This window comes from Coenobita brevimanus, chromosome 1 (genome assembly GCF_032717465.1).
Source record: "Coenobita brevimanus isolate Jiangsu-jjx chromosome 1, ASM3271746v2, whole genome shotgun sequence".
Classification (NCBI taxonomy): domain Eukaryota; kingdom Metazoa; phylum Arthropoda; class Malacostraca; order Decapoda; family Coenobitidae; genus Coenobita; species Coenobita brevimanus.
Window position 1 is genome coordinate 29,251,247 of NC_136954.1, and position 72,089 is coordinate 29,323,335.

A 72,089-nucleotide genomic window follows, 5' to 3' on the forward strand; every position below is an offset into this window, starting at 1 on the left:
AGAGAGAGAGAGAGAATCCCTTGGGACCTCTGGATATCATCACTCCTGACGGGAACGCTATAAGGAGCTGCCCCACCTACTAAGAGGCTGGAAAACACAATAAGAGGAAATTGGTACTCTCTCTCTCTCTCTCTCTCTCATACACGCATACACACACACAACACATGTAAAAGTCCCCACATTCTCTCTCTCTCTCTCTCTCTCTCTCTCTCTCTCTCTCTCCCTCTTATACACGCACACACACAAAACGTAAAAATCCCTCCTTCTCTCTCTCTCTCTCTCTCTCTCTCTCTCTCTCTCTCTCTCTCTCTCTCTCTCTCTCTCTCTCTCTCTCAAATGAAATCTTCCATAGGACCCACTACCAACAAAGCCAAGTACTGTATATACACAATATCGAGGTCGCGGCCAAAAATTCTGACTCAAAATAATCTCAAATAATGATCGAAATGGAAGCCTCATCGAAATAATAGAGAAAAAAATATACTGGAAAAAAAAAAAATAGATGAGAGAGAGAGAGAGAGAGAGAGAGGGAGATTCACCCCTGGAGAATCAAGAGTAGAATATCTCTGGGACCTGCGGCGAGGCTAGTTTCAAACAGTTTGCTGTAAAAAGTAACTAGCCTTATGTGGGACCGCTTCTATGTCTCAACAGGCTTAAATAAAGTATTTTACTAAAGTAGTCGCTAGATAGCTGCAGCTAAGGTGTCATCTGATTGCAGATTTGGGTTCTCCATGTCTAATGATCTCATATGGTACCACATTAATGTATCCAAAGGCCTCATTTTAACACATCCGCCAGATGAAGCAAGAAGCAAAAGAAGAAGAACTCTGGCCACTAACTGACCTACTGGCTATTGCCGCAGGTAAAGATTACAAAAATGAGAGAGAGTAATTCTAAAAAGGCGTCCTTGATGGTGAATGAAAGAAGTGGCGAGATTTGGCGAGAAGATGTAAAAATTGACGATAAGTAGCGAAATGTGGCAAGAAATAATAAAATATGGCAAGAAGCTTAGAAATATGGCCATAAATGGCGAGAGGTGGCAAGATTTGGAGAGAGCGCGAGAAAAGGCGGCGAGAACAAGTGAAATATAGCGAGAGGTGGCGAGATGTGGCGAGAAATTGAGAATTATGGCAAGATATGGCAAAAAGTGGCGTAGGACTGTGAGGGAAGAAACGGCGTGGCCAGGGAAGAAGTGAGGAGAATTTGTGAGATACTCGTATAGCAAGAAGTGGTAAGAAAATGAGAAGGCAAAAAATAGTAATAATAAAAATAAATAAGTGCAATCAGTATTGCCATGCAATACAAAGTCCCCTTCCGGATGATAACCATACATATGTAATTGACCTTGGGAGCAGATGTCTGGTTGTTCCCCGCGACACACCGTCATGGTGTAGGGAACAACTGTGTGACGTTATATTGAAATCTGTCCAGGCATGTGGAGGTTACAGAGCGTACACGAAATTCCAGACTACCTTGTCTGAGCCCCACGTGTGACCTTCACCTTGGGAGCAGATTGCTGGTTGTTGCGCACGACACACCGTCACAGTTTGGGGAACAATGGTGTGTAGCTATATCAAAATCTGTCCATGCATGTGGAAGTTACGGAGCGGACAAGAAATTGCAGAATTACCGACGTACTGACGGAACCGCGCAAACCTGTAGTCCCCGACCGGTTTCACCAGCAGGGGACTAAAAACATGGACAATGCTACACTGTTGCAACCCTCCATCTGACCAAGCACATACCCCCCATACCCCCCGGGATACGTAACCAAGTGCATAACGGCCCTCACCCCCCCCCCCCGTATAACACAGATACAGCAGATTCCATGGAAATTTGAGATTTGTTTTTAACTTTTTCATTATTTTCAAACAAGCTACTTAGGACACAGCATTCTACCTATCAAAAGGCACCAGATCATTATAAGATACATAAGTACGTGAAATTTCATTAATTTACAACGAATACTTTCCGCGTGATGTCTTAAGATTCCTTTCGCAGGTTGCCCTGAATTCTCTGAAATTTATTTTCCGTTAATTTTCTAAAAATTACTTAAGACACAGCACTCTATCAAAAGGCACCAGCTCACTACAGGACACATAACTATGTGAAATTTCATGACTCTGTAGTTAATACTTTCTGATATTTGCTCCGGAAATAAAATATCTACGCCGCCTCTTCTTATTGATGCCAGTGATAATATCCTCCTCTGACTTCGTCAAGTGGAGGGTAATAAATCGAAATCTGACTACACGTGGCGAGATCAGGAAAGTAGTGATGAAATTAGACAGCAAGTGGCGGGATTAGGCGAGAAGTGGCGAGATCAGACGAGACGCGACAAAATGTGCGGGGCACTGACAAGAGACTACGTGGTTAGGCGCAAATTGTGAGGTGTGGATGAGGATGGACGGTAGAAAGGACGGCTAGACGAGACGAGGCGAAACGAAACAAGCGGCAAAACTAGACGAGAGGAGAAACGGCGAGAATGGCAGTGTGAGTGAAGATGGACGATGGATGGATTGGCGTGATTTCACCAGGGAACACACATCTATCTTACCACATTGGCATAAGATGAGAGAGAGAGAGAGAGAGAGAGAGAGAAACACCATTATATACCCCACCATTCTAAGCTATATGGGTGTGCAGGTCTCAAGGGGAAAGGGTAAGTAGGAGGAGGAAACTGAGTGGCGGATACGGTCAAATACAAGCCCATTCGCCTCCCTTGCCTCCTCACTGCTGGACTGAGACACACATGAAAGAGACTAAGTGGACAAAGGAGTTTCTTACCACCCAACAGACGAATGGCAACATGCATCTCAATATACTAAGTCACATCTAAGCATCTATGAATCCAGTGATGAAACAGAGATAGGAGAAGCGAAAGGACTCTAGGGCCCATCTCGTGGAATCAGGAGGCTCCCCAGCACCCTCACCTTAGCGATTTATTTTTCGATATGGCTGTTTAATATCGTTTTGCACGTTATTTGTCCAATGTTAAAAAAATTTATATAACAGAATAGGACAGCAAGGAGTAATAAACACAAGTCGCTCAGGAAAAGGTGTTAGGGAGCTTCCTTAACCGACGAGAATACCACCCTTGTATTTCACTGAACATTATGGTCCTCACGTCAGAATCCTACTACAATGGCTACAGGTATCTGATGTGGCCCCCGTAACGCAGTGAATGAGGGCGTGTTCATTTACTTCGATAATGAGTAGACAGTGTCCTCACAATCGGGACAGCTCTAGACGATTTTTTCAGCTTTGAGCGAAACATAGGAGCCTGAAAGGGTTAATGCTGCCACCATCAATACCCTCTGACTCTGAGCTCTATTAATTTATTTAGGCTATATTCTGAACACAGACTACCCCACGTTTCCCTAACCACTATCTGCCCCGCTACGCATCACAAAGTAGGTCACCTGTAAGCCTTAATACCCTTCCTTCACACTTATTACAAGCTAGTCTCTCAATTAGGAATGGTGTGATGGACCGTCCCTGGGTCCTTCTAGACAGCATTCCACTGCTCTGTCCACTCCACAATCAACACCCCCGATGGCGTGAACAGTGTCCGCTGTCACATCACATCCTCGCCTCACAGCTCACTGCCCACGTACTAGAGCCCTTTCAAAGTTTTCCGCTGACACGAGAGGTTCCCCATTTTCATTCACTCTCGCAGACACACAGAGTTAGTTAGCTTGAGTTTACCCGGAAGACTTGGGTCCAATGTTCTCCAGGTAATGCAATTTGTAGCTGGAAAAGTGGAGAAAGTTGGTTTCTGGCAATATGATAGTTTTCAAGGACATCTGGTTGGTGAGCGTTACTTTGGTCGGTGTTGGATCTCCCTTCTCTTTTTTTCTCATCCATATATATCTTTGGCATTTACCAGACTTTTTTTTTTTATCAGTTATCATTCCACATTTCTCTTATGTTTTATTATTAATCACTCATCCTTTTTCTGATTTTATGCTATCTTTGTGTGTGTGTGTGTGTGTGTGTGTGTGTGTGTGTGTGTGTGTGTGTGTGTGTGTGTGTGTGTGTGTGTGTGTGTGTGTGTGTGTGTGTGTGTGTGTGTGAATCACACAAAAAGCTTTTGGAAAATCTTATTTCTGAAAGTTTCGTTGTTACCATTAAATGACGTGTGTTTTACTGATCCATCTGCATTCTAAAAATCAGTATCATTCCTGGCACATCATCACCTTCATAACTGTCATCACCATCATCATCATCGTCGTCGTCGTTGTCATCATTATCATTATTATTTCCTGCCTAGTGAGGCGATAATGCAATCGCCTGTGTGTGTGTGTGTGTGTGTGTGTGTGTGTGTGTGTGTGTGTGTGTGTGTGTGTGTGTGTGTGTGTGTGTGTGTGTGTGTGTGTGTGCTACCAAAATATCGCAAAATCAAGTGTGTAAACTGTACCCAACCCTTATGTGCAGTATCCCGGGATATATGGCTTGTTTGGTAATAATTCAGGTGACGCTGCGATGATATGCCTCCGATTGCCATAGGGTTCTGCAAGAAAAAATACCCCCAACATTATCTTTTTGCTCGCTATTATTCACCATTTTGTATCGTAACCTCAACGAAGACAACGGCTATTTAAATGCTTTTTATTAGAAATTCTTCAACGGCCTATTATGCCCAATGATCTTCATTAACATAATACCCATGACTTCAGGCTTCTGAATGCTATGGAGAAAACAAAGAAACCCTAACACTATATATATATATTTTTTGGGGGGGCGAAGCTGTGATGATATGCCACTAGTTCCTGGCAGACCCTTCTCGCTTCACTTTGTGTTGATATTTGCTGGTATATGTCGTAACGCGCCTCTGTCTGTCTGTCTGTATGTCTGTGATTTTCTTGATGCCACCGGTCCAGAACTTAGTTTCGGCTCATGTCTTCTCTCATGCTAATCTCCTCCTCCCTCCAACCTCCTTATTAACTTCCCTGCCTACTACACTTCTCACTTTCCTCCTCCTCCTCCTCCTCCTCCTCTTCCTACTCCATTTCTCCTTTCTCTGAAATCTCCATTTTTTGAGATTTCAATGTTCACCACCACCTTTGGCTCTCCTCTCCTTTCACGGATCCACCTGGTGAACAAGCCTACATCTTTTCTATCCTTAATGACCTAGAGCAGCTTGTACAGCACCCTACCCGTATCCCTGACCGCCTTGGAGAGAGCTCCAACATACTTGACCTCTTCCTCACAACTAATCCTTCTGCTTACTCTGTTAATCTTTTCTCTCTGTTGGGCTCCTCCGATCACAACCTTATTACCTTAACCTGTCCTATCACTCCGGTACGGCCTGTGGACCCTCCAGGGAAACGTCGTCTGTGGCATTTTGGAGCTGCGAACTGGGAGGCCCTCAGGCAGTACTTCTTTGATTTTCCCTGGAATGATTATTGCTTCCATGGCCGTGAGCCATCTGAGTGTGCCTTGCGCATTTCGGAGGTTATTCTCTCGGGCATGGAAGCATACATTCCTTTCTCATATCCTTTGACTAATGCAAGAAAGCCTTGGTTTAATCACGCTTGTTCTAATGCTGTCCGCAACAAGGAGAAGGCCTACAAAAGGTACCGGAGCCAACCCATCCCTGAATCACATCATCTTTACGTTTCTGCCCGGAATCGTGCTAAGTCTGTTCTTCGCCCTACTAAAAATAATTTCATCCATACTAAATGCTCTCAACTCTCCAACTCGAATTCTTCCCGCTCCTTCTGGCACCTTGCCAAAAATCTTTCTAACAACTTTACCTCATCATCCTTCCCTCCTCTTTTCTACTCTGATGGTTCTGTAGCTATTTCTTCTACTGATAAAGCAGATCTCTTCGCACAGACTTTCTCCTCCAATTCCACCTTAGACGATTCCGGTGCTGTTCCTCCATCTCTTCCCCCCTCTGACTTCCTCATGGCTGACATTAAAATTTCTTCAGTTGATGTATTTTCTGCCATCACTGGCCTCAGTACTAACAAGGCATATGGGCTTGATGGGGTCCCTCCTGTTGTTCTCAAGAACTGTGCTTCTGTGCTTACACCCTGCCTAGGCAAACTCTTTCGCCTTTGTCTGTCAACTTGTACCTTTCCTTCTTGCTGGAAGTTTGCTCTCATTCAGTCAGTCCCAAAGAAGGGTGACCACTCCCAACCCTCCAACTATCGTCCAATTGCTTTAACGTCCTGTATTTCAAAAGTTTTCGAGTCAATTCTTAATAGAAAACTTTTAAGGCATCTTTCTTATCACAACCTTCTTTCCGATCGTCAGTATGGGTTCCGTCAGGGACGCTCCACTGGCGATCTTCTCACCTACCTTTCAGACTCCTGGTCATCCTCCTTTCGGGACTTTGGCGAAAGCTTTGCCATTGCACTTGACATCTCAAAGGCTTTCGATCGAGTCTGGCATAAATCTTTAATTTCCAAACTGCCCTCCTACGGTTTCTATCCTTCTATCTGTGCCTTCATCGCTAGCTTCCTTTCTGGTCGTTCTATAGCCGCTGTTGTAGACGGCCATCGTTCTTCTCCTAGATCTATCAACAGTGGTGTTCCTCAGGGCTCTGTCTTATCACCAACTCTCTTCCTTTTATTCATCAATGATCTTCTAAGCTGTACATCTAACCCTATCCACTCATACGCTGATGACTCCACCCTTCACCCTTCCATTCGGTTCCCACAACGCCCATCTCAACAGTTACTTCAAGAAATAAGGGATGAGGCTATGGCACACCTAATGTCTGACTTGGCTCGTATCTCTGACTGGGGTAAAAATAATATGGTTGTCTTTAATGCATCTAAGACTCAGTTCTTACATCTATCAACCCGACAAAATCTTCCACACGTATACCCATTAATGTTTAATAATATTCAGCTTAATCCTGCATCATCCTTGAACATGCTTGGGGTTTCATTTACTCGGACTTATCTTGGAAAGATCATATTACATCTCTTGTAAAATCTGCTTCCAAGAGATTGGGTGTGCTAAGCCGACTCCGCTCTCTCTTTACCCCTGCACAATTGTTGACTCTATACAGGGGTTTTATCCGCCCCTGTGTGGAGTTCAACTCTCATGTGTGGGGAGGCTCCCCACTCAGAGCTCGTCTCAATAGGGTGGAGTCAAAGGCTTTTCGTCTCATTAACTCTCCTCCTCTTACTGACTCCCTTCAACCTCTGTCTCTTCACCGCACTGTTGCATCTTTATCTCTTTTCTATCGCTACTTTAATGGTGACTGCTCCTCTGAACTGTCTGCTTGCATTCCTCCACCTCTACGACGGGCGCGTAGCACCCGTCTGGCAGCAAACTCTCATCCCTTTTCTGTCCAACTCTCTAATGCAAGAGTTAACCGTTACTCCCAGTCTTTCATTTATGCAACAGGTCAGCTCTGGAACTGTCTCCCTCTATCTGTCTTTCCTGCTGCCTATGATCTCCAGTCTTTCAAACGCAGTATGTCCAGGCATCTCAAAATGATAGGATCTTGAATTTGGCTCTCTATTGTATTTTGTTTTTCTCTTGGAGGGAACTGTTACTGCGGGCTCATGGCCTTTGGTTCCTTCTTCCTCGCATTAAAAAAAAAAAAAAAAACTCTTCCTTCTCCTTCTCCTTCTCCGTCACAACGCCAGCAATGAGCTCGATTATGTGGAACTTACGCTGTCTATTTACCTTCTCGAAGTTTTAATATCCTGGACCAGCTAATTTCTCTTGTATGAAGCGGCCTCCAGACCTTAATTCCTCTCTCTCTCTCTCTCTCTCTCTCTCTCTCTGCTTCTCTCTGTCTGTCTGTCTGTCTGTCTGTCTGTCTGTCTCTCTCTCTCTCTCTCTCTCTCTCTCTCTCTCTCTCTCTCTCATCTCACTCTCTCTCTCTGATAATGGCTGTAGCGGATCAGTATATATTCTATATTTCCTGTTTTTACGGCCGGCTGCTTTGTGGCACCGGAGCTGAAAATGACGTTCAGTTATAGGCACAAAGCATGAATGTCACTACTCAATGAAGTTAGCCGAGCACATAACACGGTAATTCTTTTACCGGGGGTGTTTATGAGGGGGAAGGATGGAGGGCAGGGGGAAAGGGAGAGTGAGGAAGGCAGGGGATGGGGAGAGGGGGAGGAAGAAATGAATGAAGGAAAGGAGGAGGAAAATAAAAAGGGGAAGAAAACTGGAGAGTGGAGGCAGGGTTGGAGGAAGGGAGAGGGAAGGGGAAAGTAGAGGACATTGAAAGAGAGAGAGAGAGAGAGAGAGAGAGAGAGAGAGAGAGAGAGAGAGAGAGAGAGAGAGGCATTGCATAATATGCACACATGCAACAAAGGCTCGATTTGCAAAAAGCGAATGCTATTGTGCATGTGGCCTTTCAGACAGAGAGAGAGAGAGGAGGGGGAGGGGAAGAGAATCATAATAGGCGAAAGGGAGAATAAAGAGAGGGTGCCTGCGTAAACAAAAATGGCTTGAAAACAGGAATGCATGCTTTTTAAACCCTCCTCAATACAACACGCTGATATTGCATGCCTTTCCCTCCTTTTTATTTATTGCAACCATGGATATTAAAACCCGAATATTTAAATCTACTATTATTATTCCCATAACGCAATATGGCGAACAGTTCAATTTTGTATTTCCTTCCTCAACCCCCTTTGGATGGGATTTCGTCTCTGTTTTGTTGCGGTTCCCTACAGACGATTTTATTCAGCTACTGAGAGGCTTTTAAGTATTATGGGCTAACCAGGTTCTCATTATCCCTTTCACTACGAGATCTTCCCAATGGTGAAAAGAAGTCTAGATAACAAAAACACGTGATAATATATAAATAAAACAATAACTTCGAAAATGCAACTGATACCATGTATAAAGTTTGTCCAAAAAAGCAGGTCACTTTCGTGTTTCATTCCCTAAGAATCTTGCTTTAAAATTTTCCAAGGCATTGACCCAATAAAGCAAAGATTACGTGCACTTCCCATTTTTTTAAACTAATAAGTGAAATCTCTTTTTGAAATATTTCGTCTAAAAATAAAGTATAATATTCAATGTCTATATCACTCCCGAAGATCAAGTAAAAAAAGTGCTATTGTGGACACTACTAGCGATCCCCATCAGAACGATAATTAACGAGACAGTGACCACTGACTCTGATAATCCAGTATTGCGATCATCAGAATCATATCAAACTTTTTGTGTAAAAGTTTATTAATGCTTCAGCAAAAAAGTAGATTGATATTAGTGTCCACAATAATACATCTGTTACTGTTCTCACCCCATAACACAGTGGAAAATCTTTTACTGCTTCTCTCTCTCTCTCTCTCTCTCTCTCTCTCTCTCTCTCTCTCTCTCTCTCTCTCTCTCAAACACACACTGTTTTCTGTCTTCTCTTTTTCCCTTTTTACACTGTTAATGGTGTACTTGATGGTTCATGAGAGCACTGTGAAAAGGGGAAATTACTGTAATCAGAATGGTGATTATGTTAATCAGGTATTCAGTTTTATATAGTTACATACGTATATACTGGGAATAAACACTGCCAAAGAAGGACGTATTTCTGCTCGTAAACACTCAAAGGACTTATTTCTGCTCTGTAAACAATCAAAGGACGTATTTCTGCTCTGTAAACATTCAAAGGACGTACTTCTGCTCTGTAAAAAGCAAAGGACGCATTTCTGCTCTGTACATTCAAAGGACGTACTTCTGCCCTGTCAACATTCAAAGGACGTATTTCTGCTCTGTAAATATTTTTGTTAGCATCAATCTCCTCGGGTGTCATTTGTAGAGGATCTTGTTCATTTTTTTTACGAGAAACGTATTTCCATAACAGCTTTTATTAGTGTGTGTGTGTGTGTGTGTGTGTGTGTGTGTGTGTGTGTGTGTGTGTGTGTGTGTGTGTGTGTGTGTGTGTGTGTGTGTGTGTGTGTGTGTGTGTGTGTGTGTGTGTGTATTCACTTTAACACCACCTTATTTAATTCTGAAGTGTTAATTACCTGCATGAATGAAACTAAAAAACACAGGTAACCTAATGCACAACTTAATCCCTTCAATCCGACTTTTTCATTCTAAGCCTGCTACCTAATGTCAGTTTTAGGTCAATTTGGGGAGGACCTCTCGCTGGGACGAGGTTTATTAAGACTATACTGTATGTTAAACTTATCCTGAAGTGAATCAACTCGTCCGAATATAGCAAGAATAAAATGCAAACACGCCATCGAAGTGAAGGGGATGAGAGTAAATACTGGACCTCATCGTTATTCTTCTTTCCCAACTCCATAACTCTACCTGGGTTTCCTCCTTCATCAATTATTTCCAAAGGCCAGCTCCTTCCTTCCTTCTTTCCCGTCAGTGTCGTCTTTTCTTTCTTAATCCTTCCTCATTTACGGTAGTTCATGTCCTTGTCTTCTATCGTCAAGACTGTATCATCATCATCAGTCATCATCACAATCATCATCATCATCAATCATCATCATCAATCCTTTACCTCCTTCTACCTTCCCTTTCTTCTCGTTCTCATTTGCCTCCTCATTATCCTCACCGACTAGTATTTTCTGTGTCATTTCCCTTTTCTCCCTGATATCGTTTTTCTTTGTCATTCTCCTCTCTCTTTCTCCTTGCCACTCTGCTTCTTCCCTTCTTTCTTGTCAAACACGTTTCTCCCGTGTTTCTTTGTTCTCTCTCTTCTCTCCTTTCTTCTTTTTTGCCATATCCCTTTTCCATTTTTTTTTCCTTCTTGTCAATTCTCCTTTTCTCTTTCTTCTCTCTTGCCACCTGCCCTCTGTCATTACTTACTTTTTTGCCATATCCCTTCACCCTTTTCTTCCCTCTTGTCAATATCATCTTACCCTTTTCTTCCTTCTTGCAATCTCCGTTCTTTCTCTTCCTCTTCCCCCCTTCCTGCTCCTTTCTTCTTGTCATTTCTCCCCTCTCGTTCCCTGTCTCTTCAAACACCTCTTTCCCTTCTTCAATCATCTTTTCCCCTACTCTCCTTCATTTCCTTTTCTCTCCCTCTATTTTCATTTTTTTTTTTTTTCCTCTGTCTCATGTTTTCCCCTCTTCCTTTCCTTCCCCTCCTTTTTTTTCTCCCTCTCCTTCCTTTTTTTCCCTCCTTTTTCCAGTCTTATATCTCCCTCTCCTTTATGTGTTCTATTTCCCTCTCACTCCTTTTCTTCCTTCTCCCCGCCCCCATTCCCTCCCCTCTCCTCCCTCACCCTCCTTTCTTTCTCCTCCTCCTCCTTCATATCCTTTTTCTTCTCTCTCTCTCTCTCTCTCTCTCTCTCTCTCTCTCTCTCTCTCTCTCTCTCTCTCTCTCTCACCCCTTCCATCCCAAAATACCTGACACAAGAAATTCAGGTCCCAAAAAATCCCTCATGAAAAACAGTAGACGAAGACAATGGGGGGGACGGAGGGGGGGAGGGAACGAAGGGGGGGAGAAAGAAATGGGGAAGGGGACGGAAGGGAGGAAGAGGAAGAAGCGGAGGAGATTCTTGATTTGAGAGTTGGAGCGGAATGGGCTGGGAGTAGAGGTTGTATATGGGGATGTCGAAGGTAGGGGATACGAAGGTACAGAAAGGGAGTGGGGAAGGGATGAGTGAAAAGGGAGAGGGATGGGGCGAAGAACGATGATGATGGGGGAGGGGGAACACAGTGGATTTACAGGGGTAGGGAAAATGGGAGCCAAGAATGTTCGAGATTTAAGAGTCGGGGATGAGAAAAAATGGGTGGCGAGGGTAGGGGATACAAAGGGTAGGGGTGGCGAGAGGGGAGGGGCAAGCTCAAGGGGTGGGGGAATGGTGCAGGGATGGTGGCAAGGGAAGGAAGGCGACGGTGGGGGGGTGAGGGAATAGGAGAGGGCTCAGACAGACAGGTCAGAAGACAGTCACGAGCAGACAGACAGTCGGCACTGATCCGGATGTGGATTAGTAAAAATAACGGTGGGTGTCGGAGGAGAGGAGGCTGACAAAATGGACTGGGGCTGCAGGAGATAGAATGGTGGGGGGGGTTGAAGCACAGGGGAAGGAACAGACAAGCAGAAGATATGGATATATGGACGAAGAAAAAACGATGAAAAAAGAATAATAAGAATAATAACAATAAAAATAAATATCAGAATAAGAATAGGAATACGAAAAAGAAAAGAAATTGGAATAAGAAGGAGATGGATAATAAGTATGATGATGATAATGATAATAATAATAATAATAATAATAATAATAATAATAATAATAATAACATCTGTGGGAGAAGTCGAAGAAGGAGAGATCGGAGATGGGTAGGGGGAGTGAAGAGTAGAAATGGGATGCAAAAGGTGGGGGACAGACAGACAGACAGACAGACAGGCTGACCCAGACAAAGAGGCAGACAGAGGATGGGGGGGGAGGAGGAAAGAGAGACAGGCATTCGGCGCAAATATCCTAAAGACGATAGGGGTTGGGGAGGATGGGAAATTGGGGATAGTGAGGGAGGTGGTGAGGGAGCAAAGACAGAGAAGATGGGTCGGGAAGGGTTGAGGCAGGGAGTGCGGCAGGCAGTCGAAGCACGTAGCTGGGATATTAAACTAAGGTGGCACAGCAAGGACCAATTCTGGGCAATTCCACCGTATCAGGAGGGGATTTTATGTCACTTGCCATTGGATGGGTTTTGTTGTGTCTCCAGACTCTGACCTTGCCCTCCCCTCCTCCATTTTTTTTTCTTTTCTTTCTTCCTTCTTAGGAGAGAGGGAGAGATGGGTTTAGGACATTCTAGCAAATGGGGAGTGGGGAGGGGGGCGCTAGATTTGAGACTGTGGAAAGATGGTTTTGGGTTTGAGACTTTTGGGGGGTTAGAAGTATTGACTTAAGACTTTTTTATTACTGGTGAGGAGTTTTATGCCCCTCGAGACTTCACATTTTTTTAGGGGGGTGAGGGGGGAGGGGGGAGGGGTGAAGAGGCAAGGATTGACTTTTTGATCAAACATATGACACTGGACACATCTTCAAGGACCACATACAAGACATCATGAAGCGGTGTATCCCAAACTCAACGCACTTAGGGCAGTTAAAGAGACAATTTGGACAATAAAATTAAACATTATCCCTACTCTACAAACAATACATCAGATCAGTGGTGTCCCCGGCATGTGCCCCCATCCTATCTAACACCATTTACATCACCTTGCAGACCATGTGCAACAGCTCTGCGCATCATCACTGGCTGTATCAATACCACTATGCGCGGCAGCCTGTGCAACAAACAATACACGTCATTACATGCCAGAGCCACACAACACAACTAAACACAAAACAATCACCACACAAATATTGCCAGACTCTCTTCAACGACATCCCCCCTCCTGACATTCCAACACTAGCAACGGAGAAACACCTACATACTCATTTCACGTGCAGGGCAATACAACACCTTGACTGCAACAGTATAACTACAATCTCCCCTCCTGACATCCACCCATCAGAGGTACGGTACCCTGAGAATAAGAGAGCTGACTGAGTTCACTTAGGCTTAAGTCAGGACATCACCAAGCCTTCCTCAATTACCAGCTTAGATTAGAGGTGGGTGGAGTCACTGATGACACGTGACTCACTTGTAGAATAAGCCCATACAGCACAACACACATACAGTGGAGCACTGCACAGCACATGTCACAGTAAGCCACAGACACAACAACGGTGCAGGGAACCTTTAGGACGACCCCATAGAAGCAGTTGCTTACATGCGGTCGACGGCTCTGCTGGGACAGGTATAACCGTGACTGAGCAACAAAAACAAAAACAACAACCTTTAGAGGTAGTGGTGTTAGTAATGTTTACGAGGCTTCGAAGGGAATAACGTATTTTCTCGGTTTCAAGACTTTTTCTTTTTTTCTGGGGGGGATAGGATTCTGCTTGAGGCTTTTCTGGGAATTTTTGGGAGCTTTTCAGACTGCTGCTCATTTGTTGAATTTAGTATTTATTTATTTATTCTTTCACTTCTGTATTTACTTATTCACTTTATTGAATCATTAATTTGGCCGTCGTTTCGAGAAACTATCTATCTATCTATTGCCAGACGCCTCAATCCCGTTTGGGGTGGCCACAAACAAATCGCCTCCAAGTCACCCTGTCCCCCGCCATTTCACTGCCCTGCTCCCAACTCACACCCCCCTCTATCATATACCTCTCCACCCCATCCCTCCATCTCATCCTCGGCCTCCCCCTCCCTTTTCCCCCCTCCACCTCACTCACATACACTCTCTTCGTCAGTCTTTCACCCTCCATTCTCTCCACATGGCCAAACCACCTCAGTGTGCTCCTCATAACGCTTCCTATCACATCCACATCCACACCACAACGCTCCTTTATATCCTCATTCGTCAGCCTGTCTCTCCATGTGACTCCACAGGCTCCTCTCAAATATTTAACTCATTTCCACTGCTCTCACTCTTGACTTGTGTTCTTCCAACAATGTCCAAGCTTCACTTCCATACGTTAGAGTTGGTATCACAATACTGTCATGTAGTAACTTTTTCACTTCCATGCTCACTTCCCTGTTTCTTATCACTGCTTTCAAAGAACCAGCAACCTTTCTTCCCTGCTGTACCCTTTCAAGCACTTCACCCTCAAAACCTCCATCATTACTCATCACACTACCCAAGTACTTAAACATACTCACATTTTCCAATTCCTCACCGCCCAACCTCGCTGTACATTCACTGACTTCACCTCTCTCAGAGACCATCTCTTTACTCTTCCCTACATTCACCTTTAGATTCCGCTTCTTACACACTCTCCCAAACTCATCCACCAAGCCTGGAAATTTTTTCTGCTGGAAATTTTTTCTGGAATCTAAGTTTTTGAGACTGCTTCCTTACTATATTTTTTTCTAATTTTTCCTAGACTCCCTTCCCTTTTAGTGAGTTTTTTGCCGCGAGGTTTCCTGACACCAGATAATGTTTAGCTCATGAGGACTGGTTGTAAAATGTATGTTAGATATGATTCACTGTATCTATCTGTCTCTCTATCTGTTTATCAGTCACCATCTATCTATTGTCTAACGTCACATCCTATGAAAAGCCTCGGCTAAATGGCCTTCAAGCGTTTCCCTTCCAACTCATTGACAACCTCCCCGCCCAAGACATAACACTTTCCTTGAACTCTCTGTTACCTCCTCTCCCCACTCATTTTTATGTCTCCCTCTCCTTCCCTTCGAAACTTTGCTCCTGTACAGTGTCCTATTCAGTCTCTCACTCTCCCGTACATACCCTTATCACCAGTCTCTTCTCTCCTTGTACTACTTTAGTCTCTCTCCTAACTAGTTCTCTGTCTCCCTCTCCTATTGAACACCTAACTCTAATTTATTTTCAGTGCGTATTTCCCGATATAAATCTCTCTAACCTCTTTCAGCTCAATGGATGGATACGTGAAGTCACATGGCAAGGTCCATCTAACGATTATCCAAGGAGACTCATTCCTACCTCATCATTCTAGCCCATCGAATTTTACACAGCCACTACGTACTGTGCATTCAATTTGGGGAATGGCCAAGGTCTGTCCAGTGAGAAAATAATTGTCTGTCTGTCGGTAAAAAAGGGTCATTAAAACTCATGACAAAAAATTAGGCAATTGGCGTTCAAAGACACTCATTCATTCACTCATTCGTACTATAGTTCTCTCGCCTTAAGTTGGCCTAGATTTTCTCCCTTTTGCTCAGTGGCAGAAAATAATAATACTATAGCTCTGTATTCTTCCAGTTGCACTTAACTTCTGACATCTTATTCTACTGTTAATCTCTTGCTACAGCTCAGCAATCAAAATGCGAGGGATGGTAATTTTAGGTCAAGTTAGAGTGAAAGGGGTATAATACTCACAATAACACTCAGAACAAACGCTATGCCGACTAAGTGAGAATATTATGTAGTTCTAAACCTTTTTGTTGTGCAGGGTTTCTTTCGGTTTTGTAACACACTCGATATTGCGAGGGCTTGTTACCGTACCAAACAGCGACCTACACAGTTAAAGATCAAAGACTAAGGAAATACACAGGTGTATGTCATAGCTCTGAGACTTAATGAGGCAAAGAAATATAGAAAACGTGTGTGTGTGTGTGTGTGTGTGTGTGTGTGTGTGTGTGTGTGTGTGTGTGTGTGTGTGTGTGTGTGTGTGTGTGTGTGTGTGTGTGTGTGTGTGTGTGTGTGTGTGTGTGTGTGTGTGTGTGTGTGTGTGTGTGTGTGTGTGTGTGTGTACCCTTGGGTCCCGATGTGCTATTAGGGTAATACCGTACTTTGCAAACAGCCACCAGGTTTGCAAATTAGCCCAGTGCTTAACCACCTCACCCCAACCACCTCATTTGCACTTTTAACATATTCTTGCTATTCCCAAACAGTTATATATAACTAGCCCTGTCTTTCCCTTCTAGAACAGAGATTTTCATTAACATCTATCCCATAATAAACAAAGATCGAATGGATCAAACAGATTTTATGATTGTTTTCCCGTACACAATTCTCCTACTCTACTAATAACCAGCCTTTCTCCCTCTCTTCCTTCTCGTCCTCGTCCCCGTCTACACTCCCTGAATTAGTTTACCTTTATTCTCGTGCATTTCAGAGAGCTTAGCACTAATTCCTTGCTTGAGCTCCTCCTCCTCCTCCAATACGTCCGTTGTCATATACGCCTCTTCCCCCACTCCCTATGCCTTCCTTTATCCCCCCTCCCCACAGAATTCTATCCATTCCCCCCCTTACACGTCAACCTTCCTTGCGCTTCCCATTCCATCATTCAAGCCCGATTCTTTTCCCCTGAAGCCCAAACTTTTCTTCCACCTGTTTCTTTCCCCATCTCACATTACTTTTCCTCAATCCTCTTCCCTTCCTCTAACCCCCATCCTTACACCTTCTTTATCCCCTTCACTTTCCACTGTTCCTCTACCACTCACTACTATTCTGCCCCTACCCATCATCTCCCCTGCCGTATGCCTCCTCTCCCCCCTCCACTTTCCCTTTCCTATGTTGCTCATCTCCTCCTCCCACCACAACCTCTCTCTCTCTCTCTCTCTCTCTCTCTCTCTCTCTCTCTACTACTCACCAGTCTCCTCTTACCTCTATTCTTTCTCTCCGTCCCAGACACATACCCACCCCTTCCTCCCTCCCTTTCCCTGTTTCTGTCACACTCTCCTCCCCTCTCTTTTCCTCCCTTTCTTCCCTCCCTCCCTCTCCCCCCCTCCCTCCGTCATACTCTCCTCCCTTTTCTTTTCCCTTCCTCACTACCCCTGCCTCCGTCACATGTTCCTCCTCTCTCCTTTCCTTCTTTCCTTCCTTCCTTCCTTCCCTTGCCTCCATCATACTTTCCTCCCTCCCTCCCTCCCCATTGCTCCATCATACTCTCCTCCCCTCTCATTTCCTTCCCTCCTTCCCTTTCTTACTCCCTATGGGAAGCCCCTCTATAAAAATATATAATGATAGATCGCCTCTCTCAAATCTCCTGCAGTCGCCAGTCCCATGAAAATATGGTGGACGGTTTGGCTCTTACTCTGGCCAGCCCTCGAGGTAGCTAGTCCTTTCCCTGAGGATATATTTTTTAAACTATGGACATTTTATGTTTGTTTTTTAGACGCATATTTAGGAAGACCTCTCTCTCTCTCTCTCTCTCTCTCTCTCTCACACACACACACACACACACACACACACACACACACACACACACACACAGTTTCTCATACAATTTTCCCTGTATTCACATTCTCTAATCTCCTTTCCTTGCACCCAGGATACATAGACAGACAGATGGAGATAGACAGATGGGATAAAGTGAGAAATACCAAGGGTCTGTGTGTTTAGGCGGGAATGTTGTGGTGGTGTGAGTGAAGATGGACGGTGGATGGGATGGCGTGATGTCACCAGGAAACACATTATGTATCCCACCACACTGGCATATAGGATGAAGATACACAGATAGATAGGTGGATAGATACAGAGAGAGAGAGAGAGAGAGAGAGAGAGAGAGAGACTGTGTCAAATAAAAAGGAAATAGAAAAAATCTACGGCTTTCACGCTGAGCCTCACATATCACCTGGACGTATATCTGATCCCCTCCCCCCCCTCTCTCTCTCAAAACTGACCATCTGCCTCTATAATAATAGAAAAAAATATATAAAAGTAAAAAAAAATATGGGTGACTGAAAAGGCCTGGAATATAACTGATTTGATAAATGGAGTCATGAAACCCCTTACCCACACTGTCCTCTTCCTTCCCTCTTCCTCTCTAGTTCTCTCCCTTTCTCCCTCTCTCTTCTGCCCGTCCTTCCTCCTCTTCCCTTCGCTTCCCTTCCACCTCTTCCCTATTCCTGTCCCCTCCCCTCCTAACACCATCCATGATCCCCACTCTGTCTCCTCTCCAATCACGTTCCCCCTCCTGTCTCTCCTCTCTTCCCATCCATCCTCCTCATCCCCACTCTCTTTTCTCTTTCCCTCATTCCACTCCCTATCTTCGTTATTCTCTCATTCTCTTTGTCTGAATTATTTTAACCCTCTTTTCCCCCCTTTCCCCTCTGTTACTCCCCTACCCGACCTTCCCCTCCTCTCCCTTCCCCTCAACTCCAATCCACTCTTCCCGCCCTTTCCCTTCCTTTCCCCTTCCCTTTCCTTCCTAAATTCAAGCACTCCTCGCTTCTTTTTCTCTTCGGTTTTCGCTTTTCCCCCCTTCCTTTAACAAACTTACATATTTTTTTTTCTATTTTCATCACCTTCCACCTTCCACCTCTTTTCTTTCCATTTCCCTCTACTTCTGTGTATCCTCTGCCGTCTTCCTTTTCCTTGTCATTCTTACATTATTCTCTCTCTCTCTCTCTCTCTCTCTCTCTCTCTCTCTCTCTCTCTGTCAACAGCAGGCAATGTTCAAACAACTCACCCTCATCAATATCGCCAACTCGACTTCACCAGCTTCGACAGCCTACCATAACTCTCCCAGACCAGCAGTACCACCTGACCCCTTCACGCCTATAAATCACATCCTGCACACACACACACACACACACACACACACACTCCCTTTAATTTCAAGAACTGTATTAAGGTCCCATCATCCCTTATTTGTCATCTTTTTTAATTTAAGCAACAGTATAAGACGATTTAACCTTTGGCTGCGATTTACCTATTTTGCCATTAATTTTCAGCTAAAGTCAGACGATCTGACTCAGCTGAAGAGAAATCCAGAAATTTTTACAAGTGGAAGGATTAACACAGCGACCTGGAATAATGGACCTGCCTTCCTTTTCTAGTCTCTCTCTCTCTCTCTCTCTCTCTCTCTCTCTCTCTCTCTCTCTCTCCAACAGACGATTAACACCATCAATCCGAGTGAGTTCTTATCAGCGTCTTCTTGCTCTTACCAAGAAGTTTTTTAAGACTACCTCTACCCCCTCTAGATCAAAAAGTCTTCCTAAAGCTGAATTAAAATCCCATGATATCACAGTAACAAAATAAAGATAAAAAAATAAAAGAAGTTCTCGGCCTCAATGGGTTCCGATCATAAAAACTTTCCGAAGATGGACCAGTTGTTTGGGACAGCATCTAATTTGGGTCGTATTCTAAGAGACGACGGAGATTTCATAATACCTCTTCTTCAGCGATTTATTCTGCAGATTGCACTTTCATATCACAATGCTTGTTGTTGATGAATCTATGTCGATATTTCGCATTCCACTTTAATATCTCCATGTATGAGAATGTTGAAAGTTACGAAGCTATGAAAACATAAACTGTATGCAACAGATTGTTAAGGTGTGACATGGAAAATACATCACTAAGGAAGAGGTACTACGAAGCCTCTATGCAACCCAGATTACGTTGCTGTGTGTCCTAGCCTGTTCTCTTGGGCCTGTATTCTCGTCAGTTAAGGAAGTTCCCTCACACCTCTTTCTATGCGATTTATTATGCACATTACATCTTGTCGTCCGCTTGTGTGATACTTAAGTAATTCCAACAACCATACTCGGCACAATAATGAACAAAACGATATTACCCTGCCGAATCTAAAAATAAATCGATAACGAGGAGTATTAAGCGGGCCATACACGCACAGGCGAGCCCATCCGGTGGCCTGAAGAGGCCGGCCTGTTCACGCAAACCTGGGCGTGTGTGGATAGGGAACAGGCGCCAGCGCAGGCTGCCTCAACAGTCGTCCTGGGATGGGGAGCTTCCTTAACTGACGAGACTACGGGCCTTGGACACAGCAGATGATGCTGTTCCTCTTGGTCGACGATATATAAACGATTCCACATCTAACTTTCCCGTATGTTATCTGCTTAATATCCATACCCTCTGGATCAGTAACACACAAGAAGATGCATAAATCAAGTGTTGTGCAACAGCAACCAACGAGGCAGAGGGGGTACCATACCTCGATGCCAACTAAAAATACTGGCCTATAAAACAACGTAAAGTGCACCAACAGACCCATGATCATTTACTCGTTACAAACACAGTGGGATCCATTAGTTAGTGTGCTGTGTGGGTAGGAATTTGGTAACTAAAAACATGCAGTGTTTAACGGGATGTCAACTTCATTCAGCCTAGCCACGGGTAGGAATTTGGCAACTAAAAATATGCAAAGTTTATACACCTACCAACAGCTACACATGATAAAAATTTTCAGTGTGGCCACTGGTAGGAATCTGACAATTACAAATATGCACAATTTATACAGCTGGTGATTTTATCCAGTTTATCCATAGCTTTTGGCAGTAAAATGGCTTTAACTCAACCGAATCCACCAGTAATTCATGCCATTCTCAGCTCTGCACAACCAAATCATGACCCATGAATCTCACCGACCCCTTGTTGCTGGTCCATTTTTTTTTTTTTCTTTATTCCAGCACCAGCCTCGTCCAGGGCGGCTGTAAATGAACATCATCCCCACATTAGCTCAGTTCGGGGTAAAAGTTGGCCTCATGTTCCACCACGGTGCTTAGGCAAGGTGCTCATGTGTTCACCGTATTTCCCTCATTAGCGACCAAGCGTTCAGTGTCTTTCTCGTTGGTCTAGTTTATTTCTCTTTCCAGCACTTGTGTGATCAGTTTCTTTCTCGTTACAAGGTACGTAAGGACTCTTTCATGGGGATTTGTTGCAGCCGCTCAAGAATCGAATCGTGATGCATAGGATACTCCCAGACTGCTTGGGTTTGGCTTAAAAAGAAGACAGGGCTTATGATGAATGTCTGTTGAATACATGAGGGTCAGGAACGAGGTCAAAATACGCTAGTCTTTCCCCAGAGTATGACACGCACCACCACACTTACATCCAGGATACTAATTATATTATGTAATGCTGGTCAAACAGGGACATAGGGTAAACAAACTTTGTCAAAACAGTCTGGCTTGGTAATTTTACTTAGCTTAGAAGCAATGGCAATCAAAGGGAAAAAAAAAAATGCTTACTGTTATAAATGCTGTAGGTAGGATATTATGTTCCAGCAATCAAGTTTAGCTGAGAAAAATATCCGGAAATTCTGTTTACCTGTAAAGGATATCCGGCAATTCTGTTTAGCTGAGAAAATTTTTAACAGATATTTAGCCGGGAAAATTTTTAACAGTTGTAGTTATTCTTGTGACCTCAGGCTCATCTAAACATGAACGCAGTGGACCGCAGGCTAAAGTTTCCCTCCTCCTGCACTCCATCATCCCCCTTTCAAAGGAGTGAGAGGAAAGTGAGGGGCGTTTGTATAATCAGGCACTGAAGCTGCCCGGCTATAGTGGTGCTAGCATGGAAAGACCTACACACAGACGCACTAAAATCTTCCCAAGCGTTGAAGAATAAATAGCGGAAAAAAAAAAAAAAAAAAGGAAACATCTGCAACACGCACTACCATACACAGGGATTTTAAATGTACTTCGTCAGCTGTAGATTTTCTTCAATGGAACTGGGAAGAGAGTTGTTTCATTCACTGTCTCTCCAACACCAAAATTCTAACAGCCTACAGGGTTAACAGGAAGAGTTAGAACAAGTAAAAGTCAATGATCATAACTATGTGCAGTGATTACCATTTTGCATTACTGATTGTCATGAATTCACGCGAGTGTATTTATATAAATTTGTGACATTGTACTTTGATGAGAAAACCACGAACTCTAGTGGAACTCCCACTGGGCATCACTCAGTTCAACCGTCCCCGTATTCACTTCGATCGGGATGGTTTTCAGAACATTTGTCACTGTTTCACACGTCACCATTCTTATCCACGACATTAGTGCTTTCACTGAGTGATTTATTGCATTTTTATATCGTTCTCCCTCTTTCCATTGATTGTTGAAGTCAGGCCACGCCTACTTCCGGCGAACACGGCCATCTCTTGCCCCTTTTCCCAGTTTGAAGTCAGTCAGCTTTGAGTCGCCTCGAGGATAGGACCGTTTGTGTCCAGCGTAGAGTAACGCCTCCGTTGTACAGCAAATTCCTGAATCTCCACCTGGACGGTGAATTGGCGAAGCGGGCTTAGCGAATAGCAATGTTTGGTATTCATCACGCAGGCGCCCAGACTTTCGTTCGGCTCCCCTCCACTGACCAGTATTTCTGTTCGTTTTTCTAGGCTTAAGTTTGATTAGCTTTTGAATGAGCGAGTGAGTGTATTCTCTTTGTTATCTGAATTCATAAGTCCCCTAGTGACCGTGAATTTCCCTTTTGAATTCATTTTGAGATTCATATAAAGTAAATTTATTTTACTGTAATCAATCAATTTACAGTTCTTTTCTTTGAGCTTAATGTAATTAGAATCGTGTTTTATATCTCCACATTAAGCTTTAGTTGCCGCTCCTAGGTTGCACAAACTCTTTACATTATTCATAACTGGTACTTAGGCCAGTTCTTTCGTATCAAACTTAAATCCGTTGTGCCAGCCAGGAGTTAAGCACCGGCAAGAACCTGTCTATTATTATTATTGTCAGGGGTGGAGTCACTTTCTCGAGAGGCTAACAGTACTAACAAACAGCACTCGTCAGTAATTAGACTCTGCTATGTACTGTTGAGAAAGTCTTATAAATTCTCGTCCTTAGAGAATCGGCGAAGCCGGCATAAAGTAAAACTTACTACTTGATTTTCACAAGTCAATTCCTTGTCTCTATTTTCAAGTAACATTTAGCATTTTTAATTTATAAATTCACATCCCCCCGTGACACTGATGTAAAAGAATATTTTTATCAGGCTTACATCAGGAATTTTGTTCAGGCTAAAAAATTGCAACCAGATAACTGGGCTAAGGTATGCCTCCTATGGTTCTCCCTCTGTTGATTAAAATCTCATCATGTTGGCTGGAACTGGGCCTAGAAGTGTAATGACCATGAGAGACTTAATGAGGGTAGTCTTGCTATCTGTTACCAATAAAAAAGATAACGTCTCGAGAATGGTCCTGCTTTCTGTCATCAGTATCAGACTCTCGAAAATAGCCTTGTTTTTTGCCACCATTACAAAAGATAAAGTTTCATAAATATACGCAGTACACCTTAATTCGATTTCAGATATGGAGATTTCCTGACACCTTTTCCTTTGTTACAGATTCTGCACGTTACATTTCAATATTCTGTTACTGATGCAAACTGACATTCTATTAACAGTACATAAATAACATACAATGGAGTGCTGAGGTGTTATATCCAAAATCGTTAAGGAAGAGGCGCTACGAAGCCTCATATGCTACCTCAAATACAAGCCTCTCCGCCATGGCCAGTGTTGCTTCATTCTAATCACACTCACTTTTTTTTAATGCTCTGAATTTTATAGTCTCTGGGTTCGTCCACCTCCAGTCTGTTTCTCCACAGTCTCTGTCTGTCTGTCTCTCACCAAGTTTCACTGATACTAAAGCTTTTATACCGCATATGTACAGTAGCATTATATTTTCACAGTATTTCTTAACTCAATGAGCACTTTCTTATATCTTTTATCGGCTACTGTTTAATTGGTTCCATGTTCATCTGACCACACTTGGCCATCAACTGAGCTGAAAGAGGTTAGAGATTTCATCAGAGAAAAAAACAAAAGGCTTTTACCATTCCGATTACTTCACTCTTTAATGACATTTCTGTCTCTACTCAGTAGTGAACCCTTTGCCTTCTGCTAGTTTCATTACTACTCTTTCAATACACTTATTGTAGTATTCTTTATCGTAACTATTCCACTAATGCAGCTGTTCAATATTTCCTGGCTTCAACAGTTCATTTCCCATCTCTCCCTGTTTTTCCAGTCTTTCCCGGTGTGGAATTAGTCGGCCGCCATTTATCTATTCCCCTCACCTGGGCCATATTAGCGGTGTCATGTCCCTAACCAGATTATCAAGGTGGCAATTTCACACAGACTCCCTCAGTGCTGGTCGTGTCACATTTTCCGTGTCGGCTCCACTTTTCGCGTCAATGGCTTTACCTTCTCGGCTACGACAGCATCACATATCCAGTTTAAAGGCTTTAGAATTTTATATTTTCATATCGCCTTCATTAACACTCTCAGGCTCTTATAACCACACCTAACTGAATGAAACCATCTGGCATCAGCTGCAAGGGAATACTAGACATGTCACCACCATGAGAGGGTTATTGGTGACAGCAGGCTTTTATCACCCTGGTTCCTGTGACTGACTCGTTGCATAAATTGGTCTGACGATAGTTGAACATGAATAGTAAAGTTGTCCCGGCCATGAGAGGGTCGGAGGTAACAATATTAACACTCAAGACCTTTGCTTCATTCTCAGATGAATAAACGCAGGGGTATCCGGCGTTGCCCGGGAAAAACCCTATGATCGAGCTGTGTCTGGGATCCTGGATGGTCACATCCCCTGTGGGAGAAGACCCTCGGGGTCCCATTTTACTCCTCCCTTTGCCCATTTCCTCCTCGATATATTCCCGACTGACTTATTCCTACCATGGAACTATTTTCCCACTATCCACCCACCCACCAACCCTGCTGGCCCACTCCACCCATCCGACCCGTTGTTGCTAATAATGATTTGGTTGCAGAGGTTAAAAAAAAAAAAATACAGTAATTGGTTGCCATGTTTCCGCCATACTGACTTGATCTTTTCTAGTTACCGTAGTTCTAATCTTGGCCATCGGGGACGCCATTTCAGCAACTGTACAGTACACACTGAAATTTGTCGTATAAAGTTACATTAGTAGAGCATTTCAGAGTTACACTAACAGAACATTTTAGAGTTCTATATACATCCCTGTCGATTTGCACAGAGGATAGACAGACAGACACACACACAAACATTCTCTTTTGTGTGTGTGTGTGTGTGTGTGTGTGTGTGTGTGTGTGTGTGTAGAAGTATGCGGAATAAAATACTAGAGTTTTACCAATAACAACAGAGTTTGCCACATATCAGTTAACACTTCACTAAGACGACTTTGAATCTTTCATTTTATTATTGCTGTCTCCAGACGATTTTATTCTATTTCCGTGAGAATGTTCAGACTGGAGGATTCATCCACAGACTTTGTAATACCATTCGTTACTAGGGATTCACGTATACTGCATAAGTGTCGATTATCAAAATAAATAAATAAATAAATAAATAAATACATAGGCATACACACATACAGACATACACACGTACATACAAAAATACATATATACATAAGTACATAAAAATGACGTCATCGTAAGACAGCTTCACCCTTTCAATCTGAGTACCTCTTGGGGGACGATTTGTCTAGTTTTCCCTGGGTAATCCCAGACGATTTTTCTCCTCAACAACAAACATCTCGAGGGCTGGAAGGTTAAGACACTATCCCCATCCTTCCTTACACCTGGGCCCGCACTCTCGTCGGTTAAGGAAGCTTCCTAACACCTATTCCTAAGCGATTTATTTTGCTTGGATTACACCTTGCTGTTATCTTCTGTGTTATTCAGACCATTCTAATATCATTATACCTATCATTATTTACAAACAAAATTATATTAACCAGCCATATCCAAAAATAAATCGCTAAACAAATGGTGCCAGGGCCCTGGAGAGACGACTTGTATATCTATTTTACTCTGGCCAACTATACTCTCTTCACCTTAACTTGGTAAAAAAAGATTGTATCATCATATTCATTGCCGAGTTGTCACATTACCACAAGAATTTGGTGCTAATCACAAAGAAGTGCTACAAAAATGGATGTATAGTCGTAGCACTGTCCTTTTTTTTCTACCGCTAAGCCACCTCAAAAGAACGAAAATCTGGGCCAAGTTAAGATGAAAATGTATACTCATTTTTACACACTGGGAAAATGTACAGGCTTAAGGGAAGGAGCGTTATTAATGAGCTGGGAAAGGAAGATATGTATGGCGAGAGAAAGGGGAATGAGTGAGAATGAAATGAGAAAGAAAAGGGAGACAGCAGGAGTAATTAAAGGAGGCAGAGTGAGGAAGAGGAAGAAAGACACGGGGGGGGGGGGAGAGTGAGAAAGAGAAGGGAGTGTGAGAAAGAAAAGAAGAGCGAGGGATGAAGTGTGAAAGGAGAGAAAGAGGAGGAAGAGTGAGAATGGGAGGAAAAGTTAGACAGAAAGGGAAGAGCGAGAAAGGGGAGGAAGAGTAAGAAAGGGGAGGAAGAGTGAGAAAAGGGAGGAAGCGTGGCAAGGGGAGGAAGGGTGAGAAAGGGGAGGAAGGGTGAGAAAGAGGAGGAAGGGTGAGAAAGAGGAGGAAGGTGGAGAGAAAAGGGAGGAAGAATGAGAAAGAGAGGAAGAGTGAGAATGGGGAGGATGGGTGAAAAAGAGGAGTAAACGTGAAACAGAAGTGGAAGAGGGAGAAAGGGGTGGGAGACTGAGAAAGAGGAGGAGTGAGAAAAGTGAGAGAAACAGGGATGAAACTGAAAAAAAAAAAAAAGGGGGGGGGGGAGCAAGTGAAAAAGAGAACAACTGAGAACAAAAGTTTAAGAAACAAGAGTGCCAGAAAAAGGAGAAAAAAAAATGCCAGAAAGAAGCGCCGAGTAAAGACAGGATTTCGAAAGAGGAGTTGCGACTAGATAAAATGAGAAGGGCAAGTGAAACAGAACATGAGAATAAGTAAGGAAAGGAAGAATGATTAACAGTAGTAGGAGCCAGAAAGATTAAAAGAGAGAGAGAGAGAGAGAGAGAGAGAGAGAGAGAGAGAGAGAGAGAGAGAGAGAGAGAGAGAAGAGAAAAAGAGGCTAGAGTAAAAACACAAGCATAGCAAAACTGGGCAGCCCCACTACACGGGAGACTCGGTGAAACCTTAGCTCGTATTTTCAGCGGCCAAGGAAGCTTCCTAACATCTCTTCCTTACCGACTTATTTTTTGATACGGTACGCCTGGCTAATGTCTTTTTGTACGTTATTTATGTAGAGAATGGTGACATTAGAATGATTTAAGTAACACAGAATAAGACTGTAAGGTGTAATAAGCAAAATAAATAGCTTAGGAACCGACGGAAATACGGGTCCTAGAAACGCACAGCAAAGGAAAACACTATACTTGGAAAAAAAAAAAAAAGTTCTAGTAAAAATACCGTAGTGAACCTTATATATTCTTCTCCAATTTTTTCTATTTGAAACAATTCCTCCCTCATCCTGGAGAAAGGCTGCGCACTGACCACTCCCAGGGCGTTGTGGAGTAGGAAAAACAAAAGTGAATCAGAAGACTGGGAAGGAGAGAGAATTAAGAGAACAAAATTCGAACTAAGAAAAATATAAATGTGAGAGAGAGAGAGAGAGAGAGAGAGAGAGAGAGAGAGAGAGAGAGAGGGTCAACCTTCATGGACAACATCCTGGTCTAGGGCCTTATCCCACTAGTGCACCAGGACCCTAATTGGTTACACAGTTCCCATCCAACGCAGTTACTGATTTCCTGGGTTACAAGAATATATATGGTTTGACACTCAGTTTAGAGTCACTGGAAGGTAGTTACACCATCGAGTAAGTGAATGGTGAGCTCCCCTACCAACCACATACACAGCAATGATAATAATAACAGCAACATTGTCATCAGCATCAGCATCACCATCATCAGCAGCTGCAGCATCAACAACAACAACAACATCAACAGCGTAGCAGCAGAAGCAGCAGCAACAACAACAACAACAACAAATAATAATAATAATAATAATAATAATAATAATAATAATAAGAAGAAGAAGAAGAAGAAGAAGAATGAGGAAGAATATGAGAGATGGGGGTGTGAGCTGGGAGCAGGGCAGTCAAATGGTGGGGGACAGGGCGACAAGGAGACGATTTGTTTGTGGCCACCCATTGAGGGATTAAGGCGTCTGGCAATAAACAGATAGACAGATAATAATAATAATAATAATAATAATAATAATACGGTGGCGACCATCATCCACTCACTTGATGTAGGGCTGCCTACTTCTTTCTTAGTCTTTATCATTCTTTTTCTGTGCCTGCCCTCCTCTCTTCTTATTTCTCCCATCTTTACTGTCACTTCTTATTGCTTTTCTTTCCTTTACAGGTGGCTTTACATTGAGTGACAAGCCAAATGGTTTCCTGTAAGCCAAGAAATCATTTACAACGCTGGATGGTAACCATATAACCAAACCATACGTGCTCCCTACGATCAACAAGTGGGTTGGTGGAGGGTTAGTGCCCCTCTCCGTAAAACAAGTAACTCAAAGTCAAACGGCCACCCCTTACGGGATTATGGCGTCTGGCAATAGATGGATAGAATAATAATAATAATAAATCACCAAAATAATAACAGCTAATACTGTGAAGTGTTAAAGACCTGACTATCAATATGAAACACTGTAAAACACACTGCACAATGGGAAATGTAATAATGTCGAGAGTAATAGGCCTATTACATTATATAACGTAAGTATAATATAGTACAAGTGTAATCTGTAACAATAATATGGCACAACTGTAATATGTACTATCTCAAGGCCAGGAATGAGATGGCTTGTTTCCAGACTGACAGAAGAAGGAGGTCTAACTAATTCTCAATAGTTAGGCAGCACAAAGACCAAGTTAAGGCTGTTCATAAAGCTAACGAGGCAGGTCTTTGGCGCCACTAATTAGGGCGGGAGGACGATGCTGGTTGCCTGGGATCCCATGTTTTCCAGGATCTCAATCTTTATCACAGAAATGAAAAGGAAAATACGACTACCAAGTGAACCACAAATCTGTATAGGTAGGAACATAAAACCAGATGCAGTGTCGGAAGGTGATCAATATAGGCCAGTTATTTATAAGGCTGGCAAGACCCATTTTCCTGGCTCATACGCTCTTACTGAAGCGAAGAGGAATCCACGTGTACTTCGAGAAAGAATATAGGGAAAACCTGATGGCGAGTTTAACTAAAGCTATATAGATTCCTGCTTTTTTTTTTCTTCCTAATGGCTGCCATAACCATTTCAACTCGACTACGAGTATGTACTTTTTACGTTCTTGGTGCGGCCAGATTATTGTATTCGGTTTAGGGGATTACCTTAATAGAGGAAGATATTGGTGAAGCCTGTGTGTAATTCCTCCAGTTAGAAATGTAATCCCTCTAGTTAGAAATATAATCCCTCTAGTTAGAAATGTAATCCCTCTAGTCAGAAATGTAATCCCTCTAGTTAGCAATGTAACCTCTCCAGTTAGAAATGTAATCCTTTCAATTAGAAATGCAATCCCTCCAGTTAGAAATGTAATCCCTCCAGTTAGAAATGCAATCCCGCTAGTTAGAAATGCAATCCCTCTACTTTGAAATTTAATCCCTAAAGTTAGAAATTTAATGGCCAGTTAAAATGTAGCCCCTCCAGTTAAAAATGTAGTCCTTCCACTCAGAAATGTAATCCCTCCAATTAGAAATGAAATCCCTCCAGTTAAAACTGTAATCCTTCCAGTCAATGTAATCCCTCAAGTTAGAAATGTAATCCTCCAGCTAGAAATGTAGTCTCCCCAGGTTGAACAGTGCATTACACAATGGATATAATCGTCTGGATAAAATAATAATAGATATGAAAATAGGACATCGTGTTGGATGGATTAATGAGGGATATATCTCGCCACGTCAAAGTCTACTCGAAGCTGAAAAAAATCGTCCAGAGAAAGTAATCTGATACAAAAGGGTGATTTACTACTCTGGGGCAGTAATATAAAGCCAATAAATCCCTTAGTAATGTCCGGATTTGTATCACTCTCTGTACTTACAAAATTCTTTCATAATTCAGTCTATGTCTGTCATGCTGCATTTTAGGACCTCCCTTGACATCTGAATTAAAAACAGATATATCCTAAAAATGCTGTTCTTCCTCCAGCGCGGCGCAGAGAAGACATCACTTCCGTATTCTCGTTGGTTAAGGAAGCTCCCTAGCACCTTTTCCTCTGTGATTTATTTTCGGCTACGGCTGGTTACTATCACATTTTGTATGTTACTTATGCTGAGTGTCGAGGCATTTTAATGATTCATATGACACAGAAGAGGATAACAAAACGTAATAAACAAAATAAATCACTTAGAAAGAGGTGTTAGGGAGCTTCCTTAATCGACAATAATAAGGGCTTTGTCACCTGCACTGATTCAATGATCGTATATATATATATATATATATATATATATATATATATATATATATATATATATATATATATATATATATATATATATATTAATAACTGCCAGGTTATCAGCTCATCTGATTTAATTTTACAAATTTTTCTTCTGGTTAACGTGTCATCTTAAGGGGAAAGGGACACACACACACACACACACACACACACACACACACACACACACACACACACACACACACACACAAGCTCCGCATAGGCTACTTCACTGGTTAACAGAAAACATTATGATGGAGAATAAAGCCATCCCAGTGGAGAAGTGGCACTAAAAACTTGATGATTTGGAAGACAGAGTTCAGTTATGCTTAGAGTTATGTTAGAGTTGTGCTCAGAGTTATGTTTGGAGTTATGTTTAGTTACGATTAGTTTTGTGCTTAGAGTTATGTTTGGAGTTCTGTTTAGAGTTATGTTAAGGGTTATGATTGGATTTATGCTTAGAGTTATATTCGGAGTTATGTTTTGAGTTATGCTTTGTTATGTTTAGAGTTATGATTTGATTTATGCTTTGAGTTACGATTACATTTGTGCTCTGAGTTATGTTTAGAGTTATGCTTAGAGTTACGTTCAGAGTTACGGCTGGAGTTATGATTACAGTTATCCTTAGAATTATGCTTAGAGTGAAATGCTGCTTTCAGTACCTGGTGTACAAGTGCATAATTTGTAATGGAGTGATGAAGTAACAAATTTCACACAAATCAGTTCCTTAAAAGCGAAAAATAACGAAAAATTCTTCCGATTGAGAACAGTGATTCACCCAATATCAAAACATGTACGTGGCCTGAAGGGGTTAATGGAGGCTGAATCTAACCCTTCACTTCTAAAAGCCAATCTAAAGGTAAATAAAATCGTCCTGAGTCAATATGAGAGAAAATAAATAAATAATTAGGGTGCTTCCTCAGTGCCCTCACCTCCTGGCTTTTTGGATTTCTATAACACTACACTACTTTGATTAAATTCTTCATCATCTGGAAATCTTACACCTCCTGTTCTTGCCAACTTGCCGGAAAATTAACACCGTTATAATTTTTTTTTTTTTTTTTTGAGTCTAAATCCGGTGACGTCCTCTTTTCTTAATTTTTTACTTGATCCTTACTCAAAGGCATCTTATACTGAAAGTCTGCTGAGGCTGCATCTATCTCCTCCCCCCCCTTCCAGTTTCAAAAATCTATCCTGAAATAAATAAACCTGGCAGATGGTAAAATAAAATAAAAAAATCCTCCGGTCCGTTTGGGTAACACTCTCCCTTAACAGATTCATTGTGAGAATCTGGACTTTTTCATGTTTTTCCCCCAGTTATTCAGTATGGAAGGTGGGTATTAGCGCCGAAGTGGTGACATGTAGAGGTGTGCAGTACGTAGGAGGACTACTGGGCCTTGAAAGCAGGCTGTGAAGCCTATGCCCAGAGTCGGTCACATAAAAAAAAAAAAAAAAAAAAAAAAAAAAAAAAAGGTTCATTCTTACCACCGCCACAAGATTTTCTCTGGGATAAAAACGGGCTCAGGCAGTACAGGCGTTTACCCTCACACGACCAGCTTCCATACCTAAACTGAACGAAACCAACAGGTGATAGCAAGAAGTGTGTTGAATAAAGTCATCACACACACACACACACACACACACACACACACACACACACACACAGGTATATAATCAGCCATCCCTTCGTCAACCAACTCATCCTCAAAATGCTGGTGAACTTACTACGAAATTACGCTAAAAGTTACAAATGGGTGATCAGTCGAAAACTTTGCAAGGGATTATTGGAGATTTTTGGTAAAAGTTTGTCGAGGCGAGTGAAGATAAGTACGAATTTTCAAGGTTCTAAGGTCAAGGCTGGAACAGGTCAAAGATTACGTTTTATCAATTTAACATGACCCAGATTTTCGTCCTTTTGTAGCTGATTTCGCGTTGACCATTGACAGCAAAAAGGTAATATTACAGTTCTGCACCCTTACCACAGCAAGCATCTTACTCTATTATTAACCTGTTTTTACAACTCGGCGTTCTAGATGGAAAGACGGCAATTACGAAAAGTCAAGCGCAGAGTATACGCCACGTTAAAATGAGAGAGGGATCCAGACACCTATTTTTCTTCTAGCCCAATTTTAATCATGTTCAGGGTGTAATAAAATCCGTCATCCGAGTGAAGGGGTGAGGACGATGCCGTACGCACAAAGCTTTGAATCCTTCATGAGAGACGGGAACAGCAAATTTAGGCTACAAGTCTCCCATCAATGAGTGGGTTCCATCCCATAGTGGACCTGATGTGTGTGTGTGTGTGTGTGTGTGTGTGTGTGTGTGTGTGTGTGTGTGTGTGTGTGTGTGTGTGTGTGTGTGTGTGTGTGTGTGTGTGTGTTTTCGCTGCTTGAGGAGGCTCCCAAGTACTTTTTCCTCACCACTTTTCTTTTGCACATTTCTCGCTTGTTATTTTGTTTGTTTTTTATTATGAAAGCTGGTGCTAGGGAGGTACGCCTTCATGTGGTGGTACTGATACTACCGGGCGACTCCACCGTTCGGTTATACAAACGTTCCTCATCTCCCTCCCTATCCCCTCAAAAGCAGGATGGTGGACTGTGGGGAAAGGACAACTTTAAACTGCAGTCCACTGGGTTCCATTTCCAAATGAACCTGGGGCTGCAACTACTATTACTACTACTATATTTCATTCACAGAGATTCTCAATAATGCAGATATATAAACAGTATACAACAGAAGACGGATTAATACCGTAAATAAATCGGTAGGTGAGAGGTGTTAAGGGGGGGGGGGAAGGAAACTTCTACACAAACATGAAGACATCTCTTTGTGACTGGTGATTTCTTAACACCTATTTTTTAGCGACCTATTCTGGTCATTATGTCTTAATATCCCACTGTATTTCACTGATTCCTACTATGTCGACAGTAAAACGATGTAAATAATAAGGAGGATGTTAATGAGTAATATGCATCATTTATCACTAGGGCGACTGTGCTATGAAGCATCATCTGCCGTCTTCAATAAGCTGTGGGTGCTTTTTTCATATCTGTAGACTTATTTATCTATCTGCCAATCCATATGTATTTACCTGTTGATTTATCTCTTGGGATGAAACAACACAGAACATTATTGAGATTCCTTCGTGGCGTGGTAGGAATGGAACATTAAGACTTCCTCTCTGGCGACGAAATGACATGCTTTCTCTCTCTCTCTCTCTCTCTCTCTCTCTCTCTCTCTCTCTCTCTCTCTCTCTCTCACGATACACAGCAGGGACGATGTTTATTTAGATAACGTAACCGATACGTGGACGACATCACTCGATCACGTCACGACATAAATTGCCACCCATATGACCACGCCACAAGTTCCCTTCTTGCTTGTGTGTGTGTGTGTGTGTGTGTGTGTGTGTGTGTGTGTGTGTGTGTGTGTGTGTGTGTGTGTGTGTGTGTGTGTGTGTGTGTGTGTGTGTGTGTGTGTGTGTGTGCGCGCGCGCGCGTTAAGATACACTCATGTCACCCTCTCATTCAGTTAGGGCCCATCCTTTTCTCATTATCGTTCGTCTTCGTCATTATCATCATTATTATCGCCGTCATCATAATTATCAGTTATCATCATCGTCGTTATCACCTTTGTTCCAGTACCTTTAATAAACTGTTGTCACTCATTTACCTGGCTACTTTGTCGTCTCATTATCCTTCGTCATCATCCTCGTCACTATCATATTCAACATCTTTAATAAATTCTTACCTGTCGATCAGCTAGGGCACGTTTCTCTTTCTCATGATCGTTCCTCATGGTCACCATCACCGTCGTCATCACCATCGTCATCGTCATACGCTCACACTTTTCTTGTCTAAGGGACGCTTCTTAGTATTGCTCGTCACTGTCATCATTACCGTCATCGCCATCATCATCATGGTCATCATCATCATCGTCATTATCCTCATCGTCATCACAGTCACCACTATAACCATCATCACCATCACCTAAATCAATATCCTTATATATATTCTTAAAAATATAGCAAGCAAACACACAGGATATGTTGATCGGTAATATTTTCAAACACCCCATCCACCGCTTCAATATACAATGACACCTACATATCGGCCAACTATTGTCTTTTAACACTCCGATTTCTAGTAAGGGAAGGCGGTGACAAAGTCGGTAGAGAAGTGGTCTACTATTCCAATGGACGCGGGGGTGAATCCCGGCTAAGGCAGAGAACAGATTAAAGGATATGAATTTCTCTAAAGGAAACTGCTGATCTACCAAAGACCCGCCGTCATCTCATAAAAACAATCCATTACCAATACACCAGTCCTGTATGCGAGAGCACTAGCAAGTAATCAATATGAACGATGGGTGTTAGCGCCTAGGTGGTAACATGTGTAGGTGTATGTTATGTCGCAGGACTGTTGAGGCCTCAGAGAACGGTCGGTTAAGCCTAAACCCAGAGTCAGATGCATAAAAGAAAGTACTTTCTCTCAAGTGAATAAGATCATCTTGTGTTAGCTGAAATGGAAAGCAAACCTAACCATGAATGAGTTAATAGCACCAGTAGTAACACCCACCCTCGGCTGAATAAAATCGTCTGGCTTTTGCTGGAATAAAAGAGTTGTCCTGACCATGAGAAGGTTAATACCGGAATGGAGGAATAGTGGTACCCCAGCTAAGAATGAATTAACTGTACTATACTCGTTTCAATCTAACTTGGCCTGAAATTGACATCTCTCCATTTGGAATGCTGAGTTTTAGCAACAGATTACCACTAAAAAATTATGCTAATTATGAAGAAGTGCTGAGAAATGGATAACGCAGAGCCGCAGTGTTATCTTTTTCTGCTAATGAGCTTCGTGAAACAGATTGCAAAAGGATAAAAATATGGGCCAAGTTAAAGTGAATGAACTATACTCTCTTTAACCTGGCCTAAAGCTGCCACTTCTCCATCCTGAATGCTGGGTTGTAACATGAGATCAACACTGGAATATGATGTTAGCCACAGAATGAAGTGCTGTGGAAAGTATGAAGAGCTACAGCCTTATCTTTTTCTCGCCCACTCAGCTACATGAAAAAAGCTGCAAAACCGAAAAAAATCTGGGCCAAGTTAAGGTGTCAAGAGTATAGAGTCTCAGGTGCCTATGCTTATTCTCGGATGAATAAGATCGAGTGGAACTAGAGGATATACATCTCCCATCATCCTTCCTCCATCAACCTCTTCCTCTTTTCTCAGAACATCTCGTCATATCCTCACTTGCGTTGAACAAAATCGCCTCGCAGCACAAAATGTAAATAAATAAATAAATAAATAGCGTCCTTGAGCTTCAGAGAACAATACGTGAACTACTGAGGCGTGTTTAGCTAAGATTATTAACGTCTTTCAGTTCAGTTGATGGCCGACTGTTGTCACACTGAAGAGTAAATTTGACTAGTAACCATGGGGACTCATTGCTACCCCATAATCAGGGCTCACTGAAGAGTTGAGAAGGATGAGACGACTGTATTAGTGTTGTGATGAGGAGGGACAGACTGAGATGGTTTAGTCATATTGAGAGGACGGAAGATGACTACTAGGTGCGGAAAGTGAGAGATGTGAATGTCGAGGGTATGGTTGCGGGAGGAGACCGAAAAAGACCTGGAACGAGATCACAGAGTGTGACCTCAGGGATACGTGACTAACTATGGAGGCTGCGGGGGATCGAACAGCATGGGAAGCCGGCATTAGCAGACCAGGGCAGACGCACAAAAACATGTTGGGGCCTTATCAGCGAAGCGAAACGAAACAATGCAATTATAGGTAGACATGATCTGCTATTCAAGCTGTGGAAATGACTCAGTTCCGTCAGATGAAAACAAGCCGCTTATAGGAGAATCAAATATACCCCAAGTCAATATCTTAACTTTACCAATCCGGTGAGGGACTTTAAAATGCACTCTTGCAACCTTCAGATGACTTAATTCGACTTAGGGCAAACCTCCAGTCGTGAAAGGGGTAATGAAGGCTGTGTCAGACTAATATTTCAGAATAAGCTCGTCTGCTGGCAAGAGTAAAATTAAAAACACATCATGAGAGTGAGGGGGATAAGTGAAAAACTGGATTACGATGATGGTGAATAGCAGTAACAGGTGGAGAGAGAGAGAGAGAGAGAGAGAGAAAGAGAGAGTCACCGACGGGTTTTTCATTAACTATTCAGCACAGGACAAATTTTTCACACTGGAGGGGTTGACAGAAACTTCAAAACCCGTCTTCGCTAATATGAGGCCGTAAATTGGAAAAAAAATAAATAAATAAAAATAGATAATCGATCCACGGGAATAGGAGTGGAACAGGATTGGGATGAAGGTAGTTGTAGTCCTTAGTTTATCTGAAGCGTGAACTCAATGGACTGCAGGCTGAAGCTGCCCCTTTCGGCAGTCCACCACCCTTCATTCTCTCTCTCTCTCTCTCTCTCTCTCTCTCTCTCTCTCTGCCGTTTACATAATTGGGCAATTCCACCTCCCAGTCATATCGATGCCACCACGTAAAGGCGTCCCCCTGCAGCACCTGGGATTACGGTAAATAGCGATAACAGGTAAGAAAAACAAGAAGCGGTGCCAAGGCACTGCATACCCGTCCCCGGCAGTCATTTCGTGCTGACGTAAAAACACAACACGATATCTGGTCAAAGATGTCACGTATCAAATTTGAAGTAAATTAGATGAAAATTGACGATTTTGTGCTCCTTTGAAATTTTTGAGTCGGCTCACCTGACTGACCTCTCAATCGCTAACTGGGGGGTGACCCCTCGATGTAATAAGGCATGTTATAGGATGCAGATTTGAAAGATGCAAGTTTAAGTTTTGGTTTCATGTCGATATGGAGAATTTGAAAGGAGTTACGGCGAAAAAACGATTTTTTTTTTTTTCTTACCTTTTTTGGGCCTACAACCTGGGCCTTGGCCCAATTTGGCCCACAATTTAATCAACTGATCAGACGGTCATAGCCCATCATCCCTGTAATTTTAGTCAAAATCGCACCAGTACGTTCCGCGTAAAGTTAAGACAGACAGACAGACAGACAGACAAACAAACAAACAGACAAACCGAGTGAAAACAATACCCGTTCCCAAGCCCCACTGGGGCGGGAATGGGTTAAAAAAAAATTCTAAATGAATTAATACGTGATCTGCTTAGGACGGATACAGGGCATAGCACGGAATTCGGACAGGTGGGGTCAGTCCGAATACATTACTGTATCCCCTGGGGCCCCTGGGATGTAATGAGGCTCGTCAACAGGATCCCATAAACTGTTTATGAAGGCCACAGTTGGCATCATGACTGTTGACGCAGAGGATGAGGTGGACTGGTGAGGGTCGTGGTGAGGAAATGGAGGGATGGGAGGTTACCTGGTGAGAAATGAGGGAAACTGTGAGGTGATATGATTATCACTGGGGTGTAGGCTGGAAAGGAGGTGAGCTGGTGAGAGGGGGGGAGGTGAGCTGATGAAAGGGAAGGAGGTGAGCTGATGAAAGGGAAGGTGGTGAGCCGATCAGAGGGAGGGAGGGTAGCTGGTGAGAGGGTTGGGGGGAGCTGGTGAGAGGGAAGGAGGTGAGCTAGTGAGAGGGAGGGAGGGAGATGAGCTGATGAGAGGGAGGAAGGTGATGTGGGAAAGAGGAGGCGAGCTGGTGTGAGGGAGGGAGGTGAGTGGTGAGAGGGAGAGAGGTTGAACTGGTGAGAGGGAGGAAGGTGAACTGGTGAGAGGGAAGGAGGGAGGTGAGCTACTGCGGGGGATGGAGGGAGGTGAGATAGTGAGAGGGAGGGAGGGAGGTGACCTAGTGAGAGGTATGGAGGGAGGTGAACTGGTCAGAAGGAGGGAGGGAGGTGGTGATGGATGAGAGATGAGATACAGACGTGCTTGTCAACGGGATCCGATAATAATCTGCTGAAGAGGAATGCTGTAAGTAAGATGAATGCTAATGGAGTACGAAAATTTCATTGTTGATAAGTATATAACAGATTTCTTATTGCTTTTGACGATCGTACTGTTGACAAACTCAGTATCACATCTAATAATAGAAAGAGCATCAGTTTTTGCAACAACAAAATCGAACAAACACCTCCAGCCAATCAGAGTCTCGGCCGGAACAGTGTTGCCATACATGCCTGGCCAGATTAATTGGTATGAGGTATAAGATCAGATGACGTGACAATAAGACTGAGATGAGGAGACGAGTCAAGTGAAGAAGCGGACACAAAACTGAGTGACAGGAACCGACATTACGAGCTCCTACAGCTTCCTCATGCCTCGCTCCATCTGGATAGTTCAAACCCCTAAACCTCCTAAAGTGTTAAATGACTATAATGGAAGGAAATAACAAAGAAAAAATCAAGGAAAGACAAACTAAGAAACAATGATATATATAGAAATAAACCATGAATTAAAAAAGGAAAATGGAACAAAAATGGAAGAGGAAAACCTGAGAATATAACAGCAATAAACATAAAAAAAAGTAAGCAACACCCACAAAAAAGAAAAGGAGCAAGGTTAGCAAAGCAAAAAGGAAAACCGCGCAAAAAAATGAATGCAAAAAAGAAAAGAAACGACAACCTAACAAGAAACAGACAAACGAAGGCGAAGAAACACTGAAAACAGCAAAGGAAGAGAAAGAAAATATAAGTTAAAAAAGGAGAAAAATAAAATTACAGAAAAAATAAAAGAATAATGGAAAAAGTGTAGAAAAAAAGTGTGTAGTGGTGGGCGAGAGGGATTACTGAGGATTAGTGAAAGTCTGTGTCAGAAGTCACGGGCGCTCTGCTTTCGTCGAGACTGGTGGTGGTGGTGCACGGACTATCACCACCACTAGCACCATCACTATCACCATCAGCCACTAGCACCCTCATTATCACCATCAGTCAATGGCAAAATCACCATTATCATCAACCATTAGCACCATCATTATCACCATCAGCCACTAGCATCATCGCGATCAATCATCACCAACTACTAGCACCTTCATTATCACAACCAGACACCAGCACCATCACTATCACCATCAGCCACTAGCACCATCATTATCACCACCACCCACTAGCACCATCACTATCACCATCAGCCACTAGCACCATCATTATCACCACCAGCCAAAAGCACCATCATTTTCACCACCAGCCAATAGCACCATCATTATCACCATCAGCCACCAGCATCATCACTTTCACCATCAACCACTTGCATCATCACTCACCATAAGCCACTAGCACCATCATTATCACAATCAGCGTCTTGCATCATTATCACAATCAGCCACTTGCACCAACATTATCACTAACAGCACTAGAGTCATCACTATCACCATCAGCCACCATCACCATCACTATCACCATCAGCACTCGCATCATCACAATTACCATAACTATCACTATCACCATCAGCTACCAGCACCATCACTATCACTATTAGCACTAGCACCATCGTTATCACCACCAGGCACACTCACCATCACTATCACCATCAGCTACTATCACCATCAGCCAGTAGCACCATCACTATCACCATCAGCCGCTAGCACCATCACTATCACCATCAGTCACTATCACCATCAGCCACTAGCACCACTATCACCATCAGCCACTAGCACCATTACTATCACCATCAGCCACTAGCACCATCAGCCACTATCACCATCACTATCATCATCAGCCACTATCACCACTATCACCATCATCCACTATCACCACTATCACCATCAGCCACTATCACCATCAGCCACTAGCATCATCAACCACTATCACCATCAACCACTATCACCATCAGCCACTATCACCACTATCACCATCAGCCACTTGCACCATCACTATCACCATCAGCCATTATCACCATCACTATCGCCATCAACCATTATCACCTTCATTTATCACAGCATAAAGATCAAAGACCAACAAAACCACCAATAGCACCATTACTAGCCCCAGGAGTCACTAGCAGTTATTAACACCTATCATCATCTCACCATCACCATATCATCATCAATCACTAGTCACCAACACCAACTAAACTGCACTATCATCTATTACAACTAGCAGTTAGTAACACCTGTACCACCACCGCCGGCAACATTAACTATCACCATAACTTATCATCATCACTATCACCGTACTTCCTTTAACATGACCCAAATTTTCATCCTACAGTAGCTTATTTCACGTAGCTCAGTGGCAGGTAACGACTATACTGCGGCTCTACATCCTTTCCACAGCACTACTTCGTGACTAGGACCACCATCTAGTGGTAAACTACTGCTACAACTCAGCACTGAAGATGGAGAGGTGGTAATTTTAGGCCAAGTTAGAGTAAAAAGAGTATAGCACCAATAGCTACCATCACCATCATCACAAACACCACTTCTATTACCATTCTCACCATCCGTGTCACAAGTCTCGGTCGCTGTGCTATCTTGGCGACTGGAATGGTGGCGGTGGTGATAGTGTTTGGTGCAAGGACTGTCACCACCATTGCTATTTTTTTTTTTTTTTTTTAACTTAGCAAAAAGCTGCCATCTCTCCTTGACTGATGAGCTGTAGCAATGGATTACCGGCAGCACTAGAATATGACAGTCACGAAGAAGTGCTATGGTTTAGGACAATGGTTCTCAAACTGGGAGCCATGGCCCTCAAAGGGGTCACGGCAGGAATTTAGGGGGGCTATGGCGGGCTCGTGTAAGCAGTAAATCAGAGTGTGTCTGTCAAATCGCACTTAGAGTCCTCTTGCCTGTTTCCACGACATATTTATGTGAATCTGGTTTCTCCACCCTTCTACACATAAAAAGTAAAAGCCGGAACCGGTTGGATATGGACCCAGACATGAGATGTGCATTATCAGTGCCTCAACCTCGAATCAGTCGACTGACTGAAGGCAAACAGTGTCATCCATCCCATTGACATATAACAACATATAGGTGAAAGCATTAAATAAATGGATAGCACCATTTTTTTTTTTTTTTTTCATCAATATTTGTGAGGGCTTGAGAGAAAACTGAGAGGGGGCGACGAGGACGTTAAGATCCCCACTGATGGGGAAAACACTGGTTTAGGATGCAGAACCGTAGTTTTGTCTTACTTTTCATTCAGCAACGTAAATTGAAATCCAAGTTAAAGCGTGAGGAGCATTGCACTTTTTATCATTAATAGCACCAGGAGTCACTATCACCACTATCACCATGGACGTCATCATCATTACATCACCACTGAAATATTACTTGCACCAGCCATCACTATCACCACCACCACTAGCACTATGGCTCACAAGTACAAGCACCAAATGTCTCTATCACCACCACTAGGACCTCGCACCATCATCATTAACTAGCACATCACCATCACCATCACCGGCACCATTACTCTGTTGGCTTTGCACCAACCCTTTAACCATCACCACTACCACCATGCATATCACCATCACCACTAGCACTGTCACAGTCACCATCTCTCGTACCAACAGTCACTACCTACTAACCCAGCTATATCGCTACCATCACTACCATAATTAGTCTTCCCCGACATTACAACCATCATCATCATCATCATCATCACTATCATCATCATCCCCCTTACCATCATCATCATCCTTATCATCATCACCGCCAACACTACCATCATCATCATCAGCAGCAGCAGCAGCAGCAACAGCAAGACCACCCTTACCATCATCAACAGCATCATCATCATCATCAAGCACCATTATCCGCATCAGCAGTAGCATCACAGATCACTAGCAGCCGATAGCACAACCTCCATTCCTGTCACTGTGACCATTATTACCAGCCGCGATAACGAAGTTGGTAATGTTTTCAGTTTGTGTGTGTGTGTGTGTGTGTGTGTGTGTGTGTGTGTGTGTGTGTGTGTGTGTGTGTGTGTGTGTGTGTGTGTGTGTTAGCACGATAACTTCGCAACCGCTCAAGATATCATCACAAAATTTTACGAGTGTGTAGTAGGGATGAAAATCTCGGACGAGTTCGAAATTGGTGAAAGTAGGTCAAGGTCAAGGTCAAGGTCATATTCCGAGCCGCGCTATATTTGTATCGGCTTGCGGCTGGTGTGATTCCCCCCATGGGGGGGCCTCTAGTTATCACTGTCACTATCAACATTCAGCACTATCAGTCATTATCAGAAGCATGTATCACCACAATCTCTATCATTATAAATCACTATTATTACCTTCACCAGCAGTCAACAGTATTATCGCCACCATCATCTCTGTGACAACGGAACAGGTCTACCTACAGGAACTGAGGAGTGGTGTTACGGCTGAGTCTGGATTGGCTATGTACGTAGTAGTAATCTAATGTATTTGTTTTTCTTCCGGCTCATAAAATAAATAATAATAATAATAATAACTCTACTACTACTACTACAATTATTATTATTATTACAGTATTATTATTATTATTATTATTATTATTATTATTATTATTTTTATTATTATTATTATTCCCATCATTACCATTCATCATCATCATCATAAATTATCATCATTATCCAATATTATCCTTCATCATCATCATCATCATCATCAGCAGCAGCAGCAATCATCCATCATCACCCAACATCAGCGTCATCAACAGTCATCATCACCATCATCATCATCAATCATCATCGTCATCAATCATCTTGAATCATCATCAATCACCATCAGTCATCACCATCATCACACCAGTAATAAATACTTACAACATAAGTACGTTACGGCAGGACAAGTCGCGACTTACCTGAAAAAATAAAATACGAGCAGTTAATAAAAGGAGAATAATTTAAGTTTATAAAATTACTAAAACGATCAGTAAAGCAAAATGATACCAGTAGCAATGATAAAAGAGACATACAGTTCATTCAATGATAAAATTTCCATCATTATATATGAGTATTTACTTTTACACATAAAATTCCTACTCAAGTGACAAATTTCCAACCACTAAAATATTCGACTGTCACTACTGTTTGGCCTTCATCTGTGGCCTTGATGTTTATGTGATATACGCCAAATATTTCTCGAGCGATTCTAGCCACTTCACTTCAGTGACACTATTTCACCCAGGTTACCAGCAAACAATCTATTTCCAAGTTTGGAAGGATTTCCAACAACGAAAGGATTAATGAAGGCTGTATCTAATCATCAACGTCGGAAAGTCTCCCGTGACCTCACTATAATAACCTGGATACAATATATATATATATATATATATATATATATATATATATATATATATATATATATATATATATATAAAATCAGACTGAAGGGATTATTGTGACTATGCTGTTTTTACTCTAACTTGATCCAGGTTTTCGTCCTTTTGCAGGTTACATCACGCAGGTCAGTTGTACAAGAGACAACGTCACTGCTCTACACCCATTCCATAACACTTCTTCGTACATAGCATCATATTCTAAAGTTAATCTCTTGTTACAGCTCAGTATTCACGATGAAACGACCGCAATTTAGGTTAAGTTAGAGTAAAAAAGAGTATGATAAAATGATGACCAGAAAATGGGGAAAAAAAAATAAAATACGAAGCAAAACAGCTAACAGTTCAACTCCTAGGCTCGGTTATCGGTACATTTAAGGGTAGATGACCAGCCTATTCTCCTTGGTGGCATTAACTACACTCTTTTAACTCAAACATGGCCTAAAACTGCCATATCTCCTTCTTGAATATTGAGATGTAGCTATAGATGGACACAAGAATAGGGTGCTGGTCATGAAGAAGTGCTATGGAAAGGATACAGAGCTGTATTATTATAATTTTTCTGCCACTGGGCTACATGAACCAAGCTGGAAGAGAAAGATCTGGGTCAAGTTAAAATGCAAAGAGTGTAATCGAAAATCTTGATGATCTAACTCACACACGTAGGTAGAGCTGTCACTCCTGCTGGGCTGTTCTAATCACTACATTAACAAATACCAGTGAGAGAGAGAGAGAGAGAGAGAGAGAGGGAGGAAAACTACAACTTCTCGTCCTCCCTCCGAAGCAGCAACATAGTCCAGGAAAATAAGGAAGAGAACACAGCTAACACGGGAAGGAATGTCAGCAGTATGAAAAAATGGAATAAGGAGGGGAAGATGGAAAGAAAAGGAAATATAGGAATGGAGAAGGAAAAGAGGTGAAGAAAAATTCTCTCTCTCTCTCTCTCTCTCTCTCTCTCTCTCTCTCTCTCTCTCCTTTTTCTTTTCGTCCTTTCCCTTTTCATTTATCTTCTTTTCTTCTCCTTTCTTTCAGTCGCCCTTCTTTCTCCTCCCCCACTTTTCTTTCCTTTTCCTTCCTCTCCCTCTTTCCTCCCCTCTCCCCCCATTTCTCTTCCTTTTTCGAGTCTTTGCTCTCGTCTCCCTCCACCTCTCCTCCCTGTACTTACCTCCCCTCCTCCATCTTCTCTGGAACCTGGAGGCCCTTGTAAAAAATAACGCTCTGTTTTGGCGTTACTTTTTTTTTCTTTTTCACTGTTACGTTTCCTGACTTTCTTACTTCGCGGTTTTATCTTACTTCCTTCCCTCTCTTTTCCTCTTTCTTCTCTCTATTTTCTCTCCTCTATACATCTTTCTCTCTTCATTTCTCTCTCTCTTCCTTTTTCCTCTTTCAGCCTTCTCTACTCTACACATCATTCTTCATTCCTCCTTTTTCCTCCTTCCTCTCACTATTTTCTCTCTTCTACATATTTTTCTCTCTTCATTCCTTACTCCCTCTCATTTCTCTCTCATCCTTCTCTCCTCTATCCATCTTTCTCTCTCCATTTCTCCCTTTTCCTCATTTCTCTCTCAGTTTTCTCTCCTCTACACGTTTCTCTCCATTTTTTCTTCCTTTTTCCTCTTTCAACCCTCTCTCTTCTACGCATCTTTCTTCATTTCTCTCTTTTTCATTTTCCTCTTTCAGCCTTCTATCTTCTACACACCTTTCTTTCTTCATCCCTCCCTTTTCCTCTTTCCTCTCTATCTTCTCTCCTCTACACATCTTTCTTTCTTCATTCCTCTCTTTTCTTTTTTCCTCTCTCATCCTTCTTCTACACACCTCCAGTCCCGAACTTCATCTTTCTCTCTTTATTCCTCCCTTTTTGTGTTCCTTCATTTCTCTCTCCCTCGCGTGTGATGGGTGGGGGCCATGACCATCCACTCACCCAGTGCAGTGTTATCTTTAATGTCTACGTTGAAAGACGAGCCATTTGGTTCCCTGTAACCCAAGAAATCATCTATGGCGTTGGGTGGTAGCCATACAACCAACAAGTGGACACCTGGGCTCGTAGTATCGTTGGTTTAGGTGGCTCCCGAACACATCTTCCTTAGCAATTTATTTTTGGGTATGACTGATTATTATCCTTTTTGTACGCGATTTATGCAGAGTCTTGTGAGTATGGCGGAATTTATGTGACACAGAAGAGGATATTTAAGTGTAAGAAACAAAATAAATCGCTTAGGAAAAGGTCTTAGGGAGCTTGCTTAACTGATTAGAATACCGGCCCTGGTGGTCTAGTGGGTTAAGGCATGCCAACCGATTTGGCATTTTATGGGTCTGAGGGTCGTATTTTATGTGACATCGCTAAGGCCGTAACGCATCTATGTTAGCGATTTAGTCTGTAGATTACACCTCAGTATCATCTTGTATGTTATCGCTGTAGTAATAAAATCGCTGAGGAGGAGGCGCTACGAAGCCTCATATAGCACTCCGAGGGGTATACACTGTCCACTTTAACTCTGCCTAAAATTGTCATCTCTCCATCGTACAATATTAACTGTAACAACAGACTAACACTTGAATATGATGCTGGTCACGAGGAAACGCAATGGAAAACATGCAGAGTCCTAGCATTGTCTTATGCTCTTACCGTGCTACTGGAAAAAGGCTGCTAAAGGACGAAAATTTGCGTGAAGTTATAGTCAGTGAACTACAGTAGGGGTTCACTAACATAACACAGCCCATGGAAGAACGACTGGTCATCTTCATCGTAAGTGTTTGAACAGAGTAGATTAGCATTAAGCCGTTACGATCATGACATAAACAAACAAGTGAATCAAGTATTGCCATGCAATACAAAGCCCCCTATCGTATAATAACCATCCATATATAATTGACCTTGGGAGTAGATGGCTGGTTGTTATGCACGACACACTGTCATGGTATGGGGAACTCTTGTGTGAAGTTACAGTATATCAAAAGCTGTCCATGCACGTGGAAGTTACAGAGCGGACACGAAATTTCGGACGGACTGACGGACGTACTGATGGAACCGCGCAAACCTATAGTCCGGACTAATAAAGAAATAAACTAGATCTATAATTAATCAAAGCAATAACGGACTGGATGATGGATGGATGACCCTACTTATTTTTCACATTTGGAGGGCCAAGATTTCAAAGACTTACATGATGGCTAATTGGCTAAGTGAGCAATTTCACTACTCTCTCTCTCTCTCTCTCTCTCTCTCTCTCTCTCTCTCTCTCAACTGTACTCCGGTCAAGGGGATTTTTTTTTACCAGGACGGGTTAAAAACATCCTTCACTGATCCCCTCACTGCAATTAATCTAAACTGAATCAAGCCATCTAAAATTGAAAACATTAAGCTAAAAATATCGAACTGAAGAAGTTAACTGAGCATTAGGCCGGTATTCTGTCGGTTATGGAAGTCCCCTAACACCTCTGCCTCAGCAATTTATTTTTGGATGCAGAGGATTAATATAAATTTTCTTATGCTGAAAATTATGGTATTGGAATGATTTACGGGACAGAGCAAAATAAATCGCTCAGGATGAGGTGATAGGGAGCTTTCTTAACCGACGAGAATGCGGGCCTTGGAGACACCCTTCATGGTGGGGAAGCTTAAAGTAGACTGTTTCTATTCCCCTCCATGCAAAAGTTTTCCTCACAGTGAAATAGAATCACCAGGAGGTAACCATAACGAAACACTCAAGAGAGGGGGTCAAGAACAGATTAAGACTGGGATGGTGATGGTGGTGATAGTGATGGTGGTGATGGTGATGGTGGTGATGGCTGTGATAGTTATGATGATGACAGATGTTGGTGATGGTGATGATGGTGATGATGGCAATGGTAATGGTGATGATGGTGACAGATAATGGTGATGGTAATGATAGATGGGGATGATGGTATCTCTGAGGGCGATGGTAATTATAGTGATAATGCTGGTGGGGAAAGTGATGAAAGCGATGATGATGATGATGGTGATGACAGATGGTGATCATGGTTATGCTGATGGTGATGGTGATGACAGCGATGGTGATGGTTATGACAGTAATGATCATAATGGCGATAATAATAACAATGATAACGTTATGGCCTAGGTAATGTGGGCGGTGATGCTGATAAAGATGATGATGGTAAAAACTGTGATGATGACTGTATAGCATAGTATGGATATATGAAGTATGTTTTTAGTCATTTAGCTACATATACAATGACGTAACTCATATACAGAATGTTATATATACAGTATAAGTGAATGAGAAAGAGAGAGAGAGAGAGAGAGAGAGAGAGAGAGAGAGGGGGGGGGGGGTCAATGCGCTGGATGACAATTAGGTCGACAGTCTGATGCTCCGGGCATGGGTCAGGAGAGGAGGAAGAGACAGCAGCGGACAGAGGGCAAAGACAGGAAAGAAAGAGTAATGATGGGGAAGAAAAGAAGCAGAAGAAAAGAGGGGGCGGAGGAGAAAACAGTGAGAAGAGTAGGCAGAGGAGAATAAAAGGAGACGGAGGGAAGGAAGAGAGAGGAAGAAAATAAGAAGACAGGGAGGAGAGAGAGAAAAGGAGACAGAGAGATAAGAGAAGGTATGTGAGAAAGGACGAAGAAAGGAAGAAAAGACGACATGGTGAGAAATGAGAGAATGTGGGGTGGCAGGAATGAATCCGGACAGGAGAGGAGAGGAGACGAATGGAGTGGAGAGGAGAGGAATAAAAGGGAGGGTCAGGGTAGTTATGTGGAAAGTGGGAAGAAGTGGGTTGAAATTTGAAGAGAGGAGACGAGACGAGACGTGAGGATAAGAATCTCGATGAGAAGAAACTTTGAAACGATGGGAAAGAGAAGAGATGAGACGGAAGTGAAGTTGGAGGACAAAAAGAAATGTAAAAGTCTGAGAGAGAGAGAGACTGATTCAGAGGCGGAGGTGACAAACAGGAAAAATCAAAGTGTGTGTGTGTGTGTGTGTGTGTGTGTGTGTGTGTGTGTGTGTGTGTGTGTGTGTGTGTGTGTGTGTGTGTGTAGTAAGTATGCGTATGTATGCTGGCATGTATGTAGGCATCCATGTATGGATACGTGCACGTTTATGATAGGTTGGGGTGAGGGGAGAGCTGAGGGGAAGGACAAAGGGTACGATACCTCCCTCACAATACAGACAGCAACAACAGGGAGAAACCTGGCAAGGGGGACGAGGAGGAGGAGGAGGAGGAAGGAAATGACTGAAGAAAGAAAAGGGTACGATGGTAAAGGGAAGAAGGAAAAGAGAAGGAGAAGGCAGAGAGAAATGAAAAGAGAAAAAGAAGAGAGGAGAATGAGGAAAAGAAAGGAAGAAGAGAGGAGGAAGAGGGCATTATTAGGAGAGGAAGAAGAAAGGAAGAGAGGAGGAGGAGGAGGAGGAGGAAAGAAGATAAGAAGAGAGGAAAAGAGGACCTTACGTTAAACGGATGTCAGAAGGACTTAGAAACACGTATGGAATGAAAGAGAGCTTGATATAACAACGTTGAAAAAAATAAAATTAAGGGAATCTGAAAATCGAAATGAAAGGTGAACAAAGGAGGGGAATGAAGGATGTTTGATTCTTTTTGCCATCAACTTTTCCTAACTTCTTTTTACAACTTAGCTCCTGTTATCAATTTTTTTCCCCTTTTTTAACATTGCCACCACAGTCTCTGCATTTTTTTTTTTTTTCATCTATCCACTTTCCTCGTTTTTTTTTTTTTTTCATTTTCACTGTCATCAACTCCTCCATTTCCCTCCCTGTTCACTGAGTACTTTTCACAATTTCTTGCCCATGTGTCCTCAGTCTTTTCCCGCCATTACCTCAATTTTTCCTTTCAGTTTTCTCAATTTCCCTTCGTTCATTAATTTTCAACAAAAATTTCCTTATGACTTTACTCTCTCCCTCCCCCCTCCTGTTTTTTTTTTTTTTTTCGTCCTCCAGTCTCCCTAAACATTTCCCTGCAGTTTCCGTACTTTGTTTTTCTTATTCTTTAAAAATTTCCTACTTCCTTTTCATTCAGATTTTACAACCAGTGGTAATTCTTTCACTCTGTTACTTTCCCCCTTTTTTTTTCTTCTTCTTTACTCATTCCCTCCACCTGTCATTAGTCTATCTTTTTCATTTTTTCTGTTTCATCTCTTATCTCAATTACCCCTATCAGTAATAATTTTCTCCTTTTTCTTATTAATCAATATTTCTTCCTTCCTCTCTCTATTGCCCTCCAGTGTAGTCAACTGTGATACATTACTAGCCTTTAAAGGTCGCTTGGGTAAGTATCTGTCTTCTAACCCCCGGCTTAATATGTTCACTCCTGAATAATACATATCTATATACAGAAACTTATTTTTTTCTCTCCTTTTTTCGGAACTCGGATGATACAACCGGCAGAACAACATCGATAAATATTCACATAATGTTACCTTCTTTTTTAGGTAGATCGTATAGACAAAGATTTCCTTTCGTTCTTTCCTATGAATTTTTCATTACAGTTTTCCGATGCAGCATGGTGGTCCTTCTCACGATTTCCTGTCGGCTAACGTTGGAGGGTTTAGTGTGTGTGGGAGACAGTTCCTGCTCTTTTCTACATGTCTTTAGTTGACAGATTTGTGTCTGTTTGTTATAACCTTCCCTATACCAAACAGCCACGAAAAAAACAACAGATATGTTGCTGTTTGCTTTCCTTTGTACTCCTACTTTTCCTGTTTTCCCCTTTATCCCCCCATTTTCCCCGGTTCCTACATTTTCCCTCATTGTTCTTCATTTTTCCCATTTTCCCTTCACTCTCACATTTTTCCCTTTTTCTTGTGTTTGTTTTCAGTTCGGCAGGACGCACCGGAAGGGACGAATCTCCAATGATTTCCGCTAGCATCATTGTAATTAAACTTCCTCCCTGATGAGATTCCTGTCCTCTCTCTCTCTCTCTCTCTCTTTCATCTAAAATTTCCAGCTAGCATCACCGCTAATTAAAAGGTCTTATTGGTCATATTCCTGTCATGTCTGTCCATCTAATTTTTTCCATTGCGTTCTCATCCTCTTAATTCTCTTCTACCTTTTTCTTTTTATCTCCTCTTTCCCTTTCCACCTCGTTACCTTCAACCTTTTCCTTTCTCCTTCTCGTTCCCCTTGTTCTCCCCTTTTCCTTTCCCTTTCCTTTCCCCTTTTCCCTATCCTTTTCTTCTCAAACCTCCTCTTCACTTTCACGCTTTGCTTTTTCATCTCTTTCCAATTCACTATTCTCCTTTCCCTCTTCTTCCCTTTGCCCTTCCCTCCTCCTCACTTTTCCCCTTTCCTTTCTTCTTCTCTTTCTTTTTCCTTCCTCTTCACTTTCCCCCTTTCCATCCTTTTTCCTTTCCCCTTATCCTCTCTTCACTTTCCCCTTACCCTCCTCTTCCCTTTCCCTTTTTCCTTCCCAATCCTCCCCCTCCTCTCTTTGCCACCTCTTTAATTTTTCTTTCCCCCTTTCCATGTTTTTCTCTTTCATTGTTTCCCTTCCTATCCCTTCCCTTTCCTATCCACTCCCTCTTCACTTCCACTTACAATTTCGATATAACGTTCTCCCTGCGTGTCAAGTGGGGTTGGTGGAGGATTAGTGCCCCTCCCTGTAAAACAATTAACTCTAAGCCTTTGGCCACCCCGTTTGGGATACATGGCGTCTGGCAATGAATGAATGAATGAATCTCTTCCCTTTTTTTCAATATTTTCTGACACTTCTCTTCCTCTTTCCCCATCCCTTGTTTTCACTCACCCCTTTCATTTATCTTTCCTGTCTCTATTTCCGTTCTCTTCCCTTCCCTATCCTCTTTCCCCTCTCTTCTACTTACCCATTGCATCCTCTCTCCATCTCTTCATCCCCTTTTCATCAGTTTTTTCTTCTCCTGCTTCTGACCCTGTAGTTACGCGAGAATGGATATTACTCCTAAAATGTCATTCTCTCTTTCTCATGTTTTCATCCCTCACGATTTTTTTTTTTTTTGTCTACCGGTATGTCAATCTATCCTTCAGTAACTGTGTGTGTGTGTGTGTGTGTGTGTGTGTGTGTGTGTGTGTGTGTGTGTGTGTGTGTGTGTGTGCGCGCGCGCGCGCAGTAAGTTTTCGTTGCTTTTGATCTACCTGTCTAACCGAGCAGACCCATCAACCACCGGCAAGCAACCGTCCCACCAGGGCTGTCCTGTGCAGTGAACTGATCAGCCGCAAGGGTCACTGTTGTAGGTTCCACATCACCCCGTTATCTGGTTATATAATTACCTAGTGTTGTAAATGGTTTACTGGGTTACGGGAAACCATTAGGCTTGTCATTCAGTGTACAGCCGCCTGAAAGGGAAAGAAAAGTCCTGAAAGGTGACTGGAAGATAAAGGCAAAAACAGGAAAAGAGGACGGCAGACACTGACATACTCGTAGAATGAAAAATGTGAAGGAAGAAGTAGGCAGCACTACACCAAGTGAATGGATGATGGTCGCCACCACCTACCACCAGTGTTTGCGTAAAATGAGCAAATATGTTAATATGTGAGTGTGCATGTGTACTGATGAGAGGCGAAGCTTAACAAAGAAACCCATCTAAACTACGGTGATACAATAGCAATGGTGTAGAGATGAGCAGCACCTTCTGGCACAATGGGATCAAAGCACACTGACTGGGATTCGGAGCTTCGATACGGCACACCAACCTGGCTGCTCCATTGTCTCGGCTGTGCTGTGTGGATTCACTGGCCTCCATTCTCCTGAGCTTAGCCCTTCAGTCCAGTGACGTGTATTGTATTCTTGTTACGATACTTTTACGTAGCTTAAGAGTTACTTAAGATTCTTTTATTCGGCTTAGGAAAAACTCTTCGAATTGGGGGTAGAAAATACGAGAGGCCATTGCAAACTTCAATAAATATATCTACTAGGAGCAAAAAAAAGAAAAAAAAAGAAAAAAAAAAAGAAAAAAAAAAGACCGAATAGATTAAAGCCTTCAATTCAGGATGTATTTGTAACTTTATTCTTGCTCTCTTCTAATGCTTATATTCTGCTTAGAGGAGTACCCCAATAATGAGAGCAGTAATGAAGGAAATATTTAACACATACAGTTTGAAAAGCCTCTCCTTAACGTGAAATAATAATGGTAATAAAAATGATGGTAATAATAATATTAATTATAATAATAATAATAATAATAATAATAATAATAATAATAATAAAAGTCAATGGACTATGGAGGATAAGTGGTTTTCTACAGTCTCTTCCTAAGTGATTTAATTTGCTTCCTACACCTTAATCCCTAGAGAGAGAATTGCCTTTATGTAATCTGTTCCACCTAACGTCACATTATGTTATTTATTTTAAGAGAAGTCCATGGCAGTAAATATATAAAAATTCACGAATGCCGAATATGAAAACAGTTTACTCTATCCCACGTAAAGCAAAGTAATTACAGTATAATTTTTGCAGACACCTTAACAATTTCATATTACTAGAGCAGGTGTGTGGAAAGAGAGAGAGAGAGAGAGAGAGAGAGAGAGAGAGAGAGAGAGAGAGAGTAATACATATCACCAGACAGCCGGACAACGACGAGAATACAAAAGCGAGTTGGCACCAAAAAGGGATTATATTTCTTACAATAAATACTACCATTTTCAAAAACATTTGGGAACAAAAAGTGCAATAATAACAGTTCTCTAGATTATTATACCTGGTGCATTTTCACCCGACGAAACTGAGCTACTACTGAAACTTGAATACTTGACTTTGGACACATCAAATTCAATATTCCTTTGTTATTAGGCACGAATCTCCTTGGTTACTAGAGCATATTTCCTCAAATATCATAAAGTTCTGCGTTCGAACTCGGTGCTGTGTTATTTTAGGAGTAATAAAGGAGATTCAGTTCCAGCTCATATCAGAGACTTGGCTGATTTCATTTTCTCCAGCTCTCTTCCTCGTCCCACGCCTCATCCTCTCTATCACAGTCTCTTGTCCCTTGTTGCTGTCGCTGTCCATATCCCTTGTCCTTTGTCCCTTGTCTCTGCCCCTGCCCCTGTCCCTTGTTTCTGCCCCTGTCCCTGTCCCTTGCCTCTGCCCCTGTCCCTGTCCCTTGTCCCTGTCCAACCACGACACAGTATTTGTACAAAAGGTTCAAACTGCCTACATTGTGAGGAGTAGACTGTAGCACCAGTCGAACAGGCCAGTACTCCCGAGGTGGATGGCAAGCTGGTGATAGGGAGAGCTGGAGCTCCCGTTTCACCAGCCCTAAGGACTTGATCCTGACCATCTCCCTTTGCTGAACATTTTCAGTGCATTCATTTACACAGCATGCTCTCATAATACCTCTACCTTCAACTGTCTACACCACACTACATGTGCATAACATATCACACCTTCTATTCACTCTCTTTAGCTAAGGCCGCTGCAAGGTTACTATCAAATGAGGTGGTACCTCGGATTGCCACCACCTGCAGGGTAGGGCTGGCGGCACAGGATCCTCCCGGTCGTCATCAAGCGACTGTGCCGGCAGCGACTGTTGCTATTTCCGGTAATGCTCGTCAGCGAAGAGGTGAAAGTGCGGCCTTATTCTTTACCAACATCCGCGGCCTTACCACAAATTTAAACTCAGTTCATTTTTTCCTTCAGTCCATATCCCCTTTAGCCCTTTTCCTCACAGAACCACAAATCTCACCCTCTACCGATATATCTCCATTTTGTTTTCCCGGTTACCATCTCCTTACACACTTCCGTAACAAGGGCGGCACCTGTTGTTATATCAAATCCCAATATGCAGTTGACACTGTTTTAAACTTCACTTCATCCAGTTTTGATTACTTATTGTTTAAACTAAATTGTCAAAATATTACCAAATATATTTGTGTAGTTTATCGCTCCCCCAATGCTTCTTCGGAACCCAGTGTATTTGATTCCATATCCACACAGTTGAGTAACCTTAACCTTGCCCTCAGCACCGAAATAACCATTATGGGTGATTTTAACATACATAATGTTGAATGGTTATTGCATTCTGCCAGGACTGATGACGCTAGTCTAGAGTGCGAGCTGTTTGCAGAATCGTTTTATCTCACCCACCTGGTAATGCAACCAACCACAATACCTGATAATCCTGACCATAATGCCCATCTCTTGGATTTATTCTTGACAAATAATCCAGATCAAATACAGGATAGAGGTACTGTCACCACTTGGATCCTCTGACCACAATCTCATCAAAGCCTCATTAGTTAACCCCCCCACACCTCCCCGTTCTGAACCTGTCTGGGTGACCCGATGGCACTTTGATAGGGCAGACTGTGATGGATTTAGAAATTATCTTGCTGACATTCAGGGTAAACTAGGATGGATGTAGAAATTATCTTGCTGACAGTACATGGCAGTCTTTCTTCTCTGGTGATGCCCATTCTACCCAGTTCCACATTTGCGACTTAATACTAGCTGGTATGGATTTATTCATACCAAGTCAACAGTTCACTAAAAGATCGAACTCTCCAAAAGGGTTTGATGGCAACTGTGCCAGAGCAACAGTCCAAAAGTCATTAGCATATAACTCTTCCTTAGTCAAAAACATATGAATCACTCTCCCAATTTAAAATTGCTAGAAATCATGCAAAAGCTGTATTAAATCTAGCTAAATCAAACTTTTCTTCAAAAGCAAGCATCAAAACTACTTAACAACCCTAATGACAATAGAATATTCTGGTCAACTCTTAATTCTTTCAATAATAACTTTAACAAGTCATCTTCCATTCCCCCACTAAAATCTTCTGATGGCAACATTACAAATGACCCGCGTGGGAAAGCGGATATTATTGCCAGTACATTTGCCAGAAACTCTACCACAGACGATACCAGCCAGAATGTCCCAGTATTAGATCTTGACTGTCCCGAAATTGCCCCACTTAAAATGCAGAGAAGATACGTAAAATCCATCCTAGACAATTTACCTACCAACAAAGCTCCAGGCCCAGATGGAATTCCGCCAATTGTTTTGAAAAAGTGTTCCCCTGAACTTGCCTCTGTTCTAGCTAAATTATTCAGACTATGCATAAGTACTTCTTTATACCCAAATTCATGGAAAGAAGCCAATATCCACCCAATTCCGAAGAAAGGAAGTTCCTCTGACCCCTCTGATTACAGACCAATAGCTGTCACATCTTCTCTTGGTAAGGTATTTGAAACTTTAATTAATAAGCACATTGTTAAACATCCTGAATCCAACAACTTAATTAGTGATAGACAATATGGTTTTCATCACGAAAGATCCACCATTGACATACTCAATCTCTTAACTCATACCATCCATCAATCAACTGATCTACATGGAGAAACTCATGCAGTAGCTCTTGATATTTCTAAAGCTTTCGACAGAGTATGGCACTGTTCCCTGCTGTCCAAACTCCCTTGCTATGGACTAACGTCTTTTGTGCCTTTGATTTCTTCATATCTTAGTGACAGGAAAATAAGAGTAAAAGTAGATGATGTATATTCCACTTTCCACTCAATTAGCGCCGGCATGCCGCAGGGGTCAGTTCTAGCGCCAACCCTATTCCTGGTTCATATTAATGATCTCTTATCTGTTACCCATAATCCCATCCACTCATATGCATATGACTCAGCACTACATAGTTCATTCACACTCAGACACTCATTTACAAAGTCTAGTATCTCTACCTCCCAACTCAGTACAGCCATCTCCATAAATCAAGACCTATCTACGATCAGTGAATGGCGACAAAACAACCTTGTCACTTTTAATGCTAGTAAAACTGATACATACAACTTACTAATAGACAGATATTGCCAGATTCGTACATTACCTTCAGTGCTACTAATATTCCCATCTCCAAAAGTATTGAAATTCTTGGCGTCTCACTTAACAATGCCCTCAGCTGGACCTCTCATGTTAGATCATTTGCTAAAACCGCCTCAAAGAAACTTGGATTATTGTACAGAGTCCATAACTTCTTCGCTGATGAGCAGTTAGCTATAATTTATAAGAGTCATGTGTGCTCTCAGCTTGAATATTGCTCACCCTTGTGGAATGGATGTGGATAAGTTGCATTAAAACAACTAGACAAAATTCAGAACAAAGCTGTTAGAATTATTAACAACCCTGCCATTACAAATAAACTACCTTCCCTGCAAATAAGAAGGAATGTTGCCTCCCTTGCATTATTTTGCAGATATTTTTTTGGCAAATGCTCAGACGAAGTTGCGTCCATGGTGCCACCTCTCTATGCCTTCCCTCGTGCTACACGGGCATCTGGTAGCGCTCATGACTGGAATGTCATTCAGCCATAATCCAGAATTTCTGCCTATCAGAATTGTTTCATTCCCCGAACTGCATCTCTCAGGAACTCGCTTCCCCAGAGTTGTTTCCCTCCAAATTTCAAACCACAGCTGTTCAAGTCTAACTGTTACAGATATTTTATGAACAGAGGACACCTGTAATCTGGTGTATGGATTTTTTTTTTTTTATTCATTTGTTTTTCCTTCCTAAGTTCTGTTATTAAAAAAAAAAAAAAAAAAAATCAGCCCTCCAATCCCATACACTGAACTGGCAGGGGAGAGGGATCTTTGTCAGGTTTGAGTGTAAGCGCTCTAGCATCTTCATAACCGACGCAGAACAAGTAACAAAGACTTATACTGGTTTTACACTAACTTGGCCCAGATTTTCGTCCTTTTGCAGCTTAATTCATAGAGCTCAGTGGCAGAAGAAAACAGTACTATAGTTCTACATCCTTTCCACAGCACTTCTTGATTAGCATCATATTCTAGTGTTGATTTATTGTTACAACTCAGCAGTCAAGGCGATGAGATGTCAGTTTTTGGCCAGGTTAGAGTATAAAGTGTATAGACCCTGTCTTTATAAAGTGTATAGACGCTGTCTTACATATAGTTCATCCTGTAATCTGAGGTGGGGTTAAAAAACACTAGTGGCTGTCGCATGGGAGAGGGGTGGCATTATTCAAAAACAAAAACATACTAAATGTCCACGATTCTCTCTCTCTCTCTCTCTCTCTCTCTCTCTCTCTCTCTCTGTTTTGAGTGTGTGTGTGTGTGTGTGTGTGTGTGTGTGTGTGTGTGTGTGTGTGTGTGTGTGTGTGTGTGTGTGTGTGTGTGTGTGTTTACTGTCAGGATACAACAGTTTCGGTACTGAGGGCCCTTGTCCGACCGAAGCTATATCATACTCAAACTGCACTCTCTCGGTATAATTAACCCTTCTGGAGAAGTCAGGATAATGTGAGACAAGAGACAAGACACACTAAACATCCAAGTAACAACTTGAACAATAACGAGCACTCAGAGAATGAAACAACAGCGCCCTACACCTGATCTCAGAGCCGACCGCTTGACTTTGCCCTGTGGTCTTGACTTTAAGCTATTGGTTCTTAAAACAAAATCATAACATCTTGCCTGACTCTCACCTCCTACAGTATATTAATTGTGGTCCAATTCGGATCAAAGCTGAGATGCCCTAGCCATGTGACCTAACCTTTCTCCAACTGTTCTCAAGCTCTAATTATTTTTGGTGCCTGACTCTCAACCCTTCCACCAAGTTCGGTCCATAGACATCAAAATCTTGGCTATAGAGTCATCCCTTTGGCCCTCCCGCATGACCACCGATTGTTCGCAAAACTGAATTATTTCAATCTTGCCTGACCTGTTTATGTTGACCTAGCCACGCGACCTTGACCTGCGATCTATTGTCCTCAAAACTAAACAGTCAGCCCCTTGGGTGATACTCAAGACTTCCACCAAACTGGGAGAAAATTGATTCAAATCTTATTTATACCACACACACACACACACACACACACACACACACACACACACACACACACACACACCTGCAACAGTTCTCGCGTCCATACGTTTGGCATTACACCATTGTAAACTTAATTTGCATGTAAATGGCCGCACTCAGAGCGAAAATGTTTGAAAAAGGGAAAGGATACTTTTTTGTGGAGGTCGTAACAGGAAAGTTAGTAGTGGACTTTTATGATATACAAACCAGATATGCAAAAACTTAGAACGTAAAACGAAAATAAATAAAAAAATGAGCTAAAAACAGTTGTGTAAGAGTCTGTAGAGGATCCTTATAAAGTACAAAATAGATATGCAAATGATAAAAAATTGAAACAGAAAATAAAAATGTGAAAACTGTTATTATGGAGTTAACAGCTGACCATGATATACAAAGCAGATATATACAAGTTTACGAAGTGGAATGAAAATTATACACTGAACAAAAATATCCTAGAATCAGCAGTGGATTCTTATGACAGGCAAACCAGGTATGCAAATGGCCTGAACGTGAAAGGGAACTTTAAATGCTGAATACAATTATCTTAGGATAGTTTATTTGCCCTTTTTGGTGGAAGATACTGCCATGCCATCCCGCAACTAATGTTTATGTTGAAGAGCCTTAACTGTGAGTTACTATACTCTTTTTACTCTAACTTGGCCTAAAACTGCCATCTCTCCTTCTTCTATACTGATCTGTAACAAGAGATTAACGCTCCAATACGTTGCTAATCACGAAGAAGTGCTGTGGAAAGTATGTTGAGCCGCATTACTTTTTCTGCCACTGAGCTACGGGAAATAAGCTGCAAAAGGACGAAAATCTGGGCCAAGTTAAGGTAAAATGGAGTATAGCCGACTCTCATAAAAGTGATGAGGAAATCAAATTGTTGAATACAATTAAACAAGTAATGGACACAGTGCTACAGAGAATTGAAAAGCATGTTTAAAAACACAATGCCATCTATTAAGACATCCATTTTTTTTTTTTTTTACTTTATTCTTGCCACCGCCGGACAAATTTACTCAACTCTGGGAAAAATCGTAGTGAAGGAGATTGTAAGTCTTCATAAAATCTATTGAGCTTAAAAGGTTTACCCCAGTTGAGTGAAACTGCCTGCTGGGAGCAACAACAAGCGACTCGTTTATGTTCAAGGACGTGTTTTCAGAAAGGTCCCTAACACCTTTTCCTTGACGATTTATTTTCCAAACTCTCAATTTTTTTCCTCTTTTTTGCATCTTACATCATTTTAATGTAGACACAGACTGCATCAATAACACACAAGAATACAGTACCGAAGCAGAAGAAGCAGAATAAAAAATAAACCGGTAAAGAAGAAGGTGTTAGTAAACTTCCTAACCGCACGAGAATACCGGCACAGGTCTGAGTGACGGAGTTAAACAGTGAAAATTAACCACTTCAGCCCGAGGATGTCATGTATTTTACTCCTACAACTCCCTGGCGATTTTATTCAGCACAGGAGCGGCTTTTCGAACTGGAGGGGTTAAACACAGCCTTCATTAACTCCCTCACTGCCAAGGGCCCGTATTTTCGTTGGTTGAGGAAGCTTCCTAACACTTTTTCCTATGCGATTTATATTATTACATCTAGTTCTCTTCTATGTTACATAAATCCTTTCAATATCGCTATTCTCTGTATAAATAATGCCCGAAAGGATATTATCCGCCCATATCCAAAAATAAATCGCTGAGGAAAAGGTGCTAGGGAGCTTCCTTACTAAACCAGAACACAGGTCGAGGTATTCTAAGCATTAAAAGTATCGTCAAGAGGCAGTAGGAATATACTGAAGGACGTCACTGGACTGAAGGAGGTAAAAAACTTAAGGACTAACCAACGTGAAGGATATCGCCTCATCACAAGGGGAATGACGGTGGGTAAGTGGCCGTGGGATGCGTAGTGGTAAAAGCCATCACTACCATCACCACCACCAACAAACACTTTATCATCACTCTTACACTAAAGCCTACAACATCATCACAACCACTGCCACTACCTCCTTCGACACAGCTGCACCACCACCATCACCACCACCATACTCACTACATCACACAAACAAACTACACACCATCACCACCACTACTATCACATTCACCACCATCACCACCACTATCACACTCTCCACCATCACCATCACTATCACACTAACCATGACCACCGCCACCACAATCACACTCACCAGCATCACCACAACAAACCACACCACCAGCATCAACACCACATCAGTATTCACAATTTCAAGTCCTATTTCAAATGTGGTGATGGAAGAGGAAAATGAGCATTGGTTGGAGTAAGGCAAAAACGCAATGAACCATCAAAAGACTACTTTTATGCTTTCCTGGGTCTTTAGCGGAACCATGAGCGTCTGATTAACAGTGTCACTCCAATATCGTGGTGACGGAGAGACGCCTTCACGTGGTGGCATTGATATAACCCAGTGGCTCATCTTCCCTGTTATACCAACGTCCCTCAACTCCCTCCCTATCCCCCAACAGTAGGGCAGTGGACTGGTGGAGATGGACAGTTTCAGTCTGCAGTTCACCGTGTTCAATTTTCAGATGAATTTCAGGCTATAACAACAACAACAACAACTACTACTACTACTACTACTACCACCACCACTGCTACGAAATCGTGTTTCTTCCTTGCTAAATCTCTGGACGGCTAAATATGCATACGAGAAATTTTACAAACTGTAGTCAGATATATTTTTGATCAACCTTTTCACAGCAGTGGAGTCCCACTAATCTCAATAAAATCATTTGGCAAAAGAAAGAAAATAAACAAAACGTCAACATACCGAGAGGACCAACAAAGGACAGCCACTGGTTCTATTGATATTTCTGTTTCTGCCATTTCCTGTTTGTGTTTCCTGCCTACTCATTAAAAAAAGAAAAGAAAGAATATGTTAACACCCAGGCCCGTAGTCTAGCCGGTTAAGGAAGCTCCCTAACACCTTTTCCTTTGCAATTCATTTTGCTTAATACACCTGACTGTCTTGTTCTCTGTTATATAATAAATCATCCAAATATCGCCATACTCTGCATAAATAACGAACAAAAGAATAATAACCGGCTATAGCCAAATATAAATCGCTAAGGTAGAGGTGTTTGAGAGCTTCCTTACCCTACCAGAATATGGACCCCGATCTCGCGTTATCCTAACGGGGTACCAGGGGCCTGAGACGAAGCCAGTGTAATCAAGAACATTAAACTTTATGCGCAGGACAAAGTCTTAATCCCCGGCAGCATTTTATACCACTGAAAACCTCCTCTGTGAGAGTTTCCAGCCTGAATATCTAAAGGTGCGGCCACACTTGCCTCAAATATGTGATACACAAGAGGAAATGAGGCTCCGGGGTCTGACCAGCGTCCAGACCCTAGTATTACAGGTACAGGTGAGAACATGTGGGTTCTGGTACCGGTATACTGTAGTCACAGGTGGGTACACTGTACTGTACGGATACAGGTGGATACAAGCACAGGTAATGGTGGGTATAGATACAGGTGCGCACAAGTGCAAGGAGTCGGGTACATGTCACGATGATAAGGGAAGAAAACGGATAAAACAAGGTAGACAGACATAGTGGGGACAGGTAATGTGGGGAGAATGTGGGGCAGAAAAATGGGAAGAGACGAAGAGGAGACAGACAAGGTGGGAACAGAAAAAGAGGAGACAAACAAGATGACAACAGAGACGGACACACAAGGTGGAGACAGAGAGGAGAGGGACAAAGAGACCGACAAGAGACAAAGAGATACAGACGAAACCTTGAGTGGGACTGAGAGACAGGTTGGACAGGCAGAGAGGACAGACAAGTTGAAGACAGAGACAGAAAGACGAAATCTTGGTTGGGAGAGAGAGATTAGTCAGAGCTTGAATTTTTTTTTTTTTTTTTTTTTTTCAAGCTACACAGAACCAATCTTCAGCGAGTTTGAGCAGTAAGTGACAGAGCCGAGACATTTATACCCTGGAAATTCCCTCCCCCTTCTCCTGTCTCAGCCTGATCGGCGACACGAGAAGGGGGACGAAATTTCCAGGGGTATAAATGTCTCGGGTCTATCACTTGTTCAAACTCTCTGAGGATGGGTTCTGTGTATGTAGTCCGAAACGTTACAGAACACCCGAATTCAAGCTCTGTCCTGTGTCTCTCTCCCACCCAACATTTCCATTTGTCGCAATGGATCATCTACATAGACAGACGAGATGGAGACAAAAAGGAGACAGACAAGGTGGGGACAGGCACAGTAAAGACAGGTCAAGGGAGGGACATGCTAAGCAGAGTGAGGCTGAGTAAAGAGAGGAGAGGAGAGGGGATACGGACAGGAGATGAAAGAAGTACGATAAAGAGAGGTAAGGCACACAGGGAAGACAGGGACAGACAAAGCATGGACAGGACAGGACAGGACAGGTCAGCTTGCCTCATCTGCATGCGTGTCTCGGCCACACAGCACCACCACCACCTCCATCAAACTCCGCCAAATAGTTGGGTCGGTCAGGCTGTTTCCCCAGTAGTGGTCGCAGCTGCAGTAAGGAATTCTTCAGGAGAGTGTCTGGGGTAGACTGGAGGTGGAGAAACTAAGGTCCACATTCTCGTCGGTTAAAGAATCTTCCTAGCACCTCTTCCTCAGCGATTTATGTTTTTAATACTTAATATCACTCCGTACGTTACTTATGAACAGTAAGGTGATATCTGAATTATTTAAATGGCACAGACGAGGACAGTAAGATCAGAATAATTCACTTAGGACGAAGTGTTAGAGAGCTTCCTTAACCGACGAGATTACAAGCCTAAAACTTACGCTGCAAAGATCGAGAAATAATAATAATAATAATAATAATAATAATAATAATGATGATGATCTTTGCAGTGGGATGCCGCACGTTACATTCCATTCTTGCCAACGCCAGATCATTTTGTTCTGCTAATGAAAAATTATTTGCATTTAGACGAGAGGAACAATGCCAATTAAGTTTTCAATACCATTACTTTTTATGTATTCGAAGTCCCGTCAGGCAACTTTGTCTTCCTTGGCAGGTACTTTAATCCCTTTACCACGAAGGCTTGCTTTGTTATTTAATTCTGGGTAACATGGTAATCACAAAACAATTTCTGAAATGTCTCCACTAATACCTTATACATTTTATTCTGGTTAACAGCAAACGATGTTATTCAGCCGTGGAGGGACCCCATAGTGTTAAGGGGTCAATGTTATCTTGTATTTTGCCGGGCTAGAAACGCCCTTGTCAAGTTGTCGCTGTTGCTGAATACTGAGGGATCGATTATCTTACGTCAGGCAGCCCGGCGCCCGTACCCTGTGACGTGTACTGTCATTAGTTGGTAGGTTAGGCGTTACAGAATTTGGGGAATTTGGAATGCAGCCGTTGAGACTGTGTAGGGGAGACTGATATCTGATGGCTTAGTTTCAGAATGGTGTCAGTGCCCCTCAGTATTGCCGGGGATGTACGGTGCGAGATACAGTAGTTGGGTTTCCTAAAAATTCATATTTTATAAATTTGACATGAGGAACTGGAGTACTGTGGTGCTGATGTAGATGTGCTAGAAAACATTAGGAGAAAAACTCTGTGATAGGTTGGTCATTGGAGGGGTTGGAGAATGACAGGCTGACTTGGAGAGTGTGTGTGAAAGATGTACAGAGAGGAAGGGAAGGGGAAGACCGAGGATGACTTGGAGAAGAGGGGTAGAGAGGTAGAGGAGATTGAAAAATGTGGGCTGGTTTCGAAAGGGGGTCGGCAGCCGTCAGTTTTGCTGTCACATGATCTTCGATATTGACAGGTATTTACTCATTTATTTATTTAGTTATTTATTTATTTTTGGTTAAATAAGCTTTGATACTTTGAGAATATGATGTTCAACTTTTGGCCATGTGTAGAGAAGGTTGACATTTGTGGGTCGATTTCGGAAAGGGGTCTTTTTTTAAAGATATTTAGGGCTTTGTAAAAATTCAGCCTAGTACTGGTAACTTTTAGTTACTTTGGGTATGAGTGGGTACAGGTAAGTCTGAGTTTTGGTCGGAATGACTGGCAAATAGATATGGATTTGTGGGCAGTTGTAAAAACAGATATAAATGGACAGATGGATGGGTGGACAGACAGAGAAATATATTTAAAAAATGGGCGGATGGATGAAAGGACGGATAGATACATGGGTATATGGGTAGTGGCGGCATCAGGAGTCCGTCATGAGTGCCGGGGACCTGATAAGTGCCGCTGGATTATCCGTGTTCTTTCATGATTTTAACTCTCTGACTGCGAAATATAAATTATGAATTTATATTCTGAATCACGACAGACGACATTACGATGTTCAAGAGAGACCTATGGCCTTAAAAATGTTACAAACTACTACGATTATTGTCTTTAGAACTTGTATCATACTCGAACTTATGGCGAACATTTTCCTCAGCTCACAGAAAACCGCCGCAGCCAAAAGACTGAAGTAAAATGCATTATACCAGACATTTGAACTTAACATCAGCCCATGGTATGACAAAAAACAGCTTGGCTTTTCTAGTATTTATACTATATTGTCTTGCTAGTCTGTTTCTGTATATAGCATAATGTCTTGCATTTGAGTAATACCCACTTTCTTCACTATTTTAATTATAAATATGGCACATTTATATTACTTGATCATATATACCAATACTATGCGTGTGTCTGTCCACATCTGACCCCCTCGGATATCGACGTGCGATACATCAAGAGACGCGGAACGACGAGCAGACGCGATGGTGTAAATCATAACTGCGTGCAGACAACTGCGAGCGAGCCGAACAGTTTTATGCCGATTTTCCGCCAGACATTGGAAACCCTCATACAGGTCATACTGCTGAGTGGAATGAGTTGAAATTTCGCACGGGCATGCCCGGAATGCCGTAGCAGGTTCATGTCAAGCTTGGTGTATGTGAACATACATTTAACTATTTAAGAGTTAAAATCGGGGACGATGCCCTATAGTGCCTTGGGCAGGAGCAAGCACTTAGCAGCCCTATAGGGCCGCTAAGTGCCTGTACACACTATGTCGGTATCAAAAGAGTGAGTACTACAATGCACTGTACAAACTAAATCGTTGAAGCATGGTACGGTATTACTACGTGTCCTCGGCCCACCACAACACAGACCCAGGACCCACATGACACGCCTGGAATTTGTGTCATCTGGCACGACGATGCTCTGCCCCGACACAACAACAAAACTCCATCTTTTCCACCGTGCAGTTTCCTTCAGAGTCTCATGAACTCTCTCTCTCTCTCTCTCTCTCTCTCTCTGTATGTTCTTACCTAATTGTTCTTACTTAATTGTATCATTATAGGAATGAGTCAAGCTCGTACTGTCCCGTGTCTTAAACCATATTTATCGTACATATCCTTAAATTTGTGAATTGTTTTCGCACACATTATTTCATTCGGTAGTGCATTCCACTGATCAATTGCTCTGTTTGGGAAACTGAATTTCCTCACGTCTTTATCACCTCTCTTCTTATGCAGTTTTTTGCAGTGTCCTCTTGCTGATGCTTCCCCATATGTTAAGTAATCATTTATGTCTATTTTCTCCTTCCCTGATATGCATTTATATAGCATTATCATGTCACCTCTTTTCCTTCTTTCCTGTAGTGTTGGTAGATTCAGTTTATTTAGTCTTTCTTCGTAGCTTAGGTCCCTTAAGCTTGGTATCCATCTTGTAGCGGCCCTTTGAACTTTTTCAATCTTGTCTATGTGCTTTTTGAGATGAGGACTCCAGACTACTGATGCATACTCCAGGGTTGGTCTGATGAATGATGTTATTATCTTTCTTAGCATGTCTTCATTTATGTATGTGAATGCTATTCTCATATTTGCAAGCAGTGTATACATGTTCCGTACCTTCTCACTGATGTGGTCAGCCGGCGATAGTCTGTTATTGATAATCACACCTAGGTCCTTCTCTCTTTCTGATGTGTGTAGGGTATTATTTCCTAACGTATAATCCCAATCAGGTCTTTTTCCACTTTTACCAAACTTGATTACATGACACTTGTCCACATTGAATTCCATTTGCCATGTATTACTCCATTCATGAAGTTTATTTAGTTCTTCTTGTAGCTCTTTACAAGAGTCTGTGTTAGTAATTCTCCTTTGTATTTTTGCATCATCTGCAAATATATTTAGATAACTTTCATTTCCAGTGTTACTGTCTATATCATTTATATACACTAAAAACATGATTGGAGCCAGCACTGAGCCCTGTGGTACTCCACTAGTCACTTCTTTCCATGTTGAGTAGTTTCCCCTTAGTACTGTTCTCATTTTTTTTTTTATGAGAAAATCTTGCATCCAACAAAACAGTTTGCCTAGAATTCCTCCTTGATGGTACAGTTTCCATAAAAGTCTTTGGTGTGGTACTGTGTCAAATGCTTTCTTGAAATCTAAATAGATACTGTCCACCCATCCTTCTCTTTCCTGTATTGTGTCTGTTACTCTGTCATTCATGTGTATGTGTGTGTGTGTGTGTGTGTGTGTGTGTGTGCGTGTGTGTGTGTGTGTGTGTGTGAGAGAGAGAGAGAGAGAGTGTCTTGAGGAGATGGGGGGGGGGAAACTCTAGGGCAGGCGAATTTCACAAGATTTACGGGAAGGCTGTCGGTTCCATCTCACATCATAACACAGGGGACGATATTCTCATGGCCTTACCAGCTTCCCCAGCACTCTTCACTGTTAGTCTAGTCCTGTATGTATCATTTATAAAGCCTAGAATTTCCCTATACTGAATAATAATGATAATAATAACAAAAATCTCGATGTAGTGCTGCTGTTGGGTGTCTGCCCTTTCCTCTCCTCCATCCTTCTTTCCTTTCATCCTCTTCTGTCTTTCTTTCCTTCATTCTTTTCTTGTCCTTCTGCCTACGGATGACTTTACACTCCCTCTTCTGTCTTTCTTTCCTTCATTCCTTCCTCTTCCTTCTGCCTGTGGGTGACTCCACACTTAGTGACAAGCAAAATGGTTTCCTGAACACCAGGAAACCATTTACTACGCTGGGTGGTAACCATATAACCAAATTTTTGCGCCTGGTGGTTTAGTGGGTAATTATTGCACTCCAGTCGGATTGAGCCGGTGAATATTTATATCCAAGGGATGGTTGGGGTTGATCGCTCATGTAATGCCACTCAGGGATGAGTGAGGCTGGTCACTCTCATCTTAAATGTCGGGACCAACTGCCTAGCCCCGGGCTCCTACGCTCCTCTTGGGGCAATGTAGGATTGGATGATGGATGGATGGATAACAATAATAATAATAATAATGAAAGGGAGAGGTTGTGTAGATCAGATATTCATTCTTATATCTTTAGTGGAAAAGTTTCTAGAGATGGGAGAGAAGTTGTGTGCGGCCTTCATGGATTTGGAAAAGCATATGACAGGGTGGATAGACAAGGATTGTGGAAAATATTAAGAATATATGGAATAGATGGGACGCTGTTGAAGGCCGCGAAGAGTATGTATGCGGGTGCTAAGGCTGCAGTACGTGTGGATTGTGAACTGAGTGAATTTTATCTATTTGAAGGTTGGATTGAAACAAGGATGTGTCATGTCTCCATGGTTGTTCAGACTGTATATGGATGGGGTAATAAAAGAGATACACGGTGGGGCAGTGGATGCTGGAGCGGCCCAGTGAGAGAGGGCAGTGTTTGGAAACTCCCTGTACTGTTGTTTGCAGATGATACTGTGTTGTTAAGTGAAGACGAAGGGGAGCTGCAAGGCTTGGTGGATGAGTCTGGGAGAGTGTGTAAGAAACGGAATCTTAAGGTGAATGTAGGGAAGAGTAAAGTTATGGTCTTCGAGAGAAGTGAAGTCAGTGAATGCACAGTAAGGTTGGATGAGGAGGAAATGGAAAATGTGCGTGCACTGGACCTTGTTGGAGGAAGAGAAGTCAAGAGTGAGAGCAGTGGAAATGAGTTATTTGAGAGGAACATGTGGAGTCACTTGGAGAGACAGACTGACAAATGACGAAGTGAAGGAGCGTTGTGGTATGGATGCGGATGTGATAGGAAGCGTTAGGAGAAGCACACTGAGGTGGTTTGGCCATGTGGAGAGGATGGAGAATGAGAGACTGACGAGGAGTTTATGTGAGTGAGGTGGAAGAGGGAAGAGGGAGGGGGAGGCCAAGGATGAGGTGGAGGGATGGAGTGGAGAGGTATATGAGAGAGGGGGGTGTGAGTTGGGAGTAGGGCAATGAAATGGCGGGGGACAGGGCTACATGGAGGCCATTTGTTTGTGGCCATCTCTGACGGGATTAAGGCGTCTGGCAATAGATAGATGATGATGATGATGATGATCATAATAATAATAATTATTATTATTATTATCATTATTATTATTATAACAATAATAATAATAACTGGGCAGCATGTAATAACCCTGTGATCTCTTGTCCTCTAAATGGCTAAAACAGTTAAGTTCTCATTGTTAAGGCGGCTGAACACATATCATCGAGACAACCAATCTGATCTACGGTACTTTTGTAAGACAACCAGATAAAAGGAACTGTCGTTTATATTTAGACAAGAAGTATATCAACGTACGGTATATGCCAGAGCAACGAAGGTGAAATATCTAAAATACAGGAATACAAGCGGGTGCTTGTGGTCGTCCCAATCCCACGAGAATACAGGCCTTGAATGTGCCATCAGCTGCTGGATGGTGATGGCAGAGGCAGCCAGGTCAGGTCAGGTCAGGTCACACACATTTCCCTCCAGCACCAACAGCCGATAAATCCTCCATGTGTCCCCTACGCCACGATCACGACCTTCCCTTAACCTCTTCCCTTGGGTGACCTCATTATATATACAGTACTGTATATTCTTGCTACCTCCACATGATTTTATTTCATTTGGTTAAACTAAAATTTATCTTTTTTTTTTCTTTTTTTTTCTTTTTTTTTTTTTACTGGAGAGAGTAGATAGAGCCATAATTCATTTCCCTACCCACAAGTTATCCTCATTTGATCTCCCCCCCTCCACCAAAAAAGAAAGGCATCAGCAGGAATGACTGTAGTAATATGTCACCACATTAACGGGGTTGAAATAATTCGCTGGGTGTATCCAAAGTTGTAAAAAAAAAAAAAAAAAACTCGGTGGACTCAGTGGTAACGTAGCTGTATGTCGATATAAAAATGAAATATTCTGATGGTAGCAAAACAAATGCCGGTAAATAAATAAATAAATAAATGTTCCGGAATATTTATTGAAGTAAATGTTCCGAAATATTTATCAAGAATTACTACAAGAGGACGGGTCTTACGTGAAAGTGAGAGCGTCATGTTGGGTCATATTCTCGTACACTATGGAAGCTCTTTAACTCATATCTTAGTGAGGTTTTATCCTCATTACACTTCACCATTTTCTTATAAGCGTTCTATATTATTTAAAAGACATAATCTTAGAGAGTTTGTATTCTATTTCACTTAAGTATCTTCTACATGCCTTCTACATCTATTTTATCGACAAAATCTGTAATTATTGTAGCAGAAGGGAAGGTTAACGTAGAAATCACTGTAGTTGGGTTGTTATCTGATGAAACTGGGCCAACTTTACCTTCATACTAATTCGAGGTTGCATGCAATTCTATGAGCCTTAGTTACGTGGCAGAAATGAGTCTCCTTGGTTACTAGTCAATTTTATCCAACTGAAATGGGATTACGGATCTGTTAGAGGAAAACAAAGGAACTATCACAAATAATCTTACTGTCCTCGTCTGTTATATAAATCCTAACATTATCGATATACTCCGCATAAATACAAATGGATATTAACCACACATACCCAAAAATAAACTGCTAGGGAAGAGGTGTTAGGGAACTTCCTCAATCACCGCGAATACGAGGCCAGGTGATGGCGGGAAGGTGAGTCGCCAGCCAGGCCAGGTCAACACACATTCCACCCCAGCATCTGTGACCTATAAATTCCCGATGTGACCCAGACTCCAAGACATCCCCGAGCAATTTCACTGCTATGAGTTTCACTGCCATGGGGTTCTTGCTTTGGGTTTCACTGCTATGCTTTTCGCTGCTATGGGCTTCGCTGCTATGGTTTTCACTGCTATGGTTTTCACTGCTTTGGGTTACACTGCTACGGGTTTCACTGCTATGGATTTCACTGTTATGGGTTTCACTGCTATGGTTTTCACTGCTATAGGTTTCACTGCTATGGGTTTCACTGTTTTGGGTTACACTGCTACGGGTTTCACTGCTATGGATTTCACTGTTATGGGTTTCACTGCTATGGTTTTCACTGCTACAGGTTTCACTGCTATGGATTTCACTGTTATGGGTTTCACTGCTATGGGTTTCACTGTTTTGGGTTACACTGCTACAGGTTTCACTGCTATGGATTTCACTGTTATGGGTTTCTCCTAAAAAGTGGCAACGTCTGGAGGTACCGTGGCAGGAATATCATCTCGCGATATGACGGAACCAAGAATGCAATAAAAATGTACTGAAAGAATGAAAGAAAATTACTATAAGAATTAAGTAAGATTACTACATGATATCTGGCCCAAGCTGGGAGTGAGTGTGTCATCTGGTGCTGCAACGGAAGTGATGGGACAGGTATCCCTCACAACACACACACACACACACACACACACACACACACACACACACACACACAAACTATTACATTCTTTACCTCTTTCCGAGCGTGGATGCAAATATAAATGCGATTAGGAAAGATTAACGAAGGAGGTGTGACAAGCTAAATACGACTGACAGGCTGTGGAGGGTTGAGGAAGTTCCCTAACATCTTTTCCTAAGCGATTTATTTTGTACATTACACCTTACTGCCCTCTTCCGTGTTATTACAAATTTTTGCTTTAACACAGCCAGACGATGATTATTTAGTTTAGGGTTTTTGCCACTAGAGAGGTAATAAACATATAGGCCTGTATTCTCGTCGGCTAAGGAGGCTCCCTAGCACCTCTTCCTTACCGACTTATTTTTATGATATGGCCTGTTAATATCCTTTTGTACTTTGCTTATGCTTAATATGGCGATGTTAGTAAGCGTTATATACAAAGAGGTGAGGCTGTAAGATGTAATAACCAACATAAACGGCTTAGGAAAAGGTGTTAGGGAGCTCCATTAACTCGCGAGAAAACGTGTCCTCACTCTCATCGCTACTAAAGGTCCTTTATGTAATGGTATAAAATCTGGTGCTGGTGACAACAATACACACATTGCACCAGCACCAGTAGCCTATAAAGCCTGCCGTGTCCCCCACCACACCAGCACCTTATTATTTTAGTTTACTTAATTTATTCTTGCTGCCTCTAAACGATTTTAATTAGACTTGGCGAGACTTTTCGAAATGGATGGGTTACGATATTTACGAACTCCTTCACTACCGAAATTCCTTTAGTCTGTGGAATAAAATTTTATTGGGCAGTAGCGAGAATAAAATAAACGCATTCCACACAACAAGACCCGTATTCTCGTCGGTTAAGGAAGCTACCTGACACCTCTTCCTAGGCGATTTATTTTGTTTACTACACAATACTATCCTGTTCTGTTGTTACAAAAATCCTTCCAATATCCCCAAACACGGCTTAAATACTGTACCAC